At 41.5% G+C, this 64,610-nt stretch overlaps 1 protein-coding gene across 2 annotated transcripts; it reads left to right on the top strand.

Moving 5' to 3' along the window:
• Positions 1-23,838: 23,838 nt before the first annotated feature.
• On the top strand, positions 23,839-51,558 carry LOC133607299 (N-acetylglucosamine-1-phosphotransferase subunits alpha/beta-like). Of its 2 annotated transcripts, XM_061961788.2 has the most exons (20): positions 23,839-23,978; positions 24,053-24,144; positions 24,301-24,420; positions 24,509-24,702; positions 34,352-34,419; positions 34,521-34,592; positions 34,797-34,853; positions 36,175-36,330; positions 38,880-39,089; positions 39,198-39,368; positions 42,529-42,652; positions 42,740-43,002; positions 43,067-43,266; positions 49,575-49,794; positions 49,863-49,976; positions 50,062-50,147; positions 50,219-50,317; positions 50,401-50,568; positions 50,724-50,811; positions 50,886-51,558. In XM_061961788.2, the coding sequence occupies exons 1-20, from the start codon at positions 23,862-23,864 to the stop codon at positions 50,952-50,954; spliced, it is 2,688 nt and encodes an 895-aa protein (XP_061817772.1). In that variant the 5' UTR covers positions 23,839-23,861; the 3' UTR covers positions 50,955-51,558. The 2 variants fall into 2 exon arrangements, with proteins under 2 accessions (XP_061817772.1, XP_061817773.1); XM_061961789.2 differs by lacking the exon at positions 50,724-50,811.
• The last annotated feature ends 13,052 nt before the right edge of the window (positions 51,559-64,610 follow it).

Genomic DNA, 64,610 nt, shown 5'->3' with positions numbered 1-64,610 from the left:
GAATTTCTGATTGTGATTCTGATATCAGCGTACATGTCAGATCTTCCCTATGTAAGTGCGTAATCAGAGTGAGGTCCTAGTTTTAAGCAGTGCTTTCAATGTTCTTAGCATATTCTTTTTTTTCTTAAACATTCTGTGCTTCAAACAAAATAGTTGGGATATCTCAAATCACCATTAATATTTCTAAAAAGAAAACTCTTACATTTTTATTTATTTATTTTACTTTCTCTGAGAGAAAAACTACACTAAAAACTAACAACAAAATATTCGTACAACGCTCTCCCTTCTTTTCTCAAATGTTCCCTCATAATTTAGACTTACATTTTAATGCATTAAAAATATCGGTATGCATTTTTAATAAATCACAAAATAGCTAAAGAAAAAGTCAAAACAAAAAAACACATGCAATTGGTAAGGCATTCCGACAATCCCTCCCCATCCATTCATTTTCTACCGCTTGTCCCGTTTGGGGATCGATATTCCCTATCCCAACCCGTCGATCGAGATCGATCAGTCCATCTTTGAGACCCTACGGGTCGATCGCAAAAATATTAGAAAACAAGCCAAACACTCGCGTCCGTGACCATTTCTCCATAGTACGGATTTTGTGTTGATTTACAGTATATACAAACGTTTGTAGTAAACATTGAAATGTGCAAAGGCAGTAATATATGATTAAAAAACAGGCAGCAGCTAAAAAAGGACTTCCCTGTTTATCGCCTCTCACAAAGAAACCTGCCTCTCGTCCTACATGTGACCATAGGATGAACAAATACAGTACAGCGCTTGGACTACTTCTACAGCTGCGGTGCTCAGAGTGCGGCACAGAGGCTATCTGTGGCCCGTGACTTCTTTTTCATTGGCCCTATATGCCAGGGGATGGAACCCCCAAAGGGGGTAGAAGCCAATGCATCCCGTCCGCACATCAGCCCCCTAACCAGCCGGCAAGCCAATGCCAGCCATCCCCCACAACCCCACAAGCGCACAGATACCAGCCACAGTCCCCCAACCACTCCAACCCAACACAGCGATGTCAACCGCTGGTAGCACCACAGCAACCATCACCACCACCGCCCGTCCGCAGTACAAACACCCACGGTCGCCGAAACCGAAACAAAAAAGACACCGACCCCGTAAACCACAACAACGCACACCCCCAGCTACCACCGAGGCCGCCAACCCACCTACCCCAACTCATCCAAAGCCAGGTCAATCGAGCCACCGGACATCCACACCCATACACACACCTACACATACATATACACAAACATACATACACACATATATACACACATACACATATACATACATATATGTATATACATATCCATACACATACACACATATACACATGCATGCATATACATGTACACATACACACAAATATACACACATTGATACACCTACATACATATACATATGTACACATATACACATACACATACATAAACAAAAAAACAACATAAAAATAAACCATTTAAATAAAATAAAATAAATAAAAACAATCAAGAGGCCTGGTCGCCAACAGTGCCCAGCGCCACCAAACCCCGAAGCCCTTCCCGCACATCCAGGCCCCCCGCCCACCACCCACCAGGCATCCCATGCGGCAAAAAGTCATAAGGACCCAGCCCCGCGCTCACAGCCGGCATGCTACGGCACCTCAGCAGACCCGGTGCCGCAACCAGCAATGCACTCCGGGGCAGCGATACATACATATGTACCGACATACATACACACAGATTTCACCATACATATGTACCTACATACATACACACAGATTTCACCATACATACAGGTAAAAGCCAGTAAATTAGAATATTTTGAAAAACTTGATTTATTTCAGTAATTGCATTCAAAAGGTGTAACTTGTACATTATATTTATTCATTGCACACAGACTGATGCATTCAAATGTTTATTTCATTTAATTTTGATGATTTGAAGTGGCAACAAATGAAAATCCAAAATTCCGTGTGTCACAAAATTAGAATATTACTTAAGGCTAATACAAAAAAGGGATTTTTAGAAATGTTGGCCAACTGAAAAGTATGAAAATGAAAAATATGAGCATGTACAATACTCAATACTTGGTTGGATCTCCTTTTGCTTCAATTACTGCGTTAATGCGGCGTGGCATGGAGTCGATGAGTTTCTGGCACTGCTCAGGTGTTATGAGAGCCCAGGTTGCTCTGATAGTGGCCTTCAACTCTTCTGCGTTTTTGGGTCTGGCATTGTGCATCTTCCTTTTCACAATACCCCACAGATTTTCTATGGGGCTAAGGTCAGGGGAGTTGGCGGGCCAATTTAGAACAGAAATACCATGGTCCGTAAACCAGGCACGGGTAGATTTTGCGCTGTGTGCAGGCGCCAAGTCCTGTTGGAACTTGAAATCTCCATCTCCATAGAGCAGGTCAGCAGCAGGAAGCATGAAGTGCTCTAAAACTTGCTGGTAGACGGCTGCGTTGACCCTGGATCTCAGGAAACAGAGTGGACCGACACCAGCAGATGACATGGCACCCAAAACCATCACCCAACCATGCAAATTTTGCATTTCCTTTGGAAATCGAGGTCCCAGAGTCTGGAGGAAGACAGGAGAGGCACAGGATCCACGTTGCCTGAAGTCTAGTGTAAAGTTTCCACCATCAGTGATGCCTCATGAGCCAAAAGAACTCGATAGGACTCCTTCTTCAGCTTGACGGCATCCCTCACCGCCGGTGTCCACCAACGGGTTCTAGGATTACCGCCACGACAGGCACCAACTACCTTGCGGCCACAGCTCCAATCAGCCACCTCGACAGTAGAGGTGCGGAACATGGTCCACTCGGACTCAATGTCCAGCACCTCCCTCGTGACATGTTCAAAGTTCTTCCGGAGGTGGGAATTGAAACTCTCTCTGACAGGAGACTCTGCCAGACGTTCCCAGCAAACCCTCACAATGCGTTTGGGCCTGCCAGGTCTGTCCGGCATCCTCCCCCACCATCGCAGCCAACTCACCACCAGGTGGTGATCGGTAGAAAGCTCCGCCCCTCTCTTCACCCGAGTGTCCAAAACATGAGGCCGCAAATCCGATGACACAACTACAAAGTCGATCATAGAACTGCGGCCTAGGGTGTCCTGGTGCCAAGTGCACATATGGACACCCTTATGCTTGAACATGGTGTTCGTTATAGACAATACGTGACGGGCACAAAAGTCCAATAACAAAACACCACTTGGGTTCAGATCCGGGCGGCCATTCTTCCCAATCACGCCTCTCCAGGTTTCACTGTCGTTGCCAATATGAGCGTTGAAGTCCCCCAGTAGAACGAGGGAATCACCCGGGGGAGCACTCTCAAGTACTCCCTCGAGTGAATCCAAAAAGGGTGGGTACTCTGAGCTGCCGTTTGGCGCGTAAGCGCAAACAACAGTCAGGACCCGTCCCCCCACCCGAAGGCGGAGGGAAGCTACCCTCTCGTCCACCGGGTTGAACTCCAACATGCAGGCTCTGAGCCGGGGGGCAACAAGAATTGCCACCCCAGCCCGTCGCCTCTCACTGCTGGCAACGCCAGAGTGGATGAGAGTCCAGCCCCTCTCGAGAGAACTGGTTCCAGAGCCCTTCCTGTGCGTCGAGGTGAGTCCGACTATATCCAACCTGAACTTCTCTACCTCGCGCACTAGCTCAGGCTCCTTCCCCCCCAGCGAGGTGACGTTCCACGTCCCAAGAGCTAGCTTCTGTAGCCGAGGATCGGACCGCCAAGTGCCCTGCCTTCGGCTACCGCCCAGCTCACATTGCACCCGACCTCTATGGCCCCTGCTATGGGTGGTGAGCCCATTGGAGGGGGGACCCACGTTGCCTCTTCGGGCTGTGCCCGGCCGGGCCCCATGGGGACAGGCCCGGCCACCAGGCGCTCGCCATCGTGCCCCAACTCCGGGCCTGGCTCCGGAGGGGGGCCCCGGGGACCCGTGTCCGGGCGAGGGAAATCTGAGTCTCGGTTCTTGCATTTCCATAGAAGTCTTCGAGCTGCTCTTTGTCTGATCCCTCACCTAGGACCTGTTTGTCTTGGGAGACCCTACCAGGGGGCATGGAAGCCCCCGGACAACATAGCTCCTAGGATCATTGGGACACGCAAACTCCTCTACCACGTTAAGGTGGCAGCTCAGAGAGGAGTTCAAAACAGCCCTCTAACTATAATATGGGCTTTTAAACATCAGATCATTGTCTCCCAAAACGTTATTAGTTAATGAGGTCATTAGAGACAACAATCTTAACGTCATTAGTCTCAGCGAAACCTGGCTAAAACAAGATTAATATTTCCCGCTGAACGAGGCATCTCCTCCTAACTATACAAGTGCACATATTGTCCGTCCCCTTAAAAGGGGTGAAGGGGTCGCACTAATATCCAATGAAAACCATAACCATACCCCTAATCTAAGTAATACATATAAATCATTTGATGTGATTAGTAGGAGGTGTGTCACATCGCTACCTCTCTATCTGGCTGTTATCTATCGCTCCCCTGGGCCCGATTTGGACTTAATCAGTGAATAATTTTCAGAGCTTTTTTTGCAGATAATATAATTATAATGAGGAATTTTAATACCCATATAAATACTCCGTCAGACCCTCCGTGCGTGGCGCTCCGGACTATAATTGATAGCTGTGGTCTTACACAAATAATAAATGTACCCACGATAGACCTAGCCCTTGTCTGGGGTGTCACCACCTCCAAAGTTATGGTACTGCCGTAAACTTAAGTAATGTCCGATCATTACCTTATAAAATTTGAAGTTCTGACTTATTGTCAACAACCTACTAATAACCACTGCTTTAGCAGCCGTAACATTAATGCTGTCACAACTACGACTCTTGCTGGCCTACTGCCTTCGGTAAAGGCACCGTTCTCAAATGATGTACACTCTATCTATAACCTCACTACAACTTTAACAATGCCCTGCGCAACACCATTGATAGTATAGAACAGCTAAAGCTCAAAAAAGGCCCCTTAAAAGGCGTACCCCCTGGTTTAAACTGTCATGTAGAAAGCTGGAACTTAAACTTGAGGTTTTCCATCAAGCATGGAGTGATAGTTTAATAACTTATAAATGCACGCTTACCTTAGCTAAAACTAATTACTACTCCAATCTCATTCACCTCAATAAAAATAATCCTAAATATTTGTTCAGTACAGTAGCATCGCCAACCCAACAAGGGACTCCCCCCAGTAACTCCACCCACTCGGCTGATGACTTGATGAATTTATTTAATAAGAACAATTTCCCTTGTGGATCAATAAAGTTTGTCTAAGTCTAAGTCTAAGTGTAATAAGAAAATTTAACATATTAGAAAGGAGATTAAAGTAAACGCCTCCCAGCTCCAACTGGCTTCTATTAACACAGATAAGAATGTATGTACAACAGATATTGCCCTCCAAAATAATCTCTCTCTTTTTGAAGAAATAACATTAGAGGAACTCCTGCGACTTGTTAATGGGACAAAACAAACAACATGTTTACTTGACCCACTTCCTGGGAAACTTATCAAGGAGCTGTTTGTAAAAATAGGACCATCAGTGCTAATTGTTTCTCGTTGTTCCCATTGGGTTGAGATTTTTGATTGATTATTACGTAACTGACCTTCGCCAGATGCTCATAATTAGTCATTAGTAACCACATTTCATGATTAATATCCATAGATTAACATTCTTAATAAACGACAGAAGAATAAGCACAGTGGGATCACACTCCTCAGCCTTCCCGGTAAGGTCTATTCAGGTGTACTGGAGAGGAGGCTACGCCGGATAGTCGAACCTCGGATTCAGGAGGAACAGTGTAGTTTTAGATTATATTTAGATTTATTGGTCCCCTTGGGGAAATACATTTTCACTGCCGTACATTTGAACAATAGACATTACACATCACAAAAACAAAAATAACAAAAAGACATCCTACATGACCAACACACATTTACAGGCTTGTCAGACAGGCCGGCCGGGCCTGCTGTTAACGGCGGCTGTAGCTGCAGGGATAAGGCTTTTCCTGAGGTGGGCCCTCCGGAATTTGATGGTTCTGTACCTGCGCCCTGATGGTAGTGGTCCTGGAACTGTGGACCACCCTTGAGGGTGCATGGGAGTTTGCCCTACCAGTCTACATGTGCTTTGTGGACTTGGAGAAGGCATTCGACCGTGTACCCCGGGAAGTCCTGTGGGGAGTGCTCAGAGAGTATGGGGTAATGGACTGTCTGATTGTGGCGGTCCGCTCCCTGTATGATCAGTGTCAGAGCTTGGTCCACATTGCCGGCAGTAAGTCGGACACGTTTCCAGTGAGGGTTGGACTCCGCCAAGGCTGCCCTTTGTCACCGATTCCGTTCATAACTTTTATGGACAGAATTTCTAGGCGCAGTCAGGGCGTTGAGGGTATCTGGTTTGGTGGCTGCAGGATTAGGTCTCTGCTTTTTGCAGATGATGTGGTCTGATAGCTTCATCTGGCCAAGATCTTCAGCTCTCACTGGATCGGTTCGCAGCCGAGTGTGAAGCGACTGGGATGGGAATCAGCACCTACAAGTCCGAGTCCATGGTTCTCGCCCGGAAAAGGGTGGAGTGCCATATCCGGGTTGGGGAAGAGATCTTGCCCCAAGTGGAGGAGTTCAAGTACCTCGGAGTCTTGTTCACGAGTGAGGGAAGAGTGGATAGTGAGGTCGACAGGCGGATCGGTGCAGCGTCTTCAGTAATGCGGACGCTGTATCGATCCATTGTGGTGAAGAAGGAGCTGAGCCAGAAGGCAGAGCTCTCAATTTACCAGTCGATCTACGTTCCCATCCTCACCTATGGTCATGAGCTTTGGGCCGAAATGAGCTTCCTCCGCCGGGTGGCGGTGCTCTCCCTTAGAGATAGGGTGAGAAGCTCTGTCATCCGGAAGGAGCTCAAACTAAAGCCGCTGCTCCTCCACATCGAGAGGAGCCAGATGAGGTGGTTCGGGCATCTGGTCAGGATGCCACCCGAACGCCTCCCTGGGGAGGTGTTTCGGGCACGACCGACCGGTAGGAGGCCACGGGGAAGACCCAGGACACGTTGGGAAGACTATGTCTCCCGGCTGGCCTGGGAACGCCTCGCGATCCCCCGGGAGGAGCTGGACGAAGTGGCTGGGGAGAGGGAAGTGTGGGCTTCCCTGCTTAGGCTGCTGCCCCCGCGACCCGACCTCGGCTAAGCGGAAGAAGATGGATGGATGGATGGATGAAAAAGCACACATTTGATTGGGGAGTCATAATGTTGGCATTGTCTGACTTTTTGTGTGGCCATAAACGCATCACTAGCAGTGGCTCAGCGCCATGAGTGTGAGCGCCATATGACGACAAAGATTTGGTTTTGGCCTGGTTTATACGGCAGAAAATGCATGACGAGTTTTGCTAAGTATACTGTGTTGCTCACAGTTGAATGGCAAAATGCTACAGAACATATTGTTTGAGTTTATTTTATTTAGAGTTTAGATTGGATTTGACTTTGTGCTCACCATACCCTTTGCCATGCGCAGAGGACGCATGTGCAGTGTGCAATTGCGCAAGTGCTCACCGTAACGTCGCCTATTTTAGAAATACATTTTTACTGTCCTGTTGGTCTTCCTCCTGGCCTCCTTCCCAACTTGTTTTTGATGTCCAGACTTGTGCTTTTTGGGGGTCATCCTAACCCAGCTGGGGTTTGCTCTCACTCAAGTTAATTGCGATGTGAACCATGGTGGATAAAGAACAAACCGCGGTGTGGACCAAACCATCTTTTTAGGAAGGGGCCAAAGGGGTTATTGAATGTATTAAATTATAATATTGTATGACTTGTAGCTTTGTTTTAATTCAGATTCATTCGAATGAATATATTAGTTCAGTATATGCATAATCATTTTGTCATGGAGGCTACTGAGGGCTATACGACAACCTGTGAATAAGAAAAGGAGATGTGTGAGAAACAGAATCTCACCAGGTGACATTTGTAGAGCAAGATTTTTGTCTTTACGGTATTTGCATTGTATGGACTGTATCTGTCAAGCCCTCGTCAGCTGGAAGGCAACACGTCAAGATGAGACTGCACATGTAATTGTAGGTTTATCAAGAACATTCAGGTTTTAGCCTTAGAGAAATGTCGAGAAAGACCTGTTCGCAGATGCCTTCAGGCAAGACAGCAACAACCATTCACAAGTACTCTATGTAGAATATACATTCTACATACAATCAGAATCAGAATTCTGATTCTGAAGTACTGTATGTAGGATCAGTTGGTTCATTTAAAACAATCACGACAATCAGTCGTGAGCAGTGCTGCCATGTCAATTTAAGCAAATTGTGTGAGTTGTTCTTTGAGATTATAAGAAACTGTGGTGGCTTGAACACAATTGCGTTGCTAGGTATTTTGTCATTCCCAGACGACGTTTCCTGGTTTCCCGCCCCTGGCTGACGTTCCTAAACACACTTCCATCTATCCATTTTCTACTTATGTACAGTAAATGAAGAACTACGCCAGAGCCCAGACTGAGTGACAAACAATATATATACTTATAGTCACCCCTCTTCAATTTAGACAGCCTGAGAGCAAAATCATTTTTGACAAAGCATGATCGTATTGTGCGACTATTTTTTGTTGCTTTGTTGGTTAGACCTGATGAGAAGCATGGCGCTGTTATTGTGTGATTGGTAAGAGAAAAAACTTGACATAATTTGGTGTTTTAATTCCATTTTATTAAAGCAGTTCGAGTAACAATCTATACATTATGTTATTGATGCACTCAACTGTAATCCAAACACGGACGTTAAGCTCCCCATCTCTAAAAGCAGCAATGCACGCCAGCTCCAATGATGTCGTCTCACGGGGGATTTCAGTTAAAATTGTCTTGTCTTGTCCTTATAACGACTTGTCATAATTTGGACCTGAGACTTTGATAATGTTTTCTTTGTACATTTCTGCTCGCTAATGCCCGTGCTTGTGGTTCTACAGTAACTGGACGCCATTTCTTTTCCTCAGGCTACCGAACCGGCCGTAGGTCAAAAACGAGTCAGGATGTTAATCGTGCATTAAAAAAATTATTGCAGTTAAAGGACCTTATAGTTAACGCATTATTATCGCGTTAACTTTGACAGCCCTAATATATACATATATATATATAAATATATATATATATATATATATATATATATATATATATATATATATATATATATATATATATACACTAAATTGGCCCTAGTGTGTAAATGTGAGTGTGAATGTTGTCTGTCTATCTGTGTTGGCCCTGCGATGAGGTGGCGACTTGTCCAGGGTGTACCCCGCCTTCCGCCCGATTGTAGCTGAGATAGGCTCCAGCGCCCCCCACCACCCTGAAGGGAATAAGCGGTAGAATATGGATGGATGGATGTGTGTGTGTGTGTGTGTGTGTGTGTGTGTGTGTGTGTGTGTGTGTGTGTGTGTGTGTGTATGTCCCCATCAAGATTTTTAGCCTCCGATCCTTATCCAATTTTTTTTTACAAACCCAGTTTTCATATGAGTTGGGAAATTGTGTTAGATGTAAATATAAACGGAATACAATGATTTGCAAATCCTTTTCAACCCATATTCAATTGAATGCACTACAAAGACAAGATATTTCATGTTCAAACTCATAAACTTTATTTTATTTTTTGCAAATAATAATTAACTTAAAATTTCATGGCCGCAACACGTGACAAAGTAGTTGGGAAAGGGCATGTTCACCACTGTGTTACATGGCCATTCCTTTTAACAACACTCAGTAAACGTTTGGGAACTGAGGAGACACATTTTTGAAGCTTCTCAGGTGGAATTCTTTCCCATTCTTGCTTGATGTACAGCTTAAGTTGTTCAACAGTCCGGGGGTCTCCCTTGTGGTATTTTAGGCTTCATAATGCGCCACACATTTTCAATGGGAGACAGGTCTGGACTACAGGCAGACCAGTCTAGTACCCGCACTCTTTTACTATGAAGCCACGTTGATGTAACACGTGGCTCGGCATTGTCTTGCTGAAATAAGCAGGGGCGTCCATGGTAACGTTGCTTGGATGGCAACATATGTTGCTCCAAAACCTGTATGTACCTTTCAGCATTAATAGTGCCTTCACAGATGTGTAAGTTACCCATGTTACACCTTCATACCATCACAGATGCTGGCTTTTCACCTTTGCGCCTATAACAATCCGGATGGTTCTTTTCCTCTTTGGTCCGGAGGACACGACGTCCACAGTTTCCAAAAACAATTTGAAATGTGGACTCGTCAGACCACAGAACACTTGTTCACTTTGTATCAGTCTATCTTAGACGAGCTCAGGCCCAGCGAAGCCGACGGCGTTTCTGGGTGTTGTTGATAAACGGTTTTCGCCTTGCATAGGAGAGTTTTAACTTGCACTTACAGATGTAGCGACCAACTGTAGTTATTGACAGTGGGTTTCTGAAGTGTTCCTGAGCCCATGGGGTGATATCCTTTACACACTGATGTCGCTTATTGATGCAGTACAGCCTGAGGGATCGAAGGTCACGGGCTTAGCTGCTTACGTGCAGTGATTTCTCCAGATTCTCTGAACCCTTTGATGATATTATGGACCGTAGATGGTGAAATCCCTAAATTCCTTGCAATAGCTGGTGTCTTGTCTGTGTAATCATGTTTTGTCTTAGTCATGTTTTGTTTAGTTTCTGGCTTTTCACTCCCTTGTCTTGTTTGCATGATTACCCATTAGTTTCACCTGTTCCACGTTTGGACTCATTGTGCACTCTTGTTTGTCACCATAGCAACCATTAGTTTTCACCTGTCACGTCACGCACCTGTTTCACGTTTTGAGTCACGCACCTGTTTTCGTTAATCATGTCTGTGTTATTTAAGCTTTTCATTTTCTGTTGTTCGTCCTGACGACATCCCCGTATTCATACCCATGTCACACTCTGTCCACCTCTGCGCACTTCATGTCCATGCCAAGTAAGTTTTGTTTATTATTGCCACAGTTAGTGTTTTTTGTTGTTCATAGTTTTTTGCCCCCGTGCAAGTCTTTTGTTTTCGTTAGTCAAGTTTGTACATCCGCCTAGAGCGCGCCTTTTGTTTGATCCTTTCTTTGTAGTTATAGTGTTAAATAAATCATGTATTTACCTTCACGCCATGACCAGTCCAATTCACTTGCACCTCGGGAGAACAAACCAAGCCTTAGTCCAAGTCATGACAGCTGGTTGAGAAAGGTTTTTCTTAAACTGTTCAACAATTTGCTCACACATTTGTTGACAAAGTGGTGACCCTCGCCCCATCCTTGTTTGTGAATGACTGAGCATTTCATGGAATCTACTTTTATACTCAATCATGGCACCCACCTGTTTCCAATTTGCCTGTTCACCTGTGGGATGTTCCAAATAAGTGTTTGATGAGCATTCCTCAACTTTATCAGTATTTATTGCCACCTTTCCCAACTTCTTTGTCACGTGTTGCTGGCATCAAATTCTCAAGTTAATGATTATTTGCAAAAAAAATAAAAATATTTATCAGTTTGAACATCAAATATGTTGTCTTTGTAGCATATTCAACTGAATATGGGTTGAAAATGATTTGCAAATCATTGTATTCCGTTTACATTTACATCTAACACAATTTCCCAACTCATATGGAAACGGGGTTTGTACTACACATAATAAAAAGTCCTAAAAGCTTTTGTTGCAGATTGAACAGTACTATGTTTTTTCTTCAGTGCATATTCTCATGTGGGATGTCAAGTGCGTTTTCTGAGAGAATCGTTTACCACTAAATGAGCACATAAATGGTCTCTCACCGGTGTGTATTCTAATGTGATTTACAAAGTAAACAACTAAAAATAAAATTTTTTGGCATTGTTTAATCCAAACACATACATTTGTGCAAATGTGGGCAAGTAGATGCATTGTGGGTTGTCCTGATTGTCCTGTCCATAATGTTTTGCGCTAATCCTAACCAATCGTGACTCATCAAAGTAAACCAACCAATCATTATAGATTTTCTTCATATGTTTTTATCCCCTGCCTCTGGGTCTGTAGTCCTTTTCTCTCTTTCTCTTCTTTTTCTCTTCTCCTTCTCACTTATTTTGTCACTTATAGCTTTGTAGCTAAGCTACCACGCTACTTGGGTCGAAAAATAGCTAAGCTACGGAAATATCTACTCGTTCAAAAAGTAGCAAAGCTACTGCCAACCTACTGGGAAATGTAGTTAAGATACACTATATTGCCAAAAGTATTTGGCCACCCATCCAAATTATGAGAATCAGGTGTCCTAATCACTTGGCCCGGTGTATAAATCAAGCACTTAGGCATGGAGACTGTTTCTACAAACATTTGTGAAAGAATGGGCCGCTCTCAGTGATTTCCAGCGTGAAACTGTCATAGGATGCCTGCCACCTGTGCATAAAAATCCAGTTGTGAAATTTCTCTCTCCTAAATATTCCAAAGTCAACTTTATTATAAGAAAACTTGGACTCTAGAGCAGTGGAGACGCCTTCTCTGGAGTGATGAGTCACACTTTTCCATCTGGCAATCTGATGGACCAGTCTGGGTTGGGAGGTTGCCAGGAGAACGCTACATTTCGGACTGCATTGTGCCAACTGTGAAATTTGGTGGAGGAGGAATTATAGTGTGGGGTTGTTTTTCAGGAGTTGGGCTTGGCCCCTTAGTTCCAGTGAAAGGAACTTTGAATGCTCCAGGATACCAAAACATTTTTGACAATTCCATGGGATGGCACTTCAAGTTCATATGTGAGTAAAGGCAGGTGGCCAAATACTTTTGGCAATATGGTGTACATCAGTGACGTGCAGTCACTAGAGGCAGGTGAGGCGGGGCCTCACCTGCCATCATGGAAAGAAAAAAATGTTTTATTCAATATCGCTGAATTTCCACATTTGCCGTTCAAATACTGAGAAGAGACGGTGCGGTGAACAGCAGCCATGGATTGCGGACTTGGCTAACTGCTGGCCTGCTGTGCAGTGAGACTGTATTGCTATATGAATTATATTATACATTTCCATAGTTTAGTTAGCTGAGGTATATAATGTACAGTGTATTTTGTCAACAACTGTATGTGTGTAACGTATTTCTTGTGCTGAGCGATAATAAAACGGTTGCAAAAGACGCACTGGCTGAGGCTCCAGTAGCCCCGCCTCCTGCACCCCCGCTGTAGAATTGTTATATCAACTAAAGCCCACACTTAAACTTTCCACGTGCAAGATTGAATCTATTTAAAAATGTTATTTCATAAGAAGCCAAAAAGTGCAAAAACAATAATGTTCGTGTTGGAGGAGTTGTGAATGACTGCAGGGCCACAACATTAGGTACACCTGCAGACTGCAGGTGTATCTAATTCACAACTCCTCCAACACGAACATTATTGTTTTTGCACTTTTTGGCTTCTTATTAAATAACTTAAGTAACCTATTTTCATGGGCTTTCCTCTTTGTGATGTTAAGTTCCTGTTATGCGCTGTTATACAGTATATGCCTCGAGCTCTTATTTTGAAGGCGCTAAGAGCGGAAGTGATGACATGGGGTGGAGTGGAAGTTTTTGAAAGAAGGTAAATAAAGTGGTCCTCGTGTAAACTGGAGCCTCCGTGTTTGTTATTTTGTAGTTTCATACAGTATAGGCGACATTTATAAACCCTCGGTTACACTTTTTTAAATAGATTCAATCTTGCACGTGGAAAGTTTAAGTGAGGGCTTTAGTTGCGGTGCATGGACTTAATTTATAAGTAAAGGTAAGACCATAATAACGTTTTTTTTATTAAATGTACTTTTTTGTGTGCTACAGTTTGTATGTGTAAAGTTAAAGTTAAGTTAAAGTACCAATGATTGTCACACACACACTAGGTGTAATGAAATTTGTCGTCTGTATTTGACCCATCCCCTTGTTCACCCCCTGGGAGGTGAGGGGAGCAGTGGGCAGCAGCGGCGCCGCGCCCGGGAATAATTTTTGGTGATTTAACCCGCAATTCCAAACCTTGATGCTGAGTGCCAAGCAGGGAAGAATGCTGGTATGAGCTTTTAAACATAACCCGTTAACTGCTGCCAATCAAATGGTGAATAAGATACTCTGTAGGGTTCATATGTTTGTAAATCTGACTGTGATGAAGTCAGTGCCTCACCAGCCATGAACCTCATCGCACGTCACTGGTGTACATAGCTTCGCTACTTGTAGCAAGCTACTACCCAACACTGGCCAAAACCAACTCTCTGTCAGCTGTCATATCAACAGCAGCCGCTCTCTCCCTCAGTTGTGCCAACAGACACACTCATTAGACTCGGCCACTGATACGTTTACGGCCACACTCAAAGTTGGACAACTCCAAACCACACATGAACTGTAAATGCCAAGTTGTTACACTATGACTCCCCAAATCACGTCATCTTATAGTTACGCTTTGTAGCCGATTGGAACCCAGAGCAGAGAGGCGGAGTGTGCTTAGTCCCATTATCAGAGAGCGGTCGTGCCGTCAACTTAAGGGTTCCAGGTTCGATCCTGCTTCCGCCATCCTAGTCAGTGCTCTTGTGTCCTTGGGCAAGACAGTTTACCCACCTGCTCCCAGTGCCACCCACACTAGTTTAAATGTAACTAAAACAATAGGTTTCACTATGTACAGTGCGTTGTGTCACTAGAGATAAGGACTATATAAACAGAAAACAATGCCACTGGAGGAAAACAGCCAAATAGTCCAAAAGCAAAGAAAGTGGCAATGTAGCACCTTCAAGATGAACTGCCAGGTTGTGTGTAAAAAGGGACACCAGGGTCTTCACTGCCTGAGGAAACTGTCTCGTCTTCACATTAATAGAACCATGTTGGCAATCTTTTATCAGGCATTTATTTAACCAGTATTGTCCTTTTCCCTTGGTATCACGGTTTGGTAGTTTGTCCTTGAGAAACAAGTCTGCACTAAATCAAATTGTAAAGTAAGCTTGTGAGCTATCTGACATCTATGCCACACAGCTGCAGCGCAGGGCAAGCTTTAATCTTCATCCCTGTATCCATCAATTCCAGCTCCTTCGCTCTGGTCGGCGGTTTGTTGTTTCTCTTTGTAGGACTAAACAAAATACTTTTGTACCTACTGCCATTACACTTTTAAATAAGGCTAGCATGATATCACATGATTTATTTTTATTTATTATATCAAAGCACTTTTATCACAATGATTTTATTGGTGAGAGAGGTTATTAGGTGATGGATTGTACTGTTTTACAGTGTGCTTGCATACTGATGATTGTTGGTGGTATTTGATGTTTTTCTGTTTTTTCTGTTTTGTGTAGGCAGCACGGTGGAACAGGGGTTAGTGCGTGTGCCTCACAATACGAAGGTCCTGGGTTGGATCCTGGGCTCGGGATCTTTCTGTGTGGAGTTTGCATGTTCTCCCTGTGACTGCGTGGGTTCCCTTTGGGTACTCCGGCTTCCTCCCACCTCCAAAGACATGCACCTGGGGATAGGTTGATTGGCAACACTAAATTGGCCCTAGTGTGTGAATGGGAGTGTGAATGTTGTCTGTCTATTTGTGTTTGCCCTGCGGTGAGGTGGCGACTTGTACAGGGTGTACCCCGCCTTCCGCCCGAATGCAGCTGAGATGGGCTCCAGCACCCCCCGCGATCCCGACAGGGACAAGCGGTAGAAAATGAATGAATGGATGGATGTTTTGTGTTTGATTTGTGTATGTTTGTTAAAGTCTGCTCAAATATTTTACCTCCGGGTACCATTAAAGACACTTTGAATCTTGAACCTCAACAATTAATAGAAGGCAGGTGAGAGACAGAGCAAAAAGGGGAAAAGTAAACAAAGAAGCAAATCAATAATACCAACTGGTAGTCCAACGGGAATAGGAATAGGTGTTGAGAGCTAACACCGGCATGGTCTGGTGTGCAGGGAAGGACACGAGGGAAAGCACCAGCAATGGACACGTGTGCGCAATTAGTATAAGTCGCCGTGGCAGTGATTGTAATTTTGGTGTGCTCTGTAGTCTCCTAATCTTTTTTTCTTGCCATTTTAGTTTGGAGACACTCCATTTCCCCCCACTTACGTCTGAGTTTGAGCCCATGATACACTCACGGTACAGCTGGCTACAACCGCCCCTCAACAAATCCTGCCACACGATGTGTAATTCAAGTTTTTTCGTTCTCAGTTTACTCTCAGTCTACTTGTCTCCAACTTCCATCTCCTTGTGAATTCCTTCCCGCGCAGGTGGAATTAAAAGAAACTCATCAATCATCACACCTGCGACCACTACTGGTGATTATGCCAGGCTCAGGCAGTGGCAATGTCTGAAACAGAAAACAAAAAAGCGGTACAATGGAAAAAACACATAATACATGACAGGAGAAACCATGTAACTGGCACCAACAAACACTAAACTCCCAAATATTCTCACTGCCCAACATAAGTGTAACAGACAGGTGAGAGATAATAGGACCCACTTTCTGTCAAACTGTCAAAAACCCATCAAAATGATTTATGACCTCTAAGCCCCGCCCCTGGTGTGTATTTCCCGCCTTCTGACATCCACTGTGATAAGTAGGTCACTGACTGTATGATTTGACCGATCAATCTATTTTATTCTATGTATTTTACAGAGAGTCTGATACTAACAGTCTGATTTTTCAGATGTCAGTTGTTGAAAATAATCCATCCATCCATCTTCTTCCGCTTATCCGAGGTCGGGTCGCGGGGGCAGCAGCCTAAGCAGGGAAGCCCAGACTTCCCTCTCCCCAGCCACTTCGTCCAGCTCTTCCTGTGGGACCCCGAGGCGTTCCCAGGCCAGCCGGGAGACATAGTCTTCCCAACGTGTCCTGGGTCTTCCCCGCGGCCTCCTACCGGTCGGGCGTGCCCTAAACACCTCCCTAGGGAGGCGATCGGGTGGCATCCTGACCAGATGCCCGAACCACCTCATCTGGCTCCTCTCGATGTGGAGGAGCAGCGGCTTTACTTTGAGCTCCCCCCGGATGACAGAGCTTCTCACCCTATCTCTAAGGGAGAGCCCCGCCACCCGGTGGAGGAAACTCATTTCGGCCGCTTGTACCCGTGATCTTGTCCTTTCGGTCATAACCCAAAGCTCATGACCATAGGTGAGGATGGGAACGTAGATCGACCGGTAAATTGAGAGCTTTGCCTTCCGGCTCAGCTCCTTCTTCACCACAACGGATCGATACAGCGTCCGCATTACTGAAGACGCCACACCGATCCGCCTGTCGATCTCACGATCCACTCTTCCCTCACTCGTGAACAAGACTCCGAGGTACTTGAACTCCTCCACTTGGGGCAAGATCTCCTCCCCAACCCGGAGATGGCCCTCCACCCTTTTCCACGCGAGAACCATGGACTCGGACTTGGAGGTGCTGATTCTCATCCCAGTCGCTTCACACTCGGCTGCGAACCGATCCAGCGAGAGCTGAAGATCTTGGCCAGATGAAGCCATCAGGACCACATCATCTGCAAAAAGCAGAGACCTAATCCTGCAGCCACCAAACCAGATCCCCTCAACGCCTTGACTGCACCTAGAAATTCTGTCCATAAAAGTTATGAACAGAATCGGTGACAAAGGACAGCCTTGGCGGAGTCCAAACCTCACTGGAAACGTGTCCGACTTACTGCCGGCAATGCGGACCAAGCTCTGGCACTGAGCATACAGGGAGCGGACTGCCACAATCAGACAGTTTGATACCCCATACTCTCTGAGCACTCCCCACAGGACTTCCCGAGGGACACGGTCGAATGCCTTCTCCAAGTCCACAAAACACATGTAGACTGGTTGGGCAAACTCCCATGCACCCTCAAGGACCCTGCCGAGAGTATAGAGCTGGTCCACAGTTCCACGACCAGGACGAAAACCATACTGTTCCTCCTGAATCCGAGGTTCGACTATCCGGCGTAGCCTCCTCTCCAGTACACCTGAATAGACCTTACCGGGAAGGCTGAGGAGTGTGATCCCACGATAGTTAGAACACACCCTCCGGTTCCCCTTCTTAAAGAGAGGAACCACCACCCCGGTCTGCCAATCCAGAGGTACCGCCCCCGATGTCCACGCGATGCTGCAGAGTCTTGTCAACTAAGACAGCCCCACAGCATCCAGAGCCTTAAGGAACTCCGGGCGGATCTCATCTACCCCCGGGGCCTTGCCACCGAGGAGCTTTTTAACTACCTCAGCAACCTCAGCCCCAGAAATAGGAGAGCCCACCACAGACCCCCCAGGCACTGCTTCCTCATAGGAAGACGTGTTGGTGGGATTGAGGAGGTCTTCGAAGTATTCCCTCCACCGATCCACAACATCCGCAGTCGAGGTCAGCAGAACACCATCCTCGCCATACACGGTGTTGATAGTGCACTGCACCCGCTTCCTGAGGCGGCGGATTAGGTCCAGAATTGCTTCGAAGCCGTCCGGAAGTCGCTTTCCATGGCTTCCCCGAACTCCTCCCATGTCCGAGTTTTTGCCTTTGTGACCGCTGAAGCCTCACACCGCTTGGCCTGTCGGTACCTGTCCGCTGCCTCAGGAGTCCTATGAGCCAAAAGAACCCGATAGGACTCCTTCTTCAGCTTGACGGCATCCCTCACCGCCGGTGTCCACCAACGGGTTCTAGGATTACCGCCACGACAAGCACCAACTACCTTGCGGCCACAGCTCCAATCAGCCGCCTCGACAATAGAGGCGCGGAACATGGTCCATTCGGACTCAATGTCCAGTACCTCCCTCGTGACATGTTCAAAGTTCTTCCGGAGGTGGGAATTGAAACTCTCTCTGACAGGAGACTCTGCCAGACGTTCCCAGCAAACCCTCACAATGCGTTTGGGCCTGCCAGGTCTGTCCGGCATCCTCCCCCACCATCGCAGCCAACTCACCACCACGTGGTGATCGGTAGAAAGCTCCGCCCCTCTCTTCACCCGAGTGTCCAAAACATGAGGCCGCAAATCTACCTGGTTAAGAGGGGAGGAGTATATTTACAGCTATAATTCACCAAGTCAAGTATTTCATATATACATATATAAGAAATACTTGACTTTCAGTGAATTCTAGCTATATATATATATATATATAGTCTTGTGATTTTTTTTCCCACACATACATATATATATATATATATGTATGTGTGGGAAAAAAAATCACAAGACTACTTCATCTCTACAGGCCTGTTTCATGAGGGGGTTCCCTCAATCATCAGGAGATTTTAATGGGAGCATTCACATACCATGGTTTATATAGGGCACAGAGTGGGTGGGTACAGGCTGGCGTAGGGGCGTGGTGATTGGCTCATGTGTTACCTAGGAGGTGTTTCCGTCTGTGGCGGCATGCTGATACAATTTCGCTGCGCTTGTTGAGGGATGACAGGTCTGGACGGTATTTTATAAACAGTTTCTCTTTCAAGCATAGGTTGCATCTTTTATTACCACTATTGTAAGGTGTGCTGGATGCAAGAATTTGCCATGTTATTGAATATTCAACATTATTGTCTTTGAGGTCCCAAATGTGTTTGCTGAGTTCTGTGGTATTCCGCAGGTTTTGGTTCCTGAAAGAAGCCTTGTGATTGTTCCATCTGGTTTTAAACTCTCCCTCGGTTAATCCTACATATGTGTCGGATGTGTTAATGTCCTTGCGTGTTACCTTAGATTGGTAGACAACTGACGTTTGTAGGCACCCCCCGTTGAGAGGGCAATCAGGTTTCTTGCGGTAGTTGCAGCCTTTGTTGGTTTTGGGGTCGCTCTGTCCGGGGACCGACGGCTCATTTGCAATTGTTTTGTTGTGGTTTGAGATAATTTGTCGTATATTGTTCATATAGCTGTAGCTCAATTTAATGTTGTTCTTGTTGAATACTTTTCTTAGGCTGTTGCCTTTGGGAAAGTGTTTGTCAATCAGAGTGAGGAATTTGTGGCCAATGTTAGTTGAGACGTTTTTGCTGTATGGGGGGTTGTACCAGATGATGTTGTTTCGTTTTCTGTTCTTTTTTGGTTGGTTTCCTGGCGTGGGTTTATAGGTGAGGGTGAAATTGTATCCGCTTTCATCAAGGGCTTTTTGGTACGGGGGGGTTGCTTGGTCAAATTCAGCTTTGCTAGATGACAGCATCGATAGCCTTTTATTAATTCCGGTAGGTATTCTTTTCGTGGTGGTGGGTGGGTGGTTGCTGTCATGGTGCACGTATTGGAGTGTTGTGTTGGATTTCGTGAATGGTTGGTAGCTGTTATTTCTCAGGTTGAAAGTGACGGTTTGCTTGTTGGCTTCAATCGTGATCCGTAGGCCGTTCTCTTTGAAAATTTGGCATATGCGCTTCTTGGTATTCTCGCTGCTCCTTGGCGAGGCGCGACACACTGCCAGTCCGTCATCACGGTAAATACCAAGGTTCAGGTTGAGGCTAGCGAGCTGGGAGAGGAGGAAACTCCCAACGAGTTCACAGCTGAATTTGACCAAGCAACCCTCCCGTACCAAAAAGCCCTTGATGAAAGCGGATACAATTTCACCCTCACCTATGAACCCACGCCAGGAAACCAACCAAAAAAGAACAGAAAATGAAACAACATCATCTGGTACAACCCCCCATACAGCAAAAACGTCTCAACTAACATTGGCCACAAATTCCTCACTCTGATTGACAAACACTTTCCCAAAGGCAACAGCCTAAGAAAAGTATTCAACAAGAACAACATTAAATTGAGCTACAGCTGTATGAACAATATACGACAAATTATCTCAAACCACAACAAAACAATTGCAAATGAGCCGTCGGCCCCCGGACAGAGCGACCCCAAAACCAACAAAGGCTGCAACTGCCGCAAGAAACCTGATTGCCCTCTCAACGGGGGGTGCCTACAAACATCAGTTGTCTACCAATCTAAGGTAACACGCAAGGACATTAACACATCCGACACATATGTAGGATTAACCGAGGGAGAGTTTAAAACCAGATGGAACAATCACAAGGCTTCTTTCAGGAACCAAAACCTGCGGAATACCACAGAACTCAGCAAACACATTTGGAACCTCAAAGACAATAATGTTGAATATTCAATAACATGGCAAATTCTTGCATCCAGCACACCTTACAATAGTGGTAATAAAAGATGCAACCTATGCTTGAAAGAGAAACTGTTTATAATATACCGTCCAGACCTGTCATCCCTCAACAAGCGCAGCGAAATTGTATCAGCATGCCGCCACAGACGGAAACACCTCCTAGGTAACACATGAGCCAATCACCACACCCCTACGCCAGCCTGTACCCACCCACTCTGTGTCCTATATAAACCATGGTATGTGAATGCTCCCATTAAAATCTCCTGATGATTGAGGGAACCCCCTCATGAAACAGGCCTGTAGAGATGAAGTAGTCTTGTGATTTTTTTTCCCACACATACATATATTGCGCTCTACTACGGTATCGAGCACTATTTTTTGGATAACCTTATTAAGACATATATATATATATATATATATATATATATATATATATATATATATATATATATATATATATATATATATATATATATATATATATATATAAATATATATATATAAATAAGAGAACTACTTGAATTTCAGTGTTCATTTATTTACACATATACACACACAACACTCATCTACTCATTGTTGAGTTAAGGGTTGAATTGTCCATCCTTGTTCTATTCTCTGTCACTATTTTTCTAACCATGCTGAACACCCTCTCTGATGATGCATTCTGCTTCGTCTCCTTGTTGTGTGCGCAGTTGTGCACTGCACTCTCTAAAAGCCCTAGATGTTAATGTCACATATGCATGTCCAGTAGATGGCAGTATTGTCCTGTTTAAGAGTGTCACAACATTACTGTTTACGGCAGACGAACTGCTTTACGGTAGACAAAAACCTGACTGCTGTTGTTGTGTGTTGTTGCCGCGCTGGGAGGACGCTAATGAAACTGCCTAACAATAAACCCACATAAGAAACCAAGAACTCGCCCTCGATCATTCTACAGTTATAACGTGATTGGGCAGGCACGTTGTTTATATTGTGGGAAAGCGGACGTGAAAACAGGCTGTCGACACGTCACTCAGGTCCGCATGAATTTCGGGAGAAAATTTGTCCCGGGTGGTTTTCGGGAGAGGCGCTGAATTTCGGGAGTCTCCCGGAAAATCTGGGAGGGTTGGCAAGTATGGCCTGACCACATACCTGAGTAAGATTAGTGTACAAATAGACTAGAACAGAGTATAACTTTATTGTCAGTTCACATGAATTACAAGTAAAACAGTGGATAAAAAATAATTCCGTGCAACTTGTCTCAAAAACAATTTAAAGCAATAAAGTGCAGTATCTTAAATATAAATTCTCATGGTCTTGGTCACTTCGTAGCCCAGCTGTTGTCTCTCCTCCTGATCCAGAGCCACTGACTTGCTCTTTCAGCAGCACTGGACAGGGCTTTTCCGTTTGTGTCAGTTCAGAGTTTAAAAAAACAAATTAGGAAAAGAGGTGTCCCGTTTATTTATAATAAAGTTATTCTAATGTGTGTTTGCAAAGATGGCTGTTGTTGAAAGAGATAAACAATGAAGTGTTTGTAGCCCTGGGAGGGGTTAACCATATGACAGCGCCAATGCATGTGTACTACCCATATCCACATAGGTTTTATTTGTCGAAAATATATTTTGCCCTGTCAGTTCGATTATACATCGACGGGCATATATTTCCCCCGTACGTATTCTCCCCTTGACCAGACTAGCATGCTAAGCATTCGTAGCACAAACATACTAGCTTTGTTAAACAAGATCATAGACTGTATTGGACAATATTTATAGCTCTTTTCGATACACGGCAACACAGGAAAATTATTTTTTGTAAAACGAGCGTTTAATGACGACTCTTTCTTGCTGTACACACCATCCACGCCTCAACGTCAACACGTCGTGAGAACTTACAAAATACAGTACAATACAGTACATTAGACTTAGATTTCACATCAATAAACACCGGAAATAAATTAAATTTCAAAAATACAATATCTCGTTGGCTGCTTGTAACTAAAAGAGGTTCTAATAAAGACTTGCTTGAAGTTTTGCACAAATCAAAGAAAATACTTAAATCTTTCGAGGAGCTGAAGACAACGTGCTCAAGCTCCCTCCCTTCTTGCATGTTCTTCCTTGTTTACGGTCCGTGGGGTCGCAACATCACAACATCATCAACAACATCAACATCACAGGTTTTCGGGAGAGGCGCTGAATTCCGGTAGTCTCCCGGAAAATCCGGGAGGGTTGGCAAGTATGCTAAGGTCTGACATGTTTAGTAACTTTACTAGTGGCAGTAGCTAGACGAAGATGGCGGTGCGTAACGTCGACACAATAACAAGATTTCAAGGCTTTAAATCTAATTTTGAAATGAGCACATCCCGGCTGAACTACTCTTATCAGTTATAGAGGTATTCGAAAAGAACATGATTTATTAATGCCTTTTGACATATCAGGGCCATTTAATGATGACTTGACATGCAATTCTTATATACAGTTTGGCTCCTTTAATTCATTGTCGCAGCGCGAGGATTCATGAGCACGTCATGCAATGCGGATTTGAGAGATGAGAAAGCGTAGCCTGCAGGCGCGCTCGGGGTTGTGGCTGTGGTGTGGCAAGTATGGAGAGATAGAGACTGAAGAGAGAGAGGCGAGGCGTGCGGGCGTGTTCAGGTGTTAAAACGCTTGCCTGATGGTGCGAGATGATGACATACTATGTCCGTTTCAGAATCTAAGTAAGACGTGAGCTAGCACATTTAAACCACTCCCCTTTTTCATAATTCCCCTCCCCTCTTCACCTTTTAAAGGTGTTTTTTAAGACTCCGCCCATTTTTTGCACCTTAATCCCCAATTGATACACGACTAACATTGTTGAAGGGAGTGTTGCACAGTTGAGCTATGCGTACAGAGAAAGATGACGCTCACGGCACTGCGCAGGAAGGTTTACGCTTGTCTGTTTCTGCCACACAGATGCAAAGTCTACTGCGCGGTCCTCATCCTTTTGATGGTGTCCGTCTACCACATAGGAGAGGTGACTTTACTATAAATGTGTTGTTTGTGTGGATTTATTTTTGAATGATTTAAAACACGTGTTGACAATTAAAGGTAGTGAAAAGGAGTCGGGAAAGGCCTCGCCTGGTAAATGAGGTGTTTGATCCGCACAAGAACAACGAGAAGTGTGCATCGTTCCACAGCAGGTGAGACATTATATGAATATGCAGGGTACGACTGAAGGTTCAAATCCCCTCTGTTGCTAACCCCCTGACCTTCATAGGGGGAACAGTTGAATGTACGCCGAGCACGTCTGTACTTGTGTACTGTCGGTAGACCTTTTGTCCTCTTATCACCTGCAGAGATTGCACACCCATTCCCATCGATCTGGTGTACACGTGGGTCAATGGGTCAGACGAGACCCTGCTGATGGATCTGGTAGAGGCCAGACAGCAACTGGCGGAGGAAGAACGAAGTCTGAGGTGGGTAAGAATGTGTTGAGATGATAAGAAGACACAACACAAAAAAAATCAAATTTTTGTCTCATTCTTTTTTTTTTTTTACTCCCAGGGAGGAGCCAAAATGCACGTTGTCCCACTGCATTGCTGCGCCGGTGTTGGTGCTGGATCCCGCCCTGCCTGCGGGTGTGACCGTCACTGATCTACCATTGCTGTCACCCTCCCTTTCAGAAGCAGTGGAGCTGCTGCAGCTCAACCAACCGCTCCATCCGGTCACGGCTGTCGTCTTCCATTCGCGATCTGACGGTAATAATCTGAAGCGGATATTCCTAATTATAAGATTCTTGGAATTTCCCTCTCGTATGTTGTTGAGCACCTTTATCTAAGATGCACGCATTGGAGTGGAGCGCAGGCACGTGCAACCACTCTGAAACATATTTACTTTATGATTATTATTATTATTATTATTATTATTATCCATCCATCCATTTTCTATCGCTTGTCCCTCTATATTGTTATTATTATTATTGTGATTTTGCGAATGCTACATGCATTTTTCACCTATTCTTTATTATTATTATTATTTATTGTTATTATTGTGATTGTGTGAATGCTAGAAGCACTATTCTTTATTATTATTATTATTATTATTATTATTGCACCACTTTTTGACTCAGCATAACTTCATCCCTGTTCATCCGATTCACACCGTTCCAACTTCAAAATGTTCAGCCTATGTAGGAATCGTTGGGACTTCTTAATTAAAAAAAAAATAATCCAGATTCCCCAGAATTGCCAGTTTTCCAGGGCATGAAGGATCATGACAATTATTCTCTCTATAATTTGAAGTGCGGAGTGTGTGGTGACAGTCAGCTACAGTGGTCCCCAACCACCGGTCATCTGCAGTCCCCAGCAGGTTGATGGTAACTTGCTGGGGATCTTATTGCAAATAAACAAGCCCAGGCCTCCCACTAATTCAGCGTTAACAGTGAGTTGTATTTTTCATGCACTTATTTTTGCTGTATTTATCTGGCACAAGTGGAAAGCTGGTTCCTGAAAATAATGCCTACATTAAACCGGTCCGTCCAAAAAAAGGTCCCCTGAGCTACACTGTAAAGAGCGAGGATGTTGCCGATAGCATTCAAGGCTAGCCCGTCATGCTAGCTTCACTCAGGCAGCAGCCAAAAAAAAGGGCCAATCGCTCGTCGCTTTCTTGACTTCGCTAATTTAATCTAAAAACATGCCTGTGGCAAACGACTTAGAGGAGATCTGTCAGAGTTTGTAGGTGACGAACCCCAAGATGCAGAGAAGGTGGAAGGCATTGTGCGGGAAAACATGATTTAATGTTCATAAAATAAAGGAAAAAACACAAACCAGGAACTAGGAACAGGAAACAGGATGCCAGGAAAACAGGAACTGGAAGACGAGGAACAAAAAGACAGCAGGCTACAAACATCTACAATAAATAGCTTACCGCTATCGCTTACAGCTACACTGGCATCGACAAGTAGGAATGACAATGACAATAATCCAGCAGTGACTGGAGGGTAGGGCAGGTATAAATAGCAGCTGGCTGATTGACACCAGGTGTGGCCAGGTGCCAATCAGCCACAGCTGAGGGGACACAGCACTCAGGGAGACACACAGGAAACAGAACCAAAACAAGAGCGCTGACAGGAAATACTACACACACAGAGGAAAAACTAAAACACAACCAAACTGTCAGGGGCAAGCCTGACAAGATCAAGCGATCTTTAAACTGTATGTCTATTGGACTGGCAAAGTCACAGCGGGAGCGCCTGCTCAAACTTGTGGATGAGGTGACAACATTGAAAGTGACGATGAGAGAAAAGGACGCACAAATCTCTACGCTGGAACAGCGGATTGATGAACTGGAGCAATACACACGAAGGGACGATATGGTGATTACGGGGCTAAAGACTCTACATCATACCTACGCAGAGACGACGGAGGAGGCTCTGAGGGAAGAACTGCAGTCGTTGGAGCAACAGGTGGTTCCTAAACAGGAACAAGGACAACATTCGTAAAGATGCAATATCTGCTTGCCACACATTGCCCAGTAAGTCCGAGAACTCTGTACCTGCTTTAGTAATTCGATTCATTAGCAGGAAGCTGAGGAACGATGTACTGAGGCAAGCTAAAAAACTGAAAGGAACCAACGTGTATATAAAGAAGAGGTGTGGAGGCATCGCAAGGGAGGAGAGGATGCTAAAGAAACAGAAGAAAATTCCTGGGACATGGAAACAGAGTGGAAACGTATGGATCAGAGAACAAGGTGGTTCATCAGAGGTCATCAAGACTATGAGGGAACTTAAGAAGTACACGACTGGACATTCACAGTGGGAGTGATGGAGTCTCCGGCTTGGGCGGACTGACAGCGAAGAAATCAGGTTTGATACACTTGGACATACTATGGACACATATGTAGACACTAACAATGATGACATTCATGATCTTGAAAATTATATTGAACAAGTCTTGCTAACTCCTGAGGAAAATGAATGCAATTATTATACGGTACAGCAAAATAAGCCTTTTAAATATATTTATAATTTGTCCTTTACTTCAGGAATATTTCCAGACTGCATGAAAATAGCAAAATTAATTCCACTCTTTAGAAAAAGGAAATACATCTGATTTTTCTTATTATAGACCAATATCATTACTTCTGCAGTTCTCTAAAAGTTATTTGCGATTCGACTGAAATACATTTCTAATGTTGGCATGCTAATATTTTTTGCAGGCATTTAAGATAACTTTGTACTTTTTAATCAAATAGAAATGGATTGTGTTATGTGTCGCCATCCTCAGGTATGCTAGCTCTTCTGCTGTTAGCATGCTAACTTTGTATACCAACAATTTAGCACATTTTATACGTTTAGAGCTAATAATCATGAAATCTGTTACTTTGTATCCTCTTACCATGAATTGATTAACATGGACCCCGACTTAAACAAGTTGAAAAACTTATTGGGGTGTTACCATTTAGTGGTCAATTGTACGGCATATGTACTGTACTGTGCAATCTACTACTACAAGTTTCAATCAATCAATCAATCAATCTTTGAAGTATGTTAACTCATCTAGCTATACCGACAGTTACCATTTTTAGATTCATACTACATTTCAGTTCAACTTCTGCTCTTCACCTTTCAAACCATTTTTAACTTTTAAACCGTTTTAACTTTCAAACCATTTCTACAGTCCACTAGTATATCAGTTCAGCGTTAGCCCGTCAACATTCAAACCATTCTTTCAATTAAACCATTTCACCAATTTATACCATTTAAATATTCAAACCATTTCTACATTCAAACTATTCTTACATTCATTCTACTGTCATGTCTGTGTAATCATGTTTTGTTTTAGTCATGTTTTGTTTTGTTTAGTTATTGGACTCTTTAGTTTCTGGCTTTTCACTCCCTTGTCTTGTTTCCATGATTACCCATTAGTTTTCACCTGTCACGTCACGCACCTGTGTTAAGGTGTTTGAGCTTAATGGAGTACTTTATGCGTGCAAATGAACGACACTTTCATCGAGTCCGATCATCAACGTCCTCTCACCGAGGATACTTTATTCTTCTTCTCCTGTTGAACACACAACTGCTGCGGTGTTAAACACTACACAGCACCAGAGCGCCCCAAGTGGAGAACATGTGCTACAACATCCAGCCTCTACAACAAAGCTCCACAGAGTAAGAGCGCAGATATATACAATCTTAACACCTCCACTCGCTATTAGCTCACTGTGTTAAACCAATTTGTAAACAATATTTCAAGAACATCTTCCATCATCCTGTTTTGTTAAGATTCCTCCTTTTAGTCTTTATCCCAAAATGCCAAACATATTCTGTGAAAAACATTTCAACTTCTGTTTAGTAGCTGGTTTTGTCAGGATATCAGCAACCATTTGTTCTGTAGGGCAATATTCCAGTAATACCCTACCAGTAGCAACAATGTCTCTTATGAAATGGTATTTCACATCAATGTGTTTGCATCTTTGTCTGTTAACAGGATTTTTAGTGAGTGCAATCGTACCTTGGTTATCTTCGTACACTTTTGTTTTAACATATTGATAGTTATCAAGTCCTTTTAGTAGCTGTTCAATGTAAAGACACTCCTGTATAGCTGAAGCTAACGAAATGTACTCTGCTTCACAGGTAGAAAGAGCTACTGTTGGTTGTTTTCTTGTCTTCCATGAAATGAATGAACTGCCTTCACACAAAGTTGCACAATAGCCTGATGTGCTACGTCTGTCTGTTTCATTTGATGCCCAACTTGCATCACAGTAAACTGTCAGACCGAGTCTTTCAGTTACATTCTTCTTGAAGTTAAGTCCTTGTTCTGATGTACCTTTTAGGTATCTGAATACATGTTTCACTGTATTCCAATGTTCCATAGTAGGTTCATTAAAGTGTTGAGATAGTTTACTCACAACAAAGCTTATGTCAGGTCGAGTGCATGTGGATAAGTAAATTAAACTTCCCACTGCTTCTCTGTACTGTCTTGGTTGTTTCAACTTTTCAGCATTTTCTCCGTAATCAAGTTTTGGTTCACAAGGAGTTTCTCTTGGTTTACAATTTTCCATATCAAACCTTTGTAAAACCTTTTTCACATATCTCTCTTGTGACATTTTGACTAGTCCATTTGTTTGTTCAAAGTCTATTCCTAAGAAATGTTTTAGGATTCCCAAATCCTTCATTTTGAATCTCTGAGTTAACATTCTTTTTACATCCTGCATTGATTTTTCACTTGAAGCAGCTAAAATAAGGTCATCTACCCAAATAATAAGTATTACCTTTTGACCATATTTTTCTCTTGTGTACACACAATGATCTGCTTCATTTTGCACAAAGTCATTTTCACATAAATGGGTGTGTAACACTGTATTCCAGTTTCTGCCCGACTGTTTGAGTCCATACAATGATTTGTTCAGTTTACATACCAGTTTTTCACCAGTGTTAGAGTTTTTCTCGTATCCTTGTGGTTGTTCTAAATAGATTTCACAGTCTATGGGTGTGTGCAGATACGCGGTCTTCACGTCCATCTGATGTAAGATTAGGTCCTCCTGTGCCGCCTTCTGCATGAGAATTCTTACACTTAACATGTCAGCTGTCGGTGAAAACGTCTCTTCGTAATCAGTTCCTACTTTCTGGTCGTATCCTTTGGCAACAAATCTCGCCTTATATTTATTAGATCCATCTGTGTCTGTTTTGAGTGCATAAACCCACTTTGCTTTTAAAGCTCGCTTACCTGGTGGTAAGTCAGTCAACTGGAATGTGTCATTTTCCACTAGTGAGTTCATCTCCTCATTCATGGCGTTTTTCCAGTGCATTGACTTGGATGATAACACGGCTTCCTGATAAGTTTCTGGAATGTCACAAACTGCTCGATAACAGAAATCAACGCATGTTTGTAATCTGTCCAATGAATCATCAGTCTCAAAATCTTGTAAATAAGCTGGCTTTTGTTTTATCCTGAATGGATTCTTTCTGATTTCTGTTTCGGCATTTGCCGCTGACTGTTCCACATCTTCCTGCTCATTTAAATCCTCAGTTCTGTTTTCAGGTTGAACTCTGTCCTCATCCTTCTGGTCACTGTCACAGACTGCATTGTCTCTGTTTCCAATGTCATGTCCTGCGTATGGCTCCAAAGTTTGTGTCTCTCTCTCTACACTTGTTTTGGTTGCGAATCTCACCAATCTGATCTTTTGGACCTTTTCCATTTCTGGATAATATACAAGGAAGGCTGGGCTGTTTTTATCATATCCTATGAAAATGCCCTGCTCACTTTTGGAGTCTAGTTTTCCTTTTTCTTGTTTGTAACTAAAACATGTAGACCCAAACTTTTGCATTTGTGACACATTTGGTACTTTTCCTGTAAGTAACTCATATGCTGTTTTCTTTGTCCGTCTATTGTAACACCTGTTTCTAACATGAGCTGCTGTTTGAATGGCATAGTTCCACAAATAGTTTGGTAGTTTGCTTTCTATCAGTAAGCATCTAGCCATGTCAAACAGTGTTCGCCATTCTCTCTCTGCTGTGCCATTTTGGTGTGGCGAATAAGGCGCTGACGTCTCATGTCTTATTTTGTTCTTTGTTAGTAACATTTGGAACTCTCTGTTTGTAAACTCAGTGCCGCTGTCTGAACGTTTACACTTCACATCTCCATAGGGTGCTACATCTGCTAAGAACTTTTCTGTTGCAGCTACTGCATCACTTTTTGACTTAAGAAAATATACTAATACAGCACCTGAATAGTCATCTGTGAAACATTGTGCGTATTTGTGTCCTTCTATGCTCTCAGTTTTCATTGGCCCTGCTAGGTCTGTATGGATTAACTCCAGGGGTTTATTTGCTTTAGCATCTAGCTCCCTATTTCTCGTTTGGGTAAACTTGCCTTTTGTACATATTTCACACATCTGATCTGGCTTAACAACATTTCCCTTAATTACCATACCTTTGACCACAGTTTGGAGTTTGATTACATCATCATAGTTGCAGTGCCCTAGAATCTCGTGCCATGTTTGTACGTCATGACAAACTTTACACTGATCTTCATTTGCATCAACAGTTGGTAGATAATATAGCTTCTCATTTTCGTTTATGTTAAATCTGTTACCATCTTTAGTGATCATGTGGCTCTCTCCTTTCTTGAAAGTTATGGTTGCTCCTCCGTCGGCTGCTCTCGCCACTGAAAAGATGTTGTGGGGATATGAGGGCATGTACAGAGCATTTCGTAGTTGTGCCCTGTGTTGTCGTCCATCGCTGTCCACTAGATGTATCGTTGCTGTTCCTCTTCCTTGGGCCATTCCACTGCATCTTGTCCCATCAGCTAGTTCCACTGAATGAGTCTCTGGTTGAAAAGTGTTGTCAAAGCTTGTAAAGTTATTTACATCATTTACAATGTGGGATGTCGCTCCTGCATCCACCATAATGCCTTTCATCTTTATTTGGGGTGCTGACTCACTTTCTTCTTGTGCTGCTTTGAAGAGGTAATCGTTGGATTGTTCATCAGTAACCTTTCTGACATTGTCTCGTTTATCTTTCTTTTTGCATATGGTTTCTTGGTGTGTGTTGCTCTTACAAAAGTTGCACCACACTTTTCGGATACACATTCTTGCTCTGTGTCCTTTTAATCCACATTTGAAACATGTCAGATCTCCATCTTCACTTCTACTTTGAGTGCTGCTGGTGTACTTCTTCTGGATATTTCTATCTTGTTTTGTGAACGTTTTCATCACATTGTCTGTTGGCTCAGCAGTACTAATTTTCTCTGACTCTTCGTAAATACGTAATCTTCTTTTGAAATCTGTAAATGTCACATTGTCTTCATTTTGCGTTACATGTACAGCTAATGGCTTGTAAGAGTCAGGTAGGCCTCCAAGAATCATGGCTATGATCAGACTATCACTGAGAGTCTCACCGGCATCACGAAGTGCTGTAATCAGGTTTTCTGCTCTGATGATGTAGTCCGTAGTTGACTCTCTGTCTGCGTTCCGTAGTTTTGTCAAGGACGTGTACAGGTTGATTATTCGTGGCTTGCTTTTTCCTGAGTAATGGTCCCTCAGTATTTTCAGTGCTTTCCTGCCATCGTATGCAGCATCATGTCTTATTAAAGACAAGCTTTTATCATCGATCAACCTGATGAGCTCTGCATAGCAGTCTGGATTCTTTATTCTGTCCGCTGCTGCTTGCTCTTCTCCTACTGGTTCATTTAGAACAGTGTCTTTCAACTTTAAAATATGTAAGTGTCCCAAAAATCTTGCTTCCCAAAGGTCATACTTGCTTTCGGATCCATCAAAGTACAGTTGCGGGGATACTGCTCCAGTAGTACGAGCCGCCATATTTGTTTAAGCTCCGCACTTTAGCACTATGCTATGCTAATTAGCTCAAACTTTACCGCGGTTACTTCTTCTTCGAGGGTACACGCTACTTTATTGGCTAAAGTCACTTTTATGCTCCGTGTAATACTTCACGTTTGCAATACCTTTATCCTTGGTCAAGCAGTTCTCCTCTGTTAGCTCAAGTCCACACCTGCAAACTTTCTTGGCTTCTCTGTCCGTGCGTCGACTCAACGCTACCTGGCCTTGTTTGCTTGAGTTGGCTGGAATCTCTGGGGTTCCTGGGCACCATAACCTGTTAAGGTGTTTGAGCTTAATGGAGTACTTTATGCGTGCACATGAACGACACTTTCATCGAGTCCGATCATCAACGTCCTCTCACCGAGGATACTTTATTCTTCTTCTCCTGTTGAACACACAACTGCTGCGGTGTTAAACACTACACAGCACCAGAGCGCCCCAAGTGGAGAACATGCGCTACAACATCCAGCCTCTACAACAAAGCTCCACAGAGTAAGAGCGCAGATATATACAATCTTAACATTCTGTTTCACGTTTTGAGTCACGCACCTGTTTTCGTTAATCATGTCGGTAGTATTTAAGTTCATTGTTTTCAATTCGTCGTTCTGGCGAAATCCCGGATTCATACCCCTGTCACACTTTTAACTCTGCGCACTTCATAGTCCATGCCAAGTAAGTGTTTTGTTTATTAATGCCACAGTTAGTGTTTTTGTTTAATTGTTCAGTTTTTTGCCCTCGTGCAAGTCTTTTTGTTTCGTTAGTCAAGTTTGTACATCCGCCTTGAGCGCGCTTTTTGTTCCTTTGAGTGTTATAAATAAATATAAATAAATATGTATTTACCTTCACGCCATGACCAGTCCAGCTTTACTTGCATCTCGGGAAAACAAACACACCATAGTCCACGTCTTGACATCTACATTCCATCAGCATTTTAGTTCAGCTTCAGCATTAGAGCATTCACATGCAATTTTGACAGAAATTGCTTCGCCTAGCTGTCATTATTATTATTATTATACTACAAATCACAGCAGAATGTTTTCAAAGAGTATAGTTATTTACTTAACACAATCAGTACACACTCTCTATCAAATTAAATAAATAAATAAATATGTAACTGGCAAAAATCAGACACAAAATGCCAATTTGTATGCTTTTTGGTAACCAAATAACATATTAAACAATACAAAAAATATCCAAACTGGACATTTATCAAAACTCGTAATAGTAACAGTCTCGCGCTCTCCTTTCTCTTTCACCACCGTCGTCCGTTCCCTATTCGGGCCCACAGAAACAACAGGAACCAAATACATTCCATACATTACTTGAAAATAATAGTAATGCGATATCATAATTTGTAAATAAGAATTACTGAGAAACATAAGTTACTTTTCATACTTAAATTATAATAACAGACCAACTTAAATGTTACGCTTTGGTGAAAGTTTTGCTCCACATAACTTTATAACCTGTTTTTTTATTCTGTGTGCGAACTGTCCGTTGGTGGAGGCGTTCCCAGATTGTGTTTGGCACCACTCCACGCCCCATGCTCTTCAAAAGTATCATAATTCATGTTTTTAAAATGTACGCTATTATAGATAAGTCTTGGAGACAAACGTCACCACTTTTTGTTTCAGTCACGATCAAAAATAAACTTCATAAAAAGTGTTTGGATGGACTTTCTGCACATAGGAAGAGGGGCAGGGGCTTGCCCTGGAAGAATTCCCACAAGAATTTACATTTATATAAAACATATTTGGAGGGAATCAATGACAGACGGAGTAATTATTATTCATAAATGACTGAAGAAATAAAAAATTAAAAAGGGCTCCGGCAAAAAAGGAACTTTTATCATGCAGGGCAAAAGGGCTAGTGCTTGAGCACCACTATCTGTGCACGTTATAATACAGTTTGGTTTAAAAGTATAAAAAGTGTTTCACATAAATATATAAAAAGGTGTAATTTGTTTAGAAGGGGCCCTGGGTAAAAAAATGGGGATTAATGACGCCAACATGTCACCTTTTGAATGCAGTGATTATTAGTTGAATAATGTACATATTTTATGTATTCCAGCTGAAAAAGCGTTGGCAGGTGTGCTCAATGAAGGCAAAAAAATATTCTCAGTCTCCAAAAGTTACCTGGTAAGATATTGGTTTCTGAATGTAATCATCTCACCACTCCCTTATAAATTACTTATGATTAAAGAGGTCACCAAACTGGTTTTGTTTGGGTTTTTTTCCAGACCACAGACAAGGAGCTTCCAGGTCTAATCAGAATGCAGACTCTGGCCTACTTAGGTGAATTTTCCCCAAAGGTGTGTTCTCTTGTGGCAATTTTGATGACTTTGGACTTAATTCGACAATATCATCAAATACTTGAGACTCGACTTGCATAATGATATCAATGACTCGAGACTTACCTCTTATGACTTGAAAATACTTGATAAATTTGCTGTGTTTGGTATATGTGTCCTCATCAGTATCAGTACTCCCATCTCTGATTTTCGGTGTCCTTGAAGGTATCAGAGAATCTGCAAGCCAAATTGCCTCCTGCTATCAGCGACAAGATCACTGAGGTAAAGCTGCCGGTCTACAATGTGCAATGCAAAATGCCCCCTTGAATGGAGGTTATTCTGTGTCTTTATTACGAAAGCTTTTTTTTTTTTCCACTGAACTTATGTAACCTTTTTTGCATTTGAAATTTGTGAACTGATTTTTTTTGTTTTACATTGAACAACAATTCAGTGTTTTAAAATTCAATCTATAAAAATTCAGTGTACAAAAATCAGTAAAAAAAAAATTCAATGTATGAAAATTCCCTATAAAAAATGTATTATAAAAAATTCAGTATAAAAAAAATTGGTGCTTAAAAGTTCAGTGTCAACAAATGTATTTATTATTTTCATATAATTCAGTAAAAAAGTTTTTGAGATGGTCTGTTTATTGTACATGTACATGAAAATATAAAATGCGGGATCTATGAACAATAAATCACTGAATATTTAAAATATATGAACGCTGCTCCTCTACTTCCCAGACCACCTCTTTGATCGACATTTTTTATAATCAAGCACGAGCAACACAGATGCAACAAATGGCGAAAAATAAAAGCAAAAGGATAAAAAAAAAAAACATCCACTTATTTGATGTAATACCACTGTTTTGCAGAACTTTGTTGTAGAAATCTGCCTTCGTTCGACACGTGCGTTTGCGAGGTCTCAGGTTTGTTGCTGCCCCGCCGATTCTGTTCCGTGCCTCGTCTGCATGAAGCAGCGCTGTTAATGATCACTGTAGTAAGCCGTATGTCACTCAAAAGTGCAGATTTGAAAAATGTGAATAATTTCTGTAGTTTGAAAACATTCAGAGTGCCGCTGGATTATGATGCATTATAATGTATCACATGGTGGTCACGTGCTAGTGTGTGTGACGTCACACCTGGTGGTCAGACTTCAAACTAGACATGTCATTGGATGATTCTGAGACAGGATTGATTGCTTCAGCAATATTTTACCGGAATCGAGTTTTGCATTTTGAAGCAGCAATTTTTTTACACTGAATTTTTATAGTGTGATTTTTTTTTACGCTGAATTTTTAAACACTGAGTTTTTTTTTCAATGAAATTGTCAGCGTAGATGCATGTGAAAAATTCAGCTCACAAAATTCAAATGCAAAAAAATTCAGGTACATAAATTCAGTGTCAAAAAAAAGCTTTCATAATAAAGACACAAATCAACCTCCATACATAGTGTCAGAGAACAAACACTAACATTAATCAGGAAACCTTGTATAGTTTTCATTAATCCATCAAAACATTATTATAGCAACAACATTGTCATCATAGTAGGCTAAATAATTCCCTGACTTTGAGTTTGTACTGTCTGTATATCTGATCCTCAGTTGGAGTTGTACCCACAAGACCACATCGCTCTGCTCCACTTCAAAAGTCCACAGCACTTGACTGATCTCCTTCAGGAGGATACACTGATGTTGGATGGGGAGAAGTTGGACATCAACCCCGTGTATTTGTTCTGGGACCTGAGTGGCATCATCAAGGTTGTACACCACTGCATACTACAAACTAACTAATGCACATATTGTTACAGTTGGGGGGCAGGGGTGTGGGGAGGGGTACAAATATTATCCGATACGATACCAGCAGAAATGCAACTTAATTGTATTATTTTGTAATGTAGAATGTTAGAAAAAGTTTGATCAAGTGAAATTAGTCGAACAGAAAACAATGGTAGGTGTGAAAAACACAAACCTATGTATTATTAACTGTCTGGAATGGACTTGTGCTGTCTTTAAGTTGAAGTGGAGTGGCTTTTTGAGGGGGGGAGGAGAAGCTGGCAACACTTAGTGACAACAATTAATTAAATTAAGATGCAGTAAATTGGATGATGCGGACACATTTGTTACTAGATTATTTCTAATATGCTTTTGCCTTGGAGACTTTGTATGTGTAAGTAATATGCAACTATAAATATGCTGTTTTAGACTTCAATGTTGTTCATTTAATACACATTGCGTTATGTCTTGCTTGTGTGCTATTGTGAGCTTAGCTGTTTCGTAGCTACCAGCTCCTAGTAGCGTGTAGCCTACCATTTCTACCTTTTGAAAATGACTGGACTGAAATACAAGAAGAAGAAAAAACCTTGTGTGTTTTTTGGAGGACAATTAGGAGGACAATTAACTGGCTGTCGAGCTTTGCACAAATAAATGCGGTGCAGGTCTGCTCGTATCGGGAATTTAAGGGCTAGTCGACTATTTTGATAACCGACTAGTCATCGACTATTGTAACGTTTAGTCGACTAATCGGGTTATGAAGTGTACACATATTCAGTGGCTGTAATTTAGCCATCAGCTTTTAAAATTCAACTTGTTATATTTTTGGACTACTTTATTCAGAAATATCCATTTATACTGTAACTAAACTGCTTATTAAGCTGTTAAGTTTTACGGTTGCACATTACTGTGGTAGTTGCGGACCCGAGATGCAGAGACAGGAGACAACATGCAGGTAAGTGAAGTATATAATCACAAAACACTCGGGAATGGTGCTGCAGGTTCTTGTGGATTTTTGTCGACAATGTAGACAAATTGTTGCAGTCCTATTTAAGCATGCAAGTTGCTATCACCTAATTAGAAACCATGTATTGATTAGTTTGATGAGGAAAAAGCTTTGACTTATGTTCTGTTGCTTTAATTCCTTCTTCAACGCAGTTTTCTAATTGTTGGGCCGTCAAAAATATTTATTTCTTAGCTGTGGTCCGTATGGGTTGCAACGATACTCAGTTGTAATGCACTTCTCCACTACTTGTGGCAAGAAAGACAATATAAAAAAAACAGAAGAAGTCTGCCGCTAAAGTCATAGAAAAAAGTTTATTAAGCGCGAAAATTATGACTAAAGTGGTACAGCTGTATTTTCATTTGTACTTTAATTTTGTTGAAATTTTATTGAAAAAACATATACATTGTTATTATTTATTAATTCAGTTAAAATGTATTTTATTTAGCACTGCGTAATAATTTTCATCGGTGAGTGAGTTTTGAATGTGTCTTCTTTTGTAGTAAACATTTGATAAGTAATTATTTTGTAATTAGCCTGACTTAAGCCTTGATAACAATCTTTGTGATTAACACAAAGTTTCATATCATTTGACAAGATTTTGTCATGTCTGTGTAATCATGTTTTGTTTTAGTCATGTTTTGTTTTGTTTAGTTATTGGACTTTTTAGTTTCTGGCTTTTCACTCCCATGTCTTGTTTCCATGGTTACCCATTAGTTTCACCTGTTCCACATTTGGACTCATTGTGCACTCTTGTTTGTCACCATAGCAACCCATTAGTTTTCACCTGCCCTCACGACTCACGCACCTGTCTTTAATCATGTCACTATTATTTAAACCCATTGTTGCCAGGAAGTCTCCCTGGCGACATCATACCCCTGACTTTCTGCTTCTCACTCTGTTTACCTCTGCGCACTTCATGCCATGTCAAATAATGTCTTTACCTTCACGCCTTGCCCGCGCCAACTTTCATTTGCATTCCGGGAAAACAAACCCCAAAGTCCAAGTCCTGACAGATTTAACTTGTTCAACTGTTTGTAGGTTATATATAGTTATGGCATTGTATTCAAATCAAGAGTAACACTACTAATACAGTGTTAATATTTGAGTGGGCCCTTGGTGGAAAAGTTGGGCACCCAGGCCAAAAAGGTTAAGAACCTGAACCTCGGGCTTTAATGAGTGTGACTGATAAAAATGTATAAAATCCTGAACGGATTGGTGTGCTCAAACTTTAAATATGAGTTGTTGATGATGTGCATTTATTAGAAAAAAAGAATGAAGGTTAGAAGGCAGAAAAATGATTGTTTATTTCAACTATTGTCCCTCAAATACGCAGTGAGGCCATAAAGTGTGTTTTATCCATTTACACGATTAATCAAGCAAGGTATTCGATAGTTTACGCAATTAATAAAATAATTAAAAGTTGGAGCCTTAAACCCTACTTGTTTTTTGCTGACAGACCGATATCAATAACAAATCGGATCGGGATGCCCCCAGTCAGAATAACACATCAATTAAAGCGTTTTGTTCTCAGTTTTTACAGACGCAGTCTATCCTTACAAAATCAGAGAAGAGAAGTTCTCTGTCAGCAAACCGCTTTGAGGACAATGATGCCCTTCGTCATTCACTGCGCTCCGTGGAGAAATACGCCCCCTGGGTGCGACACATCTTCATTGTGACAAACGGGCAGATTCCCTCCTGGCTCAACCTGGAGAACCCCCGAGTTTCATTGGTTACCCACAAGGTAAAATCCCAGCCTTTCGAGCTCAAACTGACCATTGTTAAAAGCTTGAAGTATAGAACCTTTGGGCGAGGTTATCACAAATGACCATGGATCTTATCTGAATTGCAGGAACTCTTCTTGAACCACAGCCACCTACCCAACTTTAATTCTGTCGCTATAGAGAGCAACCTCCACCGCATCCCAGGAATCTCTCAGAAGTTCATTTACCTCAACGATGACATGATGTTTGGCAAAGAAGTGTGGTTGGATGACTTTTACTCCCCTTCGAGTGGGCAGAAAGTAATCATAACAGACAAATGGTTTTCAACTTTCCCCCTAAGGCACAGACAGGTGTCAAACTCCGTTACCAATATACCAATACACCCAACCGGCCTGCATGACGAGCTTCTGTAAATAACGACATTAGCATTACCATTATCTTAATGTTTCTCACACATTTCAAAACTAATTTGACTAATAAACCACGTTGTGCAAAATAACACATTAAAGATGCATGATAACTAGGGGTGTGCCCATTAATCGGCCACCAATCATTATTGGATGATTCTCGTGAAAAAGAATGTGATCATCATTGCCGATTAATGCCTTTTATTGTTGATCACAAACGACAACAAATCAGTGGCTCGTAGCTAATTGTGTGTCTCCTTACAGCGTGGAGCCACTACCCTAAGTTAGTAATAATCACCTCCATTTCTCAGTATCTTAAGTCAGTGTTTTTCAACCGCTGTGCCGTGGCACACTAGTGTGCCGTGACATACAGTCTGGTGTGCCGTGGGAGATTATGTCATTTCACCTATTTGGGTTAAAAATATTTTTTGCAAACCAGTAATTATACAGGTAAAAGCCAGTAAATTAGAATATTTTGAAAAACTTGATTTATTTCAGTAATTGCATTCAAAAGGTGTAACTTGTACATTATATTTATTCATTGCACACAGACTGATGCATTCAAATGTTTATTTCATTTAATTTTGATGATTTGAAGTGGCAACAAATGAAAATCCAAAATTCCGTGTGTCACAAAATTAGAATATTACTTATGACATGGCACCCCAAACCATCACTGATGGTGGAAACTTTACACTAGACTTCAGGCAACGTGGATCCTGTGCCTCTCCTGTCTTCCTCCAGACTCTGGGACCTCGATTTCCAAAGGAAATGCAAAATTTGCATGGTTGGGTGATGGTTTGGGGTGCCATGTCATCTGCTGGTGTCGGTCCACTCTGTTTCCTGAGATCCAGGGTCAACGCAGCAAGTTTTAGAGCACTTCATGCTTCCTGCTGCTGACCTGCTCTATGGAGATGGAGATTTCAAGTTCCAACAGGACTTGGCGCCTGCACACAGCGCAAAATCTACCCGTGCCTGGTTTACGGACCATGGTATTTCTGTTCTAAATTGGCCCGCCAACTCCCCTGACCTTAGCCCCATAGAAAATCTGTGGGGTATTGTGAAAAGGAAGATGCACAATGCCAGACCCAAAAACGCAGAAGAGTTGAAGGCCACTATCAGAGCAACCTGGGCTCTCATAACACCTGAGCAGTGCCAGAAACTCATCGACTCCATGCCACGCCGCATTAACGCAGTAATTGAGGCAAAAGGAGCTCCAACCAAGTATTGAGTATTGTACATGCTCATATTTTTCATTTTCATACTTTTCAGTTGGCCAACATTTCTAAAAATCCCTTTTTTGTATTAGCCTTAAGTAATATTCTAATTTTGTGACACACGGAATTTTGGATTTTCATTTGTTGCCACTTCAAATCATCAAAATTAAATGAAATAGACATTTGAATGCATCAATCTGTGTGCAATGAATAAATATAATGTACAAGTTACACCTTTTGAATGCAATTACTGAAATAAATCAAGTTTTTCAAAATATTCTAATTTACTGGCTTTTACCTGTATTCTGCAAATAATGTGTTGTTGTTGAGTGTTGGTGCTGTTTAGAGCTCGGCAGAGTAACCGTGTAATACTCTTCCATAACAGTAGGTGGCAGCCGGTAGCTAATTGCGTTGTAAATGTCGGAAACAGTGGGAGGCAGGGTGCAGGTAAAAAGGTGTCTTATGCGTAAACCAAAAATAAACAAAAGGTAAGTGCCCTTAAGAAAAGGCATTGAAGCTTAGGGAAGGCTATGCAGAACAAAACTAAAACTGAACTGGCTACAAAGTAAACAAAAACACAATGCTGGACGACAGCAAAGACTTACTGTGCAGCAAAGACGGCGTCCACAAAGTACATCCGAACATGACATGACAATCAACAATGTCCCCACAAAGAAGGATAAAAACAACTGAAATATTCTTGATTGCAAAAACAAAGTAGATGCGGGAAATATCGCTCAAAAGGAAGACATGAATATGCTTCAGGAAAATACCAAAAAAAGAGAAAAAGCCACCAAAATAGGAGCGCAAGACAAGAACTAAAACACTACACACAGGAAAACAGCAAAAAAGTCCAAATAAGTCAGTGTGATGTGACAGGTGGTGACAGTACAACTACTTTGAGACAAGAGCTATAGTGATGCATGCTTGGTTATGCATTAAAGTCATATTCAACAATTGCGACAACGACTTTTTACTGTCAACCGAATTTATGATTTCTGCTGGTGGTGTGCCTCCCGATTTTTTCAACTCAAAAAATGTGCCTTCACTCAAAAAAGGTTGAAAAACACTGTCTTAAGTAATATTCAGGTTCCATTATCACTGTAAGACAAGGCTAAACATGTTACACACCGAGAGCAAGCCAGGAGCAGGCATTCTAATCGCTAAGCTAACTTCTAAGCTATCTCAGAAAAACACCAAGAAATATGTGCTTAGTAAAGTTTAAGAAGCATAGACAGAAGCAGGTTACTGCAGAAAGGGAGCAGATATCGACAGGAAATTAACAAGTAAACTCATAAGCGTTATAGAGAGGATAATTAAACAAAATTTGTCGGCGTGTCAGCATTGTCACAGTCAGTACAACGACACGTAAGAGGAAGGTGTATCCATTCATGGAATGGTGGTGTTGATACACTGGGAGGGACTATCAGCAAGGTGCGCAGAGTGAGGGGCGAGATTTACAGTTTGAATTCTGCCTGGTGACACAAGATTCCATTACCACAGCTTTAAGTGTGAAGTGAATTGAAGTGAATTATAATTATATGGCGCTTTTCTCTAGTGACTCAAAGTGCTTTACATAGTGAAACCCAATATCTAGGTTACATTTAAACCAGTGTGGGTGGCACTGGGAGCAGGTGGGTAAAGTGTCTTGCCCAAGGACACAACGGCAGTGACTAGGATGGCGAAAGCGGGAATCAAACCTGGAACCCTCAAGTTGCTGGCGCGGCCACTCTACCAACCGAGCTATATAAGTGAAGGGTAGAAGTGTCGATTATGTAACCGTGACTCCCACAAAGTCAAAACACTCCAGTCTGTGTCTTTTTACATACCTGCAGATATATCTCACCTGGACTCTTGGCCCTTGTTCCAAGGGCTGCAGAGGAACCTGGATCAACAACGGGCAGTGCAATGAGGGATGCAACAACATTGACTGCTTATGGGATGGAGGAGACTGCAAGGGTAAATACATGAACAAAGCGTGGCCCGCTCTTACATGTAACTCAGATTTCAAATCAATTTCATTGATTTTTTTTTTGAATGGTGTAGCTAAAAAACACAGATCTGCACGCAGTGCTGGGAATGAGAAGGCCAGTAGAAATACTGGTGGTACGCTTCTTCCAGCTGGCACATCCCAGGCCGCGACACCAGAGTCACCACTAGTCTTCTCGAATGAGGACAAAAGTGGTCCCAAAGTGGAAGTGTTTGACGCCGCTGCAATTCCACTGGCGAGGAAACTCCAACAATTTGTCCCATCTAACGAAGACGTCCTGCTCTGGGAGATGAAAAAAGAATTTATAGACCTACTGGAGGTAAGCGTGAGCTGCATCGCTAACGTTGTACTTGCTAATCTTATATTATCCTTTGTCCTAACAGGAAGACGAGCATCAACAGAGAGGGCTAATGTATGAGACCAATGGTGCCGCCACTGGCCGAAAGCTGAAGGACAGTTTTTTAGCTTCATTAAACTACGTTGACAGGCTGTATAACAGCAAGTTTGGCACCATGTCACGAAAAGTGATTGCACACACACCCTACATGATTGACAAGTCGATAATGAAGGAGCTGCAAGACACGTGAGTGCTAACCCTGCATTTACACTACATGCGTAACGACTGTTGAACGTCTTCGCTGCAAAACATCTTTGTGATACGCTGCGCATCAATACTCATCGGCGGCACTGACTTGCCCTGCAGTTAGACTTCTTTATCTTTGTATTTGTAGCAAGCACACACACTACTCATTCTTCTCCGCTAACCTCTCTCCTGCTTTCCACGCTCCCATGTCAGACCAGTGTTTACAAAGGGCAAAATATCTGTCCCATGCTATGCCTGTAACATGTTCCTTTCAATCCAATCCAATCCACTTTATTTATATAGCACATTTAAACAACAAAATGTTTCCAAAGTGCTGCACAACAATGTTAAAAACAATTAAAAACAATATAAAAATAAATATGATTAAAAACGATTTTAAAGGGTAAAACCAATCAAAACAGTAAATAGAAATCAAAATTTTAAAAACACAGAGGACAACAGAAGACCACACAACTCACGTAGTGTTAAAAGCCAGAGAATAAAAATGGGTCTTAAAGGGGAACATTATCACAATTTCAGAAGGGTTAAAACCATTAAAAATCAGTTCCCAGTGGCTTATTTTTTTTTCCGAAGTTTTTTTCAAAGTTTTACCCATCACGCAATACCCCTAAAAAAAGCTTCAAAGTGCCTGATTTTAACCATCGTTATATACACCCGTCCATTTTCCTGTGACGTCACATAGTGAAGCCAACACAAACAAACATGGCGCATAGAACAGCAAGCTATAGCCACATTAGCTCAGATTCAGACTCGGATTTCAGCGGCTTAAGCGATTCAACAGATTACGCATGTATTGAAACGGATGGTTGTAGTGTGGAGGCAGGTAGCGAAAACAAAATTGAAGAAGAAACTGAAGCTGTTGAGCCATATCGGTTTGAACCGTATGCAAGCGAAACCGACGAAAACGACACGAAAGCCAGCGACACGGGAGAAAGCGAGGACAAATTCGGCGATCGCCTTCTAACCAACGATTGGTATGTGTTTGTTTGGCATTAAAGGAAACTAACAACTATGAACTAGGTTTACAGCATATGAAATACATTTGGCAACAACATGCACTTTGAGAGTGCAGACAGCCCAATTTTCATCAATTAATATATTCTGTAGACATACCCTCATCCGCTGTCTTTTCCTGAAAGCTGATCTGTCCAAATTTGGAGTTGATGTCAGCAGGCCAGGGAAGCTAGGGTCGATATTCTTCTCTTGATCATCTTCGGTGGCATAAGGGACGGTGTGAGCCAAGACATCCAGGGGGTTTAGCTCGCTCGTCTGCGGGAACAAATTGCTTGCCGTGCTACCCAGGTCCTTTGTCCCCGAATTGCTCACACACTCCGGCAGATTCAATGGGGGTCTGGCGGCAAATTTCTTTGACTTTATCGTTGGAAATGCATCTGCTTTGAGTGTCGCTGGATATCCACACATTCTTGCCATCTCTGTCGTAGCATAGCTTTTGTCGGTAAAGTGTGTGGAACAAACGTCCAATTTCTTGCCACTTTCGCATCTTTGGGCCACTGGTGCAACTTGAATCCGTCCCTGTTCGTGTTGTTACACCCTCTGACAACACACCGACGAGGCATGATGTCTCCAAGGTACGGAAAACAGTCGAAACAACGGAAAATAACAGAGCTGTTATGATCAGTGTTTGTAATGTGTTTGAGAAAATGGCGGATTGCTTCCCGATGTGACGTCACGTTGTGATGTCATCGCTCCGAGAGCGAATAATAGAAAGGCGTTTAATTTGCCAAAATTCACCCATTTAGGAAATCGGTTAAAAAAATATATGGTCTTTTTTCTGCAACATCAAGGTATATATTGACGCTTACATAGGTCTGGTGATAATGTTCCCCTTTAAGATGAGACTTAAAACACTCCACTGTGGGAGCAGTTCGAATATGGAGGGGCAGAGTGTTCCAGAGCTTAGGGCCGACCACAGAGAAGGCCCTGTCTCCCCTGGTTTTAAGTCTGGTCTTGGGCACCACGAGCTGGAGCTGGCTCTCGGACCTCAGAGCGCGCGCAGGATTGTAAGTTTGGATGAGGTCCGAGATATAATGAGGTGCCAGTCCATATAAAGCTTTAAAAACAAACAGCAAGGTTTTAAAATCAATTCTAAGATGAACAGGGAGCCAGTGCAAACTCTCAAGGATTGGGGTTATATGCTGGCGTTTCCTGTCCCCTGTTAAAAGATGCGCTGCCGCGTTCTGGACTAACTGCAACCGGGAGAGAGCTTTTTGGCTAATGCCAGCATAAAGTGCATTGCAGTAGTCCAGGCGACTTGAAATAAAAGCATGCACGACTTGTTAACTTTATACGGTGGCCGTATAAAGTTGTTTATACGGCCACCCTCAGTGTGACCTGTATGGCTTTTGATCAAGTATGATTGCAATTTTTAACCCTAAATTGTAAACGTGTAAGCGTGGCCAGTTAGAGACCAAAGGTTTGAATCAACTGTTTCCTTCCTCATGTGACCAGACGAGAAGGACCAGTCTTATCCGGTTTTCATTTCATATAGTAGGTAGTGAGGTTTAAAAAACAAAACAAAAAACCAAAAAAAACAGCCTTCCATGTTTTTGGACTGGAATTCTTAATCATGCGAAATATTGTGCTGTTTTTTTTTTTTTCTCATTTCATAGTTTTTACTATGTAATAATACAGGAAAATGTGCACAAATATTTGCACCTTTTTACAGGAAATGATGCATAAACCTCTTGGTGTGCATACACTTTGGGGTTAAAGGTTAAAAGATAAAAACGGTTTTACCTTTGTTAAAAGACGAAGATGCTAAAAACACGATTTTAAAACGCCATTGACTTGTTTGTCAAGTTTAAAATCGCTGTCTATAGTGACGCCAAGGCTGGTGACTTTGGGACGCACATAATTTTGCAATGGTCCCAAGTCAGTGAGGGCCGGACCAAAAACAAAATTTTCCGTTTTTCCCTCATTCATTATTAAAAAATTCTGGGCTAACCAAGTCTTGACGTCTCATAGACAGTTGAGAAGGGGTGTCAGGGGGCCGTGGCCTTTTGAAATCGGCATATAAATTTGGCAGTCTTTAATTTTGGAACACCAGCAACAGCATGATCTCATCCATCATGACAACAAGGGTCAATTAAAAAAAAAACACATTCTGTGTGCGCATGGCGTCTCTATTTTGTGCATGCAAACTATTTTTACGCTCACACGGGCTGTTTGCCCTTGCGATGTTTTTCTCTGTTTCTCTACACTTCCACCCTTTTGGCACTTACCAGCTTCTGTTCCAGATATCAAACACAGCTCACTGCGAGATGACTTGGGAATCTTAGAAAAACGAGGTGTTTGTATTTTATCATGGGCGTAAAAGCACACAAGCAATTTTCTGATAGGAGCAAACATAAAAGGCCTACTGAAACCCACTACTACCGACCACGCAGTCTGATAGTTTATATATCAATGATGAAATCTTAACATTGCAACACATGCTTACTAAAGTGCAATTTTAAATTTTGCTCAAAATATCCTGCTGAAAACGTCTCGGTATGATGACGTCTGCGCGTGACGTCACAGATTGTAGAGGACATTTTGGGATAGCTTGGTGGCCAGCTATTAAGTCGTCTGTTTTCATCGCAAAATTCCACAGTATTCTGGACATCTGTGTTGATGAATCTTTTGCAATTTGTTCAATGAACAATGGAGACAGCAAAGAAGAAAGCTGTAGGTGGGAAGCGGTGTATTGCGGCAGGTGTTTTGCCGGATAACGCACCCCCGCCGTAGAATGCACCCCCTGACTGGTGTGCCGGATAACACAGCCGGTGTTTCATTGTTTACATTCCCGAAAGATGACAGTCAAGCTTTACCATTGGCCTGTGGAGAACTGGGACAACAGAGACTCTTACCAGGAGGACTTTGAGTTGGATACGCAGACGCGGTACCGTGAGTACGCATGCAGCTGAGGCTTCCAAACATTTGATCGCTTGCCCGTACGTGCGTGCCGCTATGTACATTTCACGTACGTAACTTTGGGGACTTTGGGAAAATATATGAACTTTGGGGAGGTGAACGGTACTTTGGGCTGTGGAATTGAGTGTGTTGTGCAGATGTTTGAGTTGTATTGGCGGGTTATATGGACGGGAGGGGAGAGGTGTTTGTTATGCGGGATTAATTTGTGGCATATTAAATATAAGCCTGGTTGTGTTGTGGCGAAAAGAGTATATATATATGTCTTGTGTTTATTTACTGTTTTAGTCATTCCCAGCTGAATATCAGGTCCCACCCGCCTCTCACAGCATCTTCCCTATCTGAATCGCTCCCACTGCCCTCTAGTAATTCACTCACACTTTCCTCATCCACGAATCTTTCATCCTCGCTCAAACTAATGGGGAAATCGATGCTTTCTCGGTCCGAATCGCTCTCGCTGCTGGTGGCCATGATTGTAAACAATGTGCGGATGTGAGGAGCTCCACAACCTGTGACGTCACGTGCATATCGTCTGCTACTTCCGGTACAGGCAAGGCTTTTTTATCAGCGACCAAAAGTTGCGAACTTTATCGTCGATGTTCTCTACTAAATCCTTTCAGCAAAAATATGGCAATATCGCGAAATGATCAAGTATGACACATAGAATGGACCTGCTATCCCCGTTTAAATAAGAAAATCGCATTTCAGTAGGCCTTTAATAGAAATGAATATATGGCCTTTTCAGTTACACTTTTTTCTGATTGGTCACTTTTGACGCATATTGTCTCCTAGACAGAGCCAATCTGAGGGAACTTATACTTTCAAACGGTGTCCCTTCTGAAGAAAAGTAGTCTTTAAACAAAATAACCAGTTACAGTATTCCTTATGAAGTGAAGTGCTTCAAATAAAAAACAAAGTAACACACACATTTGATCACATTTGGAGGGCATCACACTTGCAGCTCTGACACTGTGACTACAAATTATTCACCTTTTATCATATAAAGGAGGTCTACAAAATGCAACACTGCCATTGTATTTAAAATAATAATTAAAAATAAGCTATATCTAATGACATCATCATAAATGGTAACATCATCGTTTAATAGGTTGTAAAACGTGTATATTAGATTACAAAATACACTAATATTGGCTTTTTTTGTCTAAAGACTTGAGTTTGAGTTTATTTGGAACATGCAAGCATACAACATGATGCATCACAATTTCCAGTTTCTCTTTTCAACATGTTCGAAAAGGAGTAGGAAGAAGCAGAGCTTATTTAATCCTACCCCTTTTCTTTTACATAACAGTTGCTAAAACTTTTTGTTCACTTTCTGTTCACAATTTATTCACAATATGCTGCATAAGTAATCACAATAAGAGTAAATAAATAATAATAATTTAATAATAATAATTGGTGAAGTAAGTCATATTTCATATGATGAGATAAGTAAGATTATTTTGAGAATGAATGAATGGATGGATGAAATAAATTGAGAATGTTTGTCATGGTTCTTGTTCTTTGTACTTTGTAAACACTTTAAGTTTGAAGAGTTTCTTGAAGTGGCTCATATTAGTACATGGTTTGATTGCTTTGCTTAATCCATTCCATAATTTAATTCCACACACTGAAGACTATTGAAGGTCTTAAGTGTTGTACGTGCATACAAATGTTTTAAATTACATTTTTCTCTAAGATTAGATGTCTCCTCTTTTTTTGAGAAGAATTGTTGTATATTCTTGGGTAGCAGGTTATAGTTTGCTTTGTGTATAATTTTAGCTGTTTTCAAATTCACTATGTCATGGAATTTCAGTATTTTTGATTTTGAATTTCAGTGTTTTTTCAGAAGAGACACAAACATTAACGTTAACGTTAACTAGATTTGCTCTGACCAGAATACAGTCGACGTTTAACGTGACCAAACAGAAAAGAGGGGAATTACAGATGCCGTATATTCAATGCCTGACCCTTCGTGCCAAAAAAGTAGAAAGCCGCGCATGTAGGTAGCACATCGTGAGCGCAAACGGTGTCTGCACGTGAGCAAAGAGGCAACGCACACAAACAGTGTGTTTTTCATCGCACAAGGATTTTGCCACTGTTTTGATGCTGTATGTTGACTTCAGGCATCCTACGCAGACATAAAAATGGATCCGCTGTATAGAAACATACTGTATATGTGGCGGAGGGCTGGGGACTGGCGGTGGTGTGAGTGCCGTGTGCACATTGACAATAATGGAAGCAGATTGGCGCCGCTTTACAGCGGCCATTACGCTTGTAGACGGAATCCAGGGTAACAGTTTTTAAGTCAGGTTTTTAACTGGCTGACTGCTGATGCTGCCTCACTGTTTTTCTTGCAGATTCCCAAAGGAATTTGAGATGACCTCTAGCCACCACTTGCGTCACACAGATGACATGCAGTTTTCATTTTCCTATTTTTACTTCCTGATGAGTGTCAAGCAGCAGACAAGCATCACTGAGTTTTTTGACATAATTGACCAAGATCACTCTGGTGTTCTGTCTGACAGCGAGATTGAAGCCCTTGCCAAGAAAATCTATAAGCAGCCACTCAAACCTATGGTTGGTCAGGTTATGGGAACATTTAATGATGATTGTGACGGCCACTTTTCTTCTCCTGTTTCTTCTAGGACCTGACAGGTTTGGGTAATGAGTTGCTCACATGCTCTAAAACATTTTCAAATGAAGTCATGCAGATCCACTCAGTGAAATTTAGTCCTGAGGTCTACCACGACCAAAACATGGTTAGCCATGAACATCATCATTTGTCTAACCACAAAAAGCGCAATTCTGTGTTTGTTCAAAGTACTGTGGTTTCTTTATTGGCAGCCTCAGATCACAAAAGATCTCTTCCTGAACTGCAAGCCTGTCACAGATAGAATTCATAAAGCCATTCCAAGGCAGAATAAGTACAAGTGAGAGCTTCACTGACAACAACTTTGAAAAACAACAACCTTTCTATGCTAATAAGTTAACTCTCCTGCAGGTATACGATCATGGGGGAGCAGGAGATACATTTTAGGTTAATCAAGAACGACAATGACAAGAACAAAAGACATTTTAATGATGTTCTGAACGATGCCAAGTGAGGAGAATCTTCCAAATGTTGAAGAGCTGATCGATTAATGGCATTTGTACTTTGAAATGTTTCTGTTTTGGCTCCAACAGAAAGTTCATCTGCCTGAATGATGACATTGATCACAGCAAAAGCAATGCCAAGGCAGTGGAAGCCATGCTGGAACAATTCTACCACAATATACTCCCGCATCCATCCCAGTTTGAACTGCCAAAAAGCAAAACCAACAAGTTCTTGAAGGTCGATGAGGTGCAGGAATGGTAGGGACTCAGATAAAGGCTTCATTTCTGTCATGAAATCAACCGTCTTTAAATACGGTTGGGTTGTCTCACAAAGTCTTGTTCACGTGCTAACACAAAAATGGACACACACCAGAAACACTTCCGAAGACTAATCAACATCACACATTTCCTAGGGAAACTTACCAGGACACATTGAGGTTCTTTAGATTATGTGCCATTGTGGTGCTCATCATCTTCAGTTTCAAGTTCATCTTCAAAACGGTCAGAATCCATTCAAAAGGATATTCTCACATTTGATGACAATCCTCACGCTGCCCTCTTTTTTTGTCCTGCAGATGATCTGGTTGAAAAAGCTGCTGCATAGAGGCATAGAGTTCAAGTACAAGAAATTGGAGAAAATGTAGAGGAAGACTTCCCAGTCCAGTGGGGAGGGTCCTATCTCAGAAGAATCCGAAGTTGTTTGTTGATTAAATTAATCTCTATGTAACTATAACATTTGTATAAAGACAAAGCACACACCAAAGATGCTACATATGGAAAACATACAAGGCAGAGAGAATCCACTTCTCAAAGTAACATGGAGACCGTACCATACAATACATGGTCAAGACCAATACGTAACCGCTGCCTAAAGTAACATTTTTGATAGACATCAGCCAAATCTGACAACCAGCTGCTCTGCTAGAAGTCTTTCCTGCTGTGTCTTGTCTTTTGTCGGCAGAAATGATCAAAGCTCGTATATAAAGTTGTTGGATAAAGTATTATGGTAGTCTGAGCACTGATTGTGTTTCGTGTCTAAAAATTGCCTACTATCACTTGTGTTTTGTGAATTCCAATGTCTGCAGGTGGTCAAGGACCAAGTGAAGTAACGGTCCAGAAGGAATCACTTCATGATAATGTTGGGCTTTTTCCCGCTCTTTTCAAATGTCTTTCGATAGTATTCAGGATTAACATTTTATTGTACCTTGTAAAATTGTAACATTTAAAATAAAAACCTCTATTCTTGAATCATTCATCATTTATTCATATATTCACCCTGGGGACAGCTGAGACTCAATACGACTGAATTGTGTGAAAGTGCTCTGGCAAAGGATTTGCCATTTTCCTCATTTCTTTATTTTTATTTGTCACACATGTTTCCGATGAGTGTAGTATCTGTAAATTATAGCATGTACATTTTCTATTAGATTGGGCCTGATTTAAAATAACCCAGGTCCCAGAACTCTGGAGGGGTTTATTACATCGATCTAACACTCCTTACTAGCATCTGTTCCAGATATATCAAACACAGTTCACTGCGAGATGACTTGGGAATGTTAGAAGAACAAGGTGTTTGTATTTTATCATGGGAGTACAAGCACATGAGCAATTTTCTGATAGGAGCAACCATTAATAGATTTAGTGATAAGGGGTCAGAGGTCACAACGCTTAAGTTTTCGGCATTGGTACAAACAACAGACTAGCAAAACACAGAGGAAGTGTCTTCATGTAAAAGGTATTTAAGGAGAAGTTGTCTGAGCTGAATAGAGAGATTTTCATATGGCTAACGTCTCCTCCAGGTTTGCTGCAGCACCTGTTAATGTGAGGCTCGCTTGATTCCTCTTTGGCGTCATCTTTGATCCATTCACATCACCAAGTCGTCCTCAGGATGACAAGACCAGCAATATACAACAAGAGTAAACAGACTGAAATAATGGACAAAAATAACCCAAGTCAACAACACAGTGCAGTTAAGTGACTATTTGATTTATACGTGAAAATAAACTATCCAACCTCCATGTATTCATCAGTCGGGTTGCAGGTGTAGCAGCCTAAACAGGAAAGCCTAGACTTCCCTTTTGCCCAGCTCCTCCCACTGACTACTGCCAGAACAAGTCTTACCTGTGTGTGAATCCAGAGTGCAAAGACCAACAGCACTACCTTCTCTGTCCAGTTGCCAGCCCCCAGCCCCAAAGAGCATCCAAGTCAAGTCCAGTGAGCGCTGAGGGAAGAAGATACACTGGAACTCAAGAAAAGTTCCTCTCCAAACTTACACCGGAGCTGGCGGAGCAGTGTAGAGAACACCTTCTGCAATGTTGCGTCAAGATCATTCAACTCTACTACAGCTGAGAGAGGCCTTTTGGAGGAAAACTTCTTAAAGGAGTACCCAGTGATCCTAATGCTTCTTAACGTCACCGCCAATGACTGACAAAAAAATCGGGACCATCATTGATCTGGCATTGGACACGAACTACAAACCCCGTTTCCATATGAGTTGGGAAATTGTGTTAGATGTAAATATAAACGGAATACAATGATTTGCAAATCATTTTCAACCCATATTCAGTTGAATATGCTACAAAGACAACATATTTGATGTTCAAACTCATAAACTTTATTTTTTTTTTCAAATAATAATTAACTTAGAATTTCATGGCTGCAACACGTGCCAAAGTAGTTGGGAAAGGGCATTTGATGTTCAAACTGATAAACATTTATTTTTTTGCAAATAATCATTAACTTTAGAATTTGTTGCCAGCAACACGTGCCAAAGAAGTTGGGAAAGGTGGCGATAAATACTGATAAAGTTGAGGAATGCTCATCAAACACTTATTTGGAACATCCCACAGGTGAACAGGCAAATTGGGAACAGGTGGGTGCCATGATTGGGTATAAAAGTACAAACCCCGTTTCCATATGAGTTGGGAAATTGTGTTAGATGTAAATATAAACGGAATACAATGATTTGCAAATCCTTTTCAACCCATATTCAATTGAATGCACTACAAAGACAACATATTTGATGTTCAAAATAATAATTAACTTAGAATTTCATGGCTGCAACACATGCCAAAGTAGTTGGGAAAGGGCATGTTCACCACTGTGTTCAGAGGCGCCGCTAGGGATTTTGGGCCCCATGAAAATAATCTTTACAGGGCCCCCAACACAGTGTCATTATTTTTTCTGTATTATAATTTCATCATCATTAGGGGCCTCTCTGGGCCCCCCTCCATCATGGGCCCCTAGAATCAGTCTCCTTTACCCCCCCTTTTCGGTGCCCCTGACTGTGTTACATGGCCTTTCCTTTCAACAACACTCAGTAAACGTTTGGGAACTGAGGAGACACATTTTTTAAGCTTCTCAGGTGGAATTATTTCCCATTCTTGCTTGATGTACAGCTTAAGATGTTCAACAGTCCGGGGGTCTCCGTTGTGGTATTTTAGGCTTCATAATGCGCCACACATTTTCAATGGGAGACAGGTCTGGACTACAGGCAGGCCAGTCTAGTACTCACACTCTTCTACTGTGAAGCCACGTTGATGTAACACGTGGCTTGGCATTGTCTTGCTGAAATAAGCAGGGGCGTCCATGGTAACGATGCTTGGATGGCAACATATGTTGCTCCAAAACCTGTATGTACTTTTCAGCTTTAATGGCGCTTTCACAGATGTGTAAGTTACCCATGTCTTGGGCACTAATACACCCCCATACCATCACAGATGCTGGCTTTTCAACTTTGTGCCTATAACAATCCGGATGGTCCTTTTCCTCTTTGGTCCGGAGGACACGACGTCCACAGTTTCCAAAAACAATCTGACATGTGGACTTGTCAGACCACAGAACACTTTTCCACATTGTATCAGTCCATCTTAAATGAGCTCAGGCCCAGCGAAGCCAACGGCGTTTCTGGGTGTTGTTGATAAACAGTTTTTGCCTTGCATAGGAGAGTTTTAACTTGCACTTACAGATGTAGCGACCAACTGTAGTTACTGACAGTGGGTTTCTGAAGTGTTCCTGAGCCCATGTGGTGATATCCTTTTCACACTGATGTCGCTTGTTGATGCAGTACAGCCTGAGGGATCGAAGGTCACGGGCTTAGCTGCTTACGTGCAGTGATTTCTCTAGATTCCCTGAACCCTTTGATGATATTACGGACCGTAGATGGTGAAATCCCTATATTCCTTGCAATAGCTGGTTGAGAAAGGTTTTTCTTAAACTGTTCAACAATTTGCTCACGCATTTGTTGACAAAGTGGTGACCCTCGCCCCATCCTTTTTGTGAAAGACTGAGCATTCAAATTCCAGGTCAACTTAAACATAGAAAAATAATTTTTTCCGATTTCCAATACTGTCAAAACAAATCACTTTTCATGAACCCAATTGAGCAGAATGCTACATAAACATGAAATAACAGTCATGCAGTCATATCTGCACTCCTTCCAGCCAATATAATAGCCTTGAGTGTGTCCTGTAGATTACAGTACTCACTGGCAGCCTTGATGATCCGCCAAGCGTCATCGCTATGGTCGTCACCCCAGCCACTACACACGACCACTACGTGGAAATACTTCATCGTAAGTAGTAAAACCCTAAAGTCGCATCTTAAGTGCATAGGAAGCCAGTGCAGGTGAGCCAGTATAGGCGTAATATGATCAAACTTTATTTTTTCTTGTCAAAAGTCTAGCAGACGCATTTTGTACCAACTGTAGTCTTTTAATGCTAGACATAGGGAGAACCTAAAATAACATGTTACAGTAATCGAGACGAGACGTAACGAACGCATGAATAATGATCTCAGCATCGCTAGTGGACAAAATGGGACGAGTTTTAGCGATATTACGGAGACAAAAGAAGGCTGTTTTAGTAACACTCTTAATGTGTGACTCAAACGAGAGAGTTGGGTCGAAGATAATACCCAGATTCTTTACCGAGTCGCCTTGTGTAATTGTTTGGTTGTCAAATGTTAAGGTGGTATTATTAAATATGTGTCGGTGTCTAGCAGGACCGATAATCAACATTTCCGTTTTCTTAACGTTAAGATGCAAAAAGTTGCTGGACATCCATTGTTTAATTTCATTTAGACACGCCTCCAGGTGACTACAATCCGGCATGTTGGTCAGCTTTAGGGGCATGTAGAGTTGGGTGTCATCAGCATTAGCTCAGTGGCATGAGTGCAAGCGGCACATGACAGACGACAAAGATTTGGTCTTGGCCTGGTTTGTCCGGCAGAAAATGCATGACGAGTTTTGTTAGGTACACGTTTTTTACTAATGTTTTTTGGTGTACCGTGTTTTTCGGACTACAAGTCGCAGTTTTTTTCATAGTTTGGCCGGGCTCCAGTGCGACTTATATATGTTTTTTTCCTTCTTTATTATGCATTTTTGGCAGGTGCGACTTATACTCCGGTGCGACTTATACTCCGAAAAATACGGTAGTTACGGCCGAATATAAACAGTTTTGCTCAATAAAGTAATTGATGGAATTCCAGTCCTTAAAGCTATTCGACAGACGTTGCAATAATTAAAGAGTGTTGATGAACATTATTTTATCTGTTAGGGCCACTTGTTGTCACCTGTTGCTCACAGTTGCATGGCAAAATGCTACAGAACATGTTGTTTGAGTTTATTTTATTTAGAGTTTAGATTTGATTTGATTTTGTGCTCTCCATACCCTTTGCTGTGCGCAGAGAACACATGAGCAGCGTGCAATTGCGCACCGGAACGTCACCAATTTTCACCAGCTCAGTGGCCTTGTAGTTAGAGTTTCCGCCCTGAGCCCGGGAGGTTGTGAGTTCAAACCCCGGCCAAGTCATACCAAAGACTACAAATAAATGTGACCCATTGCCTCCCTGCGTGGCACTCAGCATCAAGGGTTGGATTCGGGGGTTGGATCACCAAAATGATTCCTGAGCGCGGCGCAAGCTGCTGCTCGCTGCTGCTCGCTGCTGCTCGCTGCTTCTTTGACCTCCCAGGGGGTAAACATGGGGATGGGTCAAATGCAAAGGGACACATTTCACCACACCCAGTGTGTGTGTGACTATCGTTTGGGACTTTTGACTTTATTTTAGAAAGAACGTTTTTACTGTTCTCGGCCCCTGCTCTGTTGCTCCTACTCCTGGCCTCCTTCCCAACTTGTTTCTGATGTCCGGACTTGTGCTTTTTGGGGGTTATTCTAAACCAGCTGGGGTTCGCTCTCACTCAACTTAATTATTGCGATGTGAACCATGGCGGAAAAGAACGAACCGCGGTGTGGACCAAATAATTTATTTAGGAAGGGGCCAAAGGGGTTATTGAATGCATTAAATTATAATATTGTATGACTTGTGGCTTTCTTTTAATTCAGACTCATTCGAATGAATATATATATATATATATATATATATATATATATATATATATATATATATATATATATATATATATATATATATATGAGTTCAGTGTATGCATAATCATTTTGTCATGGAGGCTACTGAGGGCTATGTGTGGGCCCTTATAATTGTCAACACCTTTCTCCACTATACGACGGCCTGTGAATAAGAAAAGGAGATGTGTGAGAAACAGAATCTCACCAGATGACATTTGGAGAGCAAGATTTTTATCTTTACGGTATTTGCATTGTATGGACTGTATCTGTCAAGCCCTCGTCAAGATGAGACTGCACATGTAATTGTAGGTTTATCAAGAACATTCCGGTTTTTCCTTTCAGAGAAATGGCGAGATAAACCTGTTAGCAGATGCCTTCAGGCAAGACAGCAACAACCAATCGCAAGTACTGTATGTAGGACCAGTTGGTTCATTTAGAACAATCACAACAATCACTCGTGAGCAGTGCTGCCATGTCAAATCAAGCAAATTTTGTGAGTTGTTCTTTGAGATTATAAGAAACTGCGGTGGCTTTAACACAATTGCGTTGCTAAGTATTTTGTCACTCCCAGACGACGTTTTCTGGTATCGTGCCCCCTGCTGACATTCCCAAACAAACTTACGTACAGTAAATGATGAACTACGCCAGAGCCATGCCACGTGCCATCATGGAAAGAAAAAAAATGTAAAAAGAAAAAAAAACATTTAAATTGTTATATGTATCCAGTGATTATACTATAAAGTTATTTTCCATTTAACTTCACGAGTTTTAGATTATTTTTATTCAAAATCGCTGAATTTTCACATTTGTCGTTCAAATACTGAGAAGAGACTTGTGGTGATCAGCAGCCAGTTGAGCCTCACCTAACTGCTGGCCTGCTGTGCAGTGAGACCGTATTGCTATATGAATTATATTATACATTTCCATAGTTTAGTTAGCTGAGGTATATAATGTACAGTGTATTTTGTCAACAACTGTATGTGTGTAACGTATTTCTTGTTCTGAGCAATCATAAAACGGCTGCGAAGACGCACTGGCTGAGGCTCGCAGTAATCCGCCTCCTGGTGGTAGAGGGCGCTAGTGATCCCAGAGATCATTTCTGCGACTACTCGGCTGCATAATAAGTGACAACAAGCAGCAACAGTTAACGATCGTTTATTTGTTCCTCTCGCCTGGACTTTTAACGTGGAGGATTACATATCTAAAATAAAACTGTTTTCTAAACTGGACTTTCAATCAAAGCAGGAGGTAATAATTAAAGGAAGCTCTCCATCAAGACAGAGAGACTTTTAAAACTGAAGAAAGATAAGGAAGATGTCTATAAACAAGTTATCGATGCTTTTGTTCAGAAGGAGTGGCGCTTGGACTTAATTTATGAGTAAAGGTAAGACCATAATAACGTTTTTTTTAATTAAATGTGCTTTTTTGTGTGCTACAGTTTGTATGTGTAAAGTTAAAGTTAAGTTAAAGTACCAATGATTGTCACACACACACTAGGTGTAATGAAATTTGTCCTCTGCATTTGACCCATCCCCTTGATCACCCCCTGGGAGGTGAGGGGAGCAGTGGGCAGCAGCGGCGCCGCGCCCGGGAATAATTTTTGGTGATTTAACCCCCAATTCCAACCCTTGATGCTGAGTGCCAAGCAGGGAAGAATGCTGGTATGAGCTTTTAAACATAACCCGTTAACCAATCAAATGGTGAATAAGATACTCTTTAGGGTTCATATGTTTGTAAATCTGACTGTGATGAAGTCAGTGCCTCACCAGCCATCAACCTCACCGCACGTCACAATATATATACTTATAGTCACCCCTCTTCAAATTAGACAGCCTGAGAAGAAAAACATCTTTGACAAAGCATGATCGTATTGTGGGACTATTTTTTGTTGTTTTGTTGGTTACACCGGATGAGAAGCGTATTATTGTGAAGCCCATGTGTGATTGGTAAGAGAAACAACTTGACATATTTTGGCGTTTTAATTCCATCTTATTAAAGCAGTTCGAGTAACAATCTACACGTTATGTTATTGATGCACTCAACTGTAATCCAAACACGGACGTTAAGCTCCCCATCTCTAAAAACAGCAATGCACGCCAGCAACGTTCGCTCCAATGATGTCGTCTTACGGGGATTTCAGTTAAAATTGTCTTGTCTTGTCCTTACAACGACTCGTCATAATTTGGACCTGAGACTTTGATCATTTCCCGTTTTCGTTGTTCATTTCTGCTCGCTAATGCCCGTGCTTGTGGCTCCACAGTAACTGGACGCCATTTATTTTCCTCAAGCTACGGAACGGGCCAAAGGTAAAAAAGGAGTCAGGACGTTAAGCGTGCGTTAAAAAAATGATTGCAGTTAAAGGACCTTATAGTAAACGCGTTAACTTTGACAGCACTAATATATATCCCATCCATGTCCCTTTCGGGGTCGCTGGAGCCTACCTAAGCTGCCCTGGACAAGTCGCCACCTCATCGCAGTCCTAATATATATGTACATATATATATATATATATATATATATATATATATATATATATATATATATATATATATATATATATATATACATATATATACATATGTATATATATATATATGTACAGTATATACATGTGTGTGTGTGTGTGTGTGTGTGTGTGTGTGTGTGTGTGTGTGTGTGTGTGTGTGTGTGTGTGTGTGTGTGTGTATGTCCCCATCAAGATTTTTAGCCTCCGATCCTTATCCAATTTTTTTTTTTTATATCAGATCTGCTTCGATTACGAATTATAGAAGTGAAAATGATTTATAGCAAGTAAACACAATAATATTTTCATAGGATATATATGTTAATACAATAATAATATAATATAATATCTTTTTTTATAAAGCTTATCTTATTAAATGTAGAATTTGCCAGTATTGTTGTAAATCAGATGTTGTATTAAATGTTTGGTATTGAGTACTACATACATTTTTTTGGAATAAATTAAAGTGGCTAGTGCACAATAACCAAACAAAAGCAAAAACTACTATTGGCTTATAGATAAATCTTTCTGGTTTTGCCCTCAAAGCTTTTCTTATCCAAAGACTTACTCTCAGAACATTATCAAAAACCACCAACACAAACACATATTTTGTAATAATAAGAACAAGAAAAAGATCAACCTAATCACTAGGAGCACTCCAAAAAAAATTGATTCACAGCCCAATTGCAATCCTTATTTATTACAATTCTGTATTGATTAATTATTTACAAAAATATATTTTAATTTAAAAAACTTTTTTTTTTACTAATGCATTTTTAAAAGATGTTTTTAGGCCTTCTCCATGATTACTCGCTGTGTGTATTTGTCATACGTCAGCAACCAAAAGGAGGTTTTGTAACCTGTGACCAGTTTTTAAAAGGTGAGAATCGGTTTGAATGGAGAATCGTGTTGAATTGATTCTGATCAAATTTGGAATCAGATCGAAACGTGAGGTGTCCAAAGATTCCCACTGATACTAATCACTTTCATATTGCTTATATACTCGTACTTTACTACAGTAGGTACTACGGTTGTACGGTAGACCGGTACTAATAAAGTATTGCGTTACTATTCAATTTAAATCGGTACTACACTACCTTTCAAAAGTACCGATACAATTCTTTCATCAGAATACCGCTGTGTGGCGGTGACTACAAAGCCGAGGCGAGGCGTATGATGTTGAGTGTGTCAAAACGCCCACACAAAGTGCATACAAGCAATAACATCTTGGAGAGGAAAAATGGCAAAAAAACTGAAATTCTACTGGTTAATAAAGAGTGTGCGTGAAGTACAATATGAAGTTATTTGGGCTTCAAAACTAACAATAAAGGTGACACTTTAAAGAGGGAGCCGCCGCGTTGCAAGTGCTGCTTTACACCTTTCCTGCTTGTCTGCTCCCAGACCGCGATCTAGGACCGCAAGGGAGACGTTCCCTCCAGGGCCGATGTTTTGTCGGGGGTAACACCTTCACTTCAAAATGTGTCCGTAAGGCTCCGCTCTTGGTCGGAATTATGAGACCGTCGATTAGTTACAACTTGGTCACTTTATTTATAATTTCCACAGGGCACAACCGGACAAACACTCCTGCACATGCTAGCTCCACCTCTCCTTACTTGCCATTTCATTTACTCACGTCACTCACCCCACATACTGCCATTCTTAAAGGAGTACACACACACATACGCTACTCTCACTTTAAAACACGCCTCACCAAATGTGGCAATTAGTATTACCACCTTTGCTTCAAACTTAGGTAAACATTTAAATAATAAGCATTCAGATCTGCACAAGGAGTTATAAAGAGTGACAGGTAATAGTGTAGTTGTTACATCTGTCCTGCTGTTCGGTCCGGTGCAGACAGTAGTCGAGGAGCAGAGCCAATGTTGACATTTTTCATAGTTCACTTTATTTGTAAAAGTATCGAAAAGTGTTGATATACATTTTGGTACTGGTACCGGTACTAAATTATTGGTATTGGGGCAACCGTAATAGGTACTGATAGTAACGACATCTACAGTGAATTATTGGATAGGAACAAAAACAATATGAGAGCAACATGGGGCATCCTCATTAGCATTATGAAAAATGGCACTAAGAGGGATTATACTTCTTAGATGGAAACAAAAATAATCTACAACGATAAATATATCCTGTGGTGTACCTCAGGGATCAATACTAGGACCTAAATTATTCAATCTCTATATAAATGACATTTGTAAAGTTACAAAAGATTTTACGTTAGTATTATTTGCGGATGATACACAGTGTTTTGTTCAGGAGAGAACACACAAAAGCTAATACAAATAATAACAGAAGAAATTAACAAATTTTAAAAAATGGTTTGACAAAAACAGACTATCGTTGAATCTCAGTAAAACTAAAATAATGCTATTTGCTAACAGTAGAAGGGAAAGTCAAGCACAAATACAAATAGTCGGAATATAAATTGAAAGAGTAAATGAAACCAAATTGCTAGGTATAATGATTGATGATAAATTGAACTGGAAATCTCATGTAAAAAATATACAACATAAAGTAGCGAGAAACACGTCAATAATGAATAAAGCAAAACATGTTCTAGACCAAAAATCACTTCATATTCTCTACTGCTCGCTAGTGTTACCATATCTAAGTTATTGTGTAGAAATATGGGGAAACAACTAAAAGTGCACTTCATTTATTAACGCTGTTACAAAAAAGATCACTTAGAATAATACATAATGTTGGATATAGAGAACATACAAACCCTTTATTTATTGAATATAAGATACTGATATTCCACGACATAGTGAATTTTCAAACAGCTAAAATTATACACAAAGCAAACTATAACCTGCTACCCAAGATTATACAACAATTTTTCTCAAAAAAAGAGGAGAAATATAATCTTAGAGAAACATGTAATTTAAAACATTTGTATGCACGTACAACATTTAAGACCTTCAGTATATCTGTATGTGGAATTAAATTATTGAATGGATTAAGCAAAGCAATCAAACAATGTACTAATATGATCCACTTCAAGAAACTCTTCAAACTTAAAGTGTTTACAAAGTACAAAGAAGAAGAACAGTGATAAACATTCTGAATTTATTTCATCCATCCATCCATTCATTCATTCTCAAAATAATCTTACTCATCTCATCATATGAAATATAACTTACTTCACCAATTATTATTCTTTTATTTATTTTAATTGTGATTACTTATGGAGTATATTGTTAATAATTGAGAACAGGAAGTGAACAAAAGTTGTAGCAACTGTTATGTAAAAGAAAAGGGGTAGGGTTGAATAAGCTCTGCTTCTTCCTACTCCTTTTCGAACATGTTGAAAAGAGAAACTGGACATTGTGATGTATCATGTTGTATGCTTGCATGTTCCAAATAAACTCAAACTCAACTCAAACTCAACATCTATATTGATCACCCCATGTTACTTTTTGTGTCGGCCTGCTGGGTATGTGTGTGTGTGTGTGTGTGTGTGTAGCATGCTTAGCCATTATTTTCTTCTCGTCCTCCAGTGATAATTGTACTTGAAAGAAACTTAGTTTATTTTCCGCCTTAGTGGTGAGGATTAGTGTCTTAGAAGCGACTTCGCACTGTGGACAGATGATACGTTTGTTGCAGCTTGCTCTCAAATTGACACTGGTTTTCTGGCAAGACGCACACCCTCCAGGAATTCATGTAGCTCTTGCATTTGTGTAACAAGGAATATTGAAGTGTAATTGTGTCTCCCGGAGCGTGCAGCCCTCTCGAAGGTCACGGGAAATAATTGAAAGCAGAAAAGAGAAAGGTAGATTGAATGCCAAGTTTAGCTTGGAAGTCCTGGCAGGTCGCTTGCTCCAAAAGGCCAAATGTATTTCCATCCACTATCGCAATGAGTTATCATCGGTGTTCCGAGCTCATAGCAACAGTAGTGTTGCCAAGTCCACGAATTACAAGCGACTTACTTTTTAAAGTTGCTTGCAAAGTTTGTGAGTCGCGCATTTCTGGCTTGTTTTTCTTTTCACACAATAAAGCAAAGCACGACTGCTTTGTTTACCAGTTTGTCCTTTTCGACACAACGTGGTTATTCTGGTTGTAACGCTCTCGGTCGTCTTGGCACGCTATCAAAAACACTCACGCAAATGATACATGCCGAGACTGTCAGACAAACAAGTGATGAGACAGCGTGAGAATACTGACAGTAAGTGCAGAAAACAACAATACATATATACTGTGTATATATATATATATATATATATATATATATATATATATATATATATGTATATATATGTATATATATATATATATATACATATATATATATATATATATATATATATATATATATATATATATATATATATATATATATATATATATATGTCTATCTTTGACTTCCTTAAAGGTAGAACAGTGCTATACAAGAATCATCCATTTACCATATATATATACACAGTATATACTGTATATATATATATATATATATATCAGTGCACAGTCAGATTTACAAACATATGAACCCTAAAGAGTATCTTATTCACCATTTGATTGGCAGCAGTTAACGGGTTATGTTTAAAAGCTCATACCAGCATTCTTCCCTGCTTGGCACTCAGCATCAAGGGTTGGAATTGGGGGTTAAATCACCAAAAATGATTCCCGGGCGCAGCGCCGCTGCTGCCCACTGCTCCCCTCACCTCCCAGGGGGTGATCAAGGGGATGGGTCAAATGCAGAGGACAAATTTCACCACACTTTAACTTTACACATACAAACTGTAGCACACAAAAAGGAACATGTAATACAAAAAACGTTATTATGGTCTTACCTTTACTTATAAATGAAGTCCATGCGCCGCTCTTTCTGAACAAAAGCATCGATAACTTGTTTTTAGAAGTCTTCCTTATCTTTCTTCAGTTTTAAAAGTCTCTCTGTCTCGATGGAGATCTTCCTTTAATTATTACCTCCTGCTTCGATTGAAAGTCCAGTTTAGAAAACAGTTTTATTTTAGATATGTAATCCTCCATGTTAATAGTCCAGGCGAGAGGAACAAATAAACGATCGCTAACTGTTGCTGCTTGTTGTCACTTATTCTGCAGCCGAGTAGTCGCAAAAATTATCCCTGGGATCACTAGCGCCCTCTACCACCAGGAGGCGGGATTACTGCGAGCCTCAGCCAGTGCGTCTTCGCAGCCGTTTTATGATTGCTCAGCACAAGAAATACGTTACACACATACAGTTGTTGACAAAATACACTGTACATTATATACCTCAGCTAACTAAACTATGGAAATGTATAATATAATTCATATAGCAATACGGTCTCACTGCACAGCAGGCCAGCAGTTAGCCGAGTCATTGCGCAATCCATGGTGAGGCTCAACTGGCTGCTGATCACCGCAAGTCTTTTCTCAGTATTTGAACGACACATGTGAAAATTCAGCGATTT

This window comes from Nerophis lumbriciformis, linkage group LG09 (assembly GCF_033978685.3).
Source record: "Nerophis lumbriciformis linkage group LG09, RoL_Nlum_v2.1, whole genome shotgun sequence".
NCBI lineage: Eukaryota > Metazoa > Chordata > Actinopteri > Syngnathiformes > Syngnathidae > Nerophis > Nerophis lumbriciformis.
Note: the sequence above shows the minus strand (reverse complement) of the source record. Positions and strands in the feature narration are given on the sequence as shown.

What these genes read in the sequence shown, in the direction of transcription:
- LOC133607299 (XM_061961788.2), top strand. Translation starts at nt 23,862, where the DNA reads ATGACGCTCACGGCACTGCGCAGGAAGGTTTACGCTTGTCTGTTTCTG. An exon ending in CTTCCATTCGCGATCTGACG is followed by an intron (nt 24,703 to 34,351) that starts GTAATAATCTGA and finishes TATGTATTCCAG; the next exon opens with CTGAAAAAGCGTTGGCAGGT. An exon ending in CCCCTTCGAGTGGGCAGAAA is followed by an intron (nt 39,369 to 42,528) that starts GTAATCATAACA and finishes ACATACCTGCAG; the next exon opens with ATATATCTCACCTGGACTCT.